General features: G+C 52.3%; 1 protein-coding gene across 5 annotated transcripts; it reads right to left on the bottom strand.

Annotated features, from left to right (window-relative positions):
* Positions 1–14,970: 14,970 nt before the first annotated feature.
* HS1BP3 (HCLS1 binding protein 3) lies at positions 14,971–70,355 on the bottom strand. 5 transcript variants are annotated; one of them, XM_033437389.2, is made up of 8 exons: positions 68,174–69,879; positions 67,694–67,839; positions 65,369–65,534; positions 56,631–56,838; positions 54,261–54,480; positions 42,451–42,614; positions 40,912–41,047; positions 36,193–36,902 (listed from the first exon to the last, which is right to left on the bottom strand). In XM_033437389.2, the coding sequence occupies exons 3-8, from the start codon at positions 65,465–65,467 to the stop codon at positions 36,638–36,640; spliced, it is 1,092 nt and encodes a 363-aa protein (XP_033293280.1). In that variant the 5' UTR covers positions 65,468–65,534; positions 67,694–67,839; positions 68,174–69,879; the 3' UTR covers positions 36,193–36,637. The 5 variants fall into 5 exon arrangements, with proteins under 5 accessions (XP_033293283.1, XP_033293280.1, XP_004274900.1 ...); XM_033437392.2 differs by lacking the exons at positions 36,193–36,902; positions 67,694–67,839; positions 68,174–69,879 and adding exons at positions 14,971–17,040; positions 70,229–70,355; XM_004274852.4 differs by lacking the exons at positions 67,694–67,839; positions 68,174–69,879 and adding an exon at positions 70,229–70,355.
* Positions 70,356–70,665: the final 310 nt, after the last annotated feature.

Below are 70,665 nucleotides of genomic sequence, written 5' to 3'. Positions count from 1 at the left end.
GCAGGGCTCCGAACCTCCAGAGGGAGGGCCGCAGGGATGGTGCTGGAGTGCTTGGCTGCCTGAGGTGTGGAGGAGGCTAGGAGAGAAGGATGGATGGGGAAAGAGGTGCTGGCGGGAGGACTGCCCTCTCAGGCAGCTTGAATAAGCGAGGAAATGGTAGAGCATCAGGCAAGGGTGTTGTCTGCCGATGCCCCGGGATGGTCACTGAACTTCTCTCATTTTCCAGCTGAGAGGGCCCCAGAGATGGGCCCCCCTCCCCCCCACACATCAGCCTCTTTTTCTGCTCCTGCCACCCCTGCCATCAGGGGACCCGCCCACCCCCACTCCACTCAGCTTTCACAGTCTCCCAAGAGGTCAGCTAAGGGGCGGCTGGGAGGGCGCTGTATGTCCCCACAGAGGGACAGTGGGAGGATTGTCACTGGGCAGACATGACCTCAGTCTGCTGGGCTCAGCTCACCCTGCTCCAGGGAGGAACACTGTCAGATAGAAACAAGCACCCACTGTGCTGGGTCTCCTCCTGCAGCTGGGTTCAGACCAGGCAGGGACCCTGTTGGCAGGGTCAGAACCTCCAGCGTCTGTGCCCTGGCCTGGGATCCTGCGCTTCAGGCCTCTGTGCCCTACTGAGAGGCAAGGCATGAGGAGCTGGTGGCCCGGGCAGGCGTGAGCCCTGCATCTGGGGTCCTGCCCTGCTGTCCCACCCACCTCCCTCCCAGTTCTTGAGAACTTCCGCGTGCCCTGCTTCTGTACCCCACCTTTGATCCCTCTGTGCCTGCCAAGCTGTGGGCTGGATGGGGTACCTGCCTAACTTGACCGGGCCAAGGAGGAGTCCCAGCCCCGTGCCATTCACCAGAGCCTGGACCCTGGGCCTGCCTCAGTGTCTGCCCACGTTCTGGCTTACCTGCCACACTTGGTCTAACCTGAGAGCTCCCAGGGCCAGCTCCTCCCCCCAGAACCAAGACCCTCAGTCACCCCCAGTCTCTGCTCATACCCCAAGCAAGCAAGACTTTGAGAGCAAGGTTAATGCAGTCACGGGAGGGCTCTGGCCTTGTGGCTACCCTCTGAGCTGTCCTGAGCCCTGCCCTCTCACACCCCGGGCCTTGGTATCTGCCCATCCGTTGCATTTCACCTTTATACGCAAACCACAGAAACCAACTTGGGCTAACTTACTGAGAAAAGGATTTTCATGGAAAGATATCAGACAGCTCACTGGATTAGCAGGAGGCTGGAGAACCAGGCTGGGAACAAGCAGGAGCCAGGGGTTGAGGACAGCTGGACAGTGTGCAGACAGTGTGCCGGGACCTGCCCCCCTGGATGGACACTGCCGGAGTTTCCAGTCCTTCCAGCCTCTCTCTGAAGCCTCACATCGCTCCCTCCAGAGTCAAAGCCCCACGGAGAAGGGTTTGACTTGTCAAGCGCGAGTCCCAAGCATCACTCTAGCCCAGGGGCGAGGTGAGGACGAGGACAGCAGTCCACCATCATCTTCCACGGTGGGAGGAGGCGCGCTCAGCTTCCTCGGGAGGCCCTCCACCAGAGGAAGGGCATGGGCACCGGCAGCCTCGGGTTAGCTGTCCATCCTGGCCATCATGACACGGGGGCCCAGCAGTGGCAGCGCACCAGACCAGGCCATAGGGGTCTCAGGGAGACTGGAAGGCAGGTCAGTCTTTGGAATTGGCAAGGCACTTTTCCATATATGGTGACGGTGAGTGACTGTGCCTTGTCTAGTCCCAGAACTGGGCCCTCCACCAAGCTGCCCAGGTCTCTACTTCAGGCCAAAGGTCTTGCGTCTCTGACCTGTGTTCCATTACTTGGAATTTCTGACTTTGTCCATATTTGGTACCTGGCTTACAGACTTAGGCTTAACCAGTGTTTTGCTCCTGTAGCAAATGGCCACCCTCAGAGCCATCAAATGAGGGATTTCTTCTGTGATTTTAAGAGATTCCTCATTAAATTGCTTGGTGGCAATGAATAAGGATACAGCGCTCTATCCCCAGAGAATCCCTGCCCTAGGCTGGACCAGGCTGGGGGTGAGTAACCCAGAACTCCACCCTCCGAGTTGCTGCCCTTGAAAGTAGCCAGCATCCCGGAAGGCTATGCTGGGAGGCCAAGGACTCCCGGCCCAGCGCAGTCAGCCGGAGACTATTCTCTCAGTCCCCGATCCAGAGGCATCTCCTCTCTTCCACTGCTCAGGGGATGCGCCTGGGAAAGGCTAGGGTGCCTGTCCCCATCTCCCACCACTGCTGACTCAGCCTGCTTGCTCTGTGGTCTGAGCGTTGAACCTGAGCATGGAATGGGATCCCTGAGCACTCCCTCCACCCCTGCACCACCGCCCCCAACGCCAGAAGGCTCTGGGGTCCGAAGCGGGGGAACAGAGCCAAGAAGCTGCAGCTGTAAGAGCTTGTTCCCTTAGAGCCTGTCCAGACCGTGCCGCGGCAGCTCAGACACTCAGAAGGAGCAGAGGCCCTCCAGGGCTTCTTGGCTTGGCCAGCTAGCTGCCCACCTTAGGATGAGGAATTTGCCCCCCAAGAGAGGGGATCAGATTGCACATTCCTGAGGCCTGAGTCACTCCAGGCTCCGGTTCAGGAATGTGTTTACACTGAGGGCCTAAGAAGGATTGCACAGGCCATGTGTACACTGAGGGCCTAAGAGGGATTGCACAGGCCATGTGTCTGTTCACTCCGTATCCGGCAGGCTAGGGGCGAAAGATGAGGGGTCCCTCAGGGATGAGGGGGGCAAAGCTGTGACCTCCAGAGCTACTGTGATGAGGCTCTGCATGGGCCCCAGAGGCCCAGAGGAGGGGAGGGCCAGACCCAGGCTGGAACCAAAGCCCTTGCCTTGTCCAGAGCTGGTTTCAACTTGATCCCATGGGACAGAGAGTGGAGAGGGGCCAGTGCAAGCAGAGCCTCCCCTGAGGTGATCTTGGGAAAGGAACTTGCTCCCCTACCATCCCCTTCTATAAAGGACAACCTCCCAGAGGGTGCAGAGGCCTTGGTGAAGCTCGGGCTGCTCCTGGCGAAACCCTCAGCGGAGTGGCTCTGAATCCTCGCCCCTCACCCCTTGCCTCCGTCCCATCCAGGGCTCTCTTTTTCTGTCTCTGACACGAGCCACCCAGCTGTGGAGACAGCCCACACACACTTCAGTATCACTGGCTGCTATCATATTCGGGTAGGCACTGTGCTAATTTCTTTAAGGTGTGGCCATATGCCCTGGTTTGCCTGGGACAGTCCTGGGATGCTGGACAATTATTAATAATGCCTCCTTTCGCTCTTAGAAGTGTCCTGGTCTGGAAGATAACTATATATTTGCCCTAATTTTATAGGTATTATTTTACTTAATCCCCACGATGCCCTACAAGTGGGGAACTGCTAAGAGCCCCACTTTACAATGCAGAAACGGAGGTTCAGAGAAGATAAATAATTTGCTCAAGGTCGTAGAGTTAAAAGTGGCAAATCCAGAAACTGTTAGTAGCTCAGTGCTGGACTTCAAAGCCATTTGCTTAGCCACAACACCGGACTTCCTCTCCTAAAATCCTTTGATGCGTTGAAGGACTGAGAATCTAGGATCTCCAAATGGTAGAGAGAGAACAACAAGTCCTGGAGTTAGCTTGGCTCTCTTCCCAGCCCCACACGTTGGCCACCTTGGCCATGATGCTTTGCTCCTTGGCAGCGACAGCTTCATTATCATCAGATGAACAAGCAGCATGACGCCACCTGTGTCCCAGACGATGCACAAGGTACGATCATCTAATCCTCACACCAGCCCTGCAAGCTGGGTGTTGGAGCCTTCCTTCCGCAGAAGGAAAACTCCCTAAGGTGGGGCAGCTTACCACCTCCGGGAGGACGCAGAGCTGGGGCTAGAACTTGGGATTCCGGCTTCGAGCTGAGGGAACTCTCCATGGTGCACAATTTTGGTGCACGCACTTCAGAAGCAGGCAACAAGGGAATGTGGCTCCAGGGGGCCCATGGCAGACAAATGGCTAAATCATGTGTTGGGACCCACAGACCCTCAAGGCCCCCAGGCATTCTGGCTGCCAAGGAGCCAGGACCATCTTGCCCAAAAGCACAGAAGTAAGCCCTTTGAGTTTGTCTGACCATACACAGATGGTCTTCACTTGCAGCTACCTTATATTGAAGAGGTTTTCGAAGAGCATTATCCTTTCTTTGGTGGGAAAGATCAGACGTCTTTTGGAACAGAGCACGGCCCCCTTGAAGGTGGAAAACAAGCCATTTCCAGAGCCCAAACCTCCCCGCTCCAGTTTCTCCACCCAGAGATCATCACACTATGTCATAGAGCCTCTTCCTGCCTCAGCATGCTGGCCTTTAGGGGGGAGCAAGAAATAAAAGCAAGCACATTCCAGATGCTCCAGGGAAAACGGGATTTGGGAAAAGGATGTTTGTTCAAAATCTACCAAAAATAGAGAGCCAAGAAGAGGAAGAGGCAACCTCTTGACCCATTTAAGAAGCTATTTCCCAGGAAGGACTTTCTAAGTAATGGACAATGTCACAAAAGGAAAAGCCAGTGGCTTTGACAGTGTAAAAATATAAAGCTTTGGTATGTTAAAAACCATCAAAAACAACCATAAAACTAACCAACACGCTCGTAAAATACATATGTCACAAATGTCACAATAGCCATGGATAAAGAGCTTATAAAACGATTTTTAAATAAATCCATCAAAACCTTGTTAGAAAAACAGGCAACAGAAGCAGATAACTGACCCCTCCAAAATTTAAAATTGCTTAATAATTATGCACGTTTCTGTTTTGTGGATAATCATGTGTTCTAATTTTGAAATACCATTATTTTCCTTTTAGATAGTGGGATTTGCTTTACTGATGTTACCATTAGCTGGTACAGACCCACGACACCAGCCCTCTCAGATCTGGGCTGCTGGTGGCATATAAATAAGCCAGGCGTACCCCTTCTAGAAACACTTTCACGGAACTTATCAAGGATATTTAACTAGAAAACTTAAATGTCTTGGAATTTCCTCCGAGGAGATAATTAGAAATTCAAACAAAAAATTATGGACAAAGGCGATCAATCAAGGAAATGTTGAATAGCAAAAATATGGAAGCCCAGATGCTCCAAAATAGGTGAGTAATTAAGTACATTACAATACAGCTCTGTGATGACGTAGCCCTTCGATACGGCATTTTTGAAGAATGTTTATGCAAAGGAAAAAGATCTATAAAATATTAAGTGAAAAAAGTAGGCTGCAAAGCAATTGTACGATCCCAATTTTAAAAAGCATATGTACATAGGAATGACACGGCCGTATAGAAACATGACAACCGTCAACCAGGTACATCTGTGGCGGGGGGAGTAAGTCGTGATGCTTTCCCCTCAGGCACAATCTCTAAAGCACGTAAGCTGGCGCTATCCCCTGTCCTCCCGAGGAAGGTAGGCATGTCATGAGACCATTTCATGTTTAAGAGGAGGGAGGTGGGGCTGGGAATGGGGGAGGAGCTTGAGGAAAGTTCCAGGGTGAGAAGAGAATGCCTGGGAAGCAAGATGTTTGGGTGCCGCCAGGGATGGTGATCCAGGTCCCAAGGTAGGTCAGAAAATGTCAGGACCAGTGGACCAAGAATAGGACCACTTTGAGGGACATGATCCAAGTGGCCAAGAGGTAAGGGGAGCCTGACCTTTGAGCTCAGGACCAGGCTTGGTCATAACAAAATGTCCCCGGCCCAGTGCCCCGGGAAGCAGGACACCTCAGAGTGGGAGTGGGAGGTATTCTCATACCAGTTCTCGGGGGCCAGATGTCTCTCCAACATGTTAAAAAAAAGAGACCAAAATATAGTTATAATAGGTGATAGGATGAAAAGTGATGTTCGTTTTCCATGTGCTTTTCTGTATTTTCCAACATTTATATAACAGGTGCTTCTTGGCCTGGCCAGCTAGCTGCCCACCTTACGATGAGGAATTTGGCCCCCAAGAGAGGGGATCAGATTGCACATTCCAGAGGCCACCAGGTCTCAGCCGTTCCCAGGCTGCGCCTACTTGAACCCCTCCCCCTTTCTGCGTGACACGATACTCACCCTGCGACAGAGCCCCTGAGTCCTGGCAAGCATGGCAGCTCCTAGCAGGGAAGAGCCTGAGGGAGGAGCACAGGGGCAGGATGGCCACCCTGGGGGCCTGAAGCCTGCCAGCCAGGCTCTGATAGTTTACAGCTGCTCTCACAATGCAGGAAGCAGAATCCAAGCCTGCCTCCATCACTGAAGAGGGATGTCTCCACGTGCCCCCGTGTCCCTGTGATGCCATCAGCCCCTCCGTCCATGGGAGCGGCCAAGGGAAGAGAAACCTTCGCCATCTTCCCAGGACAGGAAACAGCCCTCCTGTGGCACACCGTCTCCTGCTTTACGGAAAAAGGACCAAGTCTTGCTTGAAGCCACCTATCACCGCAAAGAGCTTCAGACATGAGCATGGCCACGGGCCCCCAGAGAGCCACAGCCACTCAGAATCTGGGAGCCCTGAGACTCAGAAGCTGTCCACGGATTTAATGCTGGAGGGTTTGCTGTCAGACTTCTGCCAGGCTGCACATGCGGCCTGCTGCCCTCGGGCACCTTGGAGCCACAGACTGTCAAAGGACAGCACAACCCTGGCACTGAGGCCACACTCCCACCGGAGGCTGTAGGAGAGAACGCTTCCCTGCTTCTTCCAGCATCTGTGGGTCCTGGTGTTCTTTGGCTTGTGGCGGCTGCAAACTCTGCCGCTGCGTTCACATGGCCTTCTCCTCTGTGTCTGTCCTCTGTGGGTCTCTTATAAGGATACTTACTGAATTTAGGGCCCACTTGGATAACCCAGGATGATCTTATCTCAAAATACTAATTCAATTACCTCTATAAAGACCGCATTTCCAAATAAGTTCATGTTCACAGTTCTGGGGGCTAGGATGTAGACTTATCTTTTAGCCAGGCTGGGGGCACAGTTCAACCCATGACAAGTCCTTACATTACACATCCCAAGTCTTTACACTGACCCATGAGGCTCTGCGGGATCTGGTCCCTATCCAACCTCTGCACCTCCCATCTCACCTCACAGCCCCCAGACCTCAGGCCAACAACTTCCACCCTGCGGCCCCCTGTCCTCATGCCCCAGGGCTCCAGCCCCTCCTCTAGCACACCAGGCTCGTGCCTGCCTGGACTTCACGGGTGCTGGTCCCTCCATCTGGAATGGTCTTTCCCCAGAGATCCACAGGGTTTTCTCCATCGCTTTCTGCAGGTTCAGTCAATGGTCTGTTGCTGACGGGACCTTCCCTGGCCACCTCGTCTAAACTGTGCCCCTCTCCAGAACACTTCCTCTCTCTCTCCTTCTTTATCTTTTCCAGCACTTATCACCATTAAACATACATGCATTTCACTCATTTATCTTATTTGTCAGCTGACCCCTCTACTAGAGGCCAGGGAGGTTTTTGTCAGTTTTGTTCACCGCTGTATCCAGCAGCTAGAACAATGCCAGGTACAAGTAGGTCTGGGTGGAATCAATGAATGAATGAATGAATGAATGAGTGAATGACCAAGCCTCTGCTCAGGCTGAGTCGTGAGTTCCCAGAAGCCATCGTGGAAACCCCCGGGCCATGCTGACCCCACCTTCTTTGAATTCCTGGAACGCCTAGACTCTCGTGAGGGCCCCCGCAAGCCAGCCTCTGTGTCCTTCTTTTCAATGCGTGAGTCTAGAAGTGGAGCATTGCTGGGTTAGCAAACGCTCCCTGAGCCCATCCCGAGAGTCAGCCCTGGGCCCTGGCCCCTTCCTGGTGCCTCCTCCCCCTGCCTGGCCCACTGTTGCTCTGGTCACATTCAGCCATGTGTGCACAGGGGCCAGTGCGGGAAGGGCAGGTGGGCCCTGCTGCCCCTGCCTGTCTCCAGAACTACCTTGGGGGTGGGGTGTTGGGCGGGGGAAGGTCGTCTTTCTGATGCACTGACGCCTGGGATGAGGGCCTCCCGAGGTTCAGGCCTGGCCCTGGGGCCCTGCAACACTAACTGTGGGGGGACCCCCACCTCCAAAATACAGCCCCGCACATTTTTACACATTTGGAAACCCTTGACTAATAGCACCAGGCTGCCATTTCAGAAGAGGTGGATGAGAGAGCCCTGGGCCTGGCGATAGAGGGGACACTCATTTTTCACCATGCCTCTGCTGGCAACTGGCTATGGGGCTCGCACAAGTTCCCTCCTGCTGCTGACCTCCTACTGCCTCATCTCTAATCCTGGGCACTGAACACATCAGAGATGGCTAAAATAGGTGCCTCGTAAATACTGACTCAAATAGCTCTGTTGTGGCTGCCTAGAGCACAGTGTTGAGAAGGATTCTGAGGTTCAGTCCAGGCATAAAAGGAGCTAAGCACTGTGGTCAATCAGTGATGTCTGCCACGGAGGCTGGGGAGAAGAGGGAGTGTGAAGGCATGCAAAAGCTCCATGAGATGATTTGGGAGGGTGCTACAGGTCTCTGTGAGTCTAGGGATGCCTGTGGTAGAGAGTGAATCCTGTAGAGGAGGTGAAGGGCTGGAAAAGAGTAGCTGGTGGCACCAACAATCCTTGCAGAGTGCAGATGGTGACTCGGAGGCAACGAGTGTGTGCTGCTGGCCAGGAAGTCCTCGGTGACCCGGTGGAGAGACCGCTCCTTCCCTAGGTTGGGCTGGAGCCCACTGGGCAATCAGCTGAGAGCCCTGCTCTGCATCTTGCTTCCCGTGTGGCTGTGGTACTCGGCGGCCGAGGCTGGTCTCTGGCTCAGGACTTGAATCAACAAGGCCTGGAGCCCTGGCTGGGCCTGGCCGGGGACCGTCTGCAGCTGCTGGAAGTGAGGCTTCCCCAGAACAGCTGTGGACCCCAGCACAACCCTTCCCACAGCATGATGATAGCCTCACTTTCCCACCTGTGAGGTAGAGGTCATACCCGCCGTCGATTTTTCAGCCAGGACACGTGTAGCTGTGCTTTGCAGAAAGGCAGTGACTGAGGGACTGAGTGGGGGCCACTCACCCTGGGGTAGGGCTGTGCGCACCCAGAGAAAGGGACGCCTATTCCCAGTTTGCACAAAGGTTCCCCGTGAGCCAGTGGCATCTCTGGAGTTTCACGTCACACAGAGCCACTGTCATCACCATTACAATTACTCATGCAGGTAGGCCCAGTAAGAGGGAGTCATTCCCACTCGGCCCCAGGAGAACTGCATGGAAGAGGCAGGATTTGAGCTGGGCCTCACAGGGCCATAACAACCAGTGATTCCATCCACAGCCTGTGTCTGGCGACTGACTTCTCCCAGAGGGGCTGTGGTCTGCTCTGCGCTGCTCTGGGCAGCATGACTGTTTTCCTTCCTAGCTCTATTTTTGGGTTCCTGCTGACTCTTCTGTGATATAAATGCAAATGAGACGAGACACACCAACTTCAAAGCCAAGGGAGCCAGCAGCTGAAGTCATCCCCACCGGACCCTGCTGGGCAGGGAAGGTGGGCGAGGCGATGGCCACATCTGTTCATCAGTGGCTGCCCTCCAGGGCTCGGCCAGGTAGGGAGGAGGGGCCCTGAGTCCAACAAGAGGCAGCGGCCACGAAGTAGAGCCCTGGACTAATCAGCAGGCGCTTCTAGCCTGGCTCACAGCAGATTTCTCAGGTTGCGTTTTTAACCGCTGGGAACTTAGTTCAGAGCTTTTCCTGTGTGGAGGCCCAGAATATAGAATGGAGGAAGAAGTGACCCAACTGTTCCCCCTGTCCACCGCTTCAGGGCCCTGAAGCACTCCCACCAAACCCAGGGCTCCAGTGGTTTGATGTGACCCAGATGTCTACAGCTCTTCATGACTTTCCCCTCCATCCCCCCCAACACGGCTCCAACCCCACCTCTGGCCACTCTAGCTTCTTCCTGGTCTTGTCCTGGCCCTCATATGTTTTGACACTCTCTGCTTTGTCATCCCAGAATGCCCAGTCCCTCTCCTCTTCTTCCCCCCTCCCTCCCATTCTCCTCATGGAAAACTCCTAGGCATCCTTCAAGACCCCAGTTCCTCTGAGCTTACCTGATCTCTCTCCTCCATGCTGCCCACATACACGGGCAAAGTGGTCCCTTCTTTCTCTTTGTATATTCCATCATCCCTACCATAGAAGGGTTCCTCCCACTGTGTTGAAGTACCCAGTTCTCTGTTTGTCCCCACATGTGTCTGGGCTCCTTCAGAGCCTGGTATCTTTTCATCACTGCATTCCCTGGCTAGACCCTCAAGGTGCCCCATTGGTGACTGCTTAACGCAGACCTGAGACGTCACCAGGGACCTCAGCAAACTGGACTCTGGGTGGGATGTGAACCACTTGAGTGTGTCTGGGGTCCAGCTCAGGGTCCCCCTCATAGTCACATAAAGGGGTTGAGCCTGTATCACGGCTCATCTCCACCTGAAGAGGGAGGCCCAGAGGAGGCAAGGCTGAGAGACCCACCACTCAGAGGTGCCTCATCCCCCATCCCAGGGCCCCTGGGCTCCCTCTATGTTCATGGCATGGCCTTAGAAACATGGGATCCACAGACCGTGAGCAGCACGAGGCCCTTGGCCTCAACCCCAGTCATTTTCCCCCAGCCCAGAAGTAAATGAGCTTTGGTTCCAGCACTCTGGCGCAAAGGGTCACTTCCTGGGCCAAGGTAGCCACGGCAGCATCATCTCTCCCTGCCCCGCATCCTTCCCCAGCAGCCTTGGACTAGCGAAGTGTCCTCCTAAGCCCAGATCTTGTCTAAATTTACCGTTTCAGGCTAAGGAAAGTCTCGTGCTGGGTTTTGAGCGCTGGCCAGCTTTCCAGGAGTCCGGGGCAATCTTGGATCTGCCGCTGACTTGCTAGGGGTTTCAGCAAGACCCCGAGCCTTCTGTCTCCATTTTCTCAGCTGCAAAAGAAGGAAGTTGATTTTGATGAGAGGTGATCAAAAAAGGATATAGGCAGCTTAGGGATTCCCCAGACATTAGAGTCCTTTTGCCAAACAAAATACTTTGCCTGGAGAAAACCTCTCTGATTGATTTTTTTATGTCAAAACTCTGGGCAAGAGTCTTTGCTTGAGAAAAAAAAATTAAGATTCTCATTGATTAAAAAAAAGTCCTAAAAACTACTGGATTTGATTCTATGCATTGAGATACCTGAACAGTTTGCACTGAAACTGTGGTAGGTTCTCAAAGGTTAGGACTGGGTGAATTCAAGGGAAGAGAGCTGCTGTCCATTTTCCAGCCCATAAACTGTTGTTGTTGTTCTCATGACACTTATTATCTTTCCCAGGCATGGCTAGAGGTCCTGCCAGTCTCCTTAGCAGGGGCTTCAATGCCTCAATGCCTGGAGCAAGGCTTGGCCCCAGGTGGTTAGGGAGACAAAAATGGAGACCCCCGAGGTCCCCCACTTGGTGTGAAGTAGGTGTACCAGGAAGGCCTCTTTCCACCCTATACTTGTCTTCAATGTCGGAATTTCTCTCATGTAAGACTAACTGCTTCGAATATATCATTGTGCAATTTAAACTCTTCTTTTAAACCTCCCTCTTCCTTCTCCAGGGGGTACTGAGATAGTCTGCTGAACTTCTCCCTGGCGCCCTGGATGCCTGGGAGGGAGGGAACTGATGCTGGGGAGGAAAGTTGCGGGGTGGGGAGTGGCGGGAATGGGTAGGGGGTGGAAATCCAAATGGGCCCAGGAACCCAAAGTTGGAGCACTGTCCCTTGGGGCCTGCGGTCTGCTGGAGAGATTGCTAAACCTGGTAGAAAAGTTTCTATTTTTCAGCTTAGACTCCTGGTATCCAATCCAGGCCAGTAGCAGAGGCTGTTTGGGTTCTGAAACAGGAAATGGGGAAAGAAGATGGGGGGAATGCCACAGCCCAGGGCTGCGTGAGGACACAGCAGTGCCGGCACGTCCCACACTCCCTGCCACCCTGGGGCCAGGGAAGTACATCCTGTGTGGGCAGTCCTGCCAGCCACTGCGAGTCACCTGGACTCATGCCCAGTTGGGGACATGGGTCTGCGTCACCCTAGCTGTTCTAGCCACCCAAGTCAAACAAATAAGATTTGGGTACTTTAAAGTCAGATTTGGATATCTACCAAACCAGGACTCTGTCTCAGGGAAGAGAGCTGGGATTGGAGACAGAGGCCAAAGGGGCTTTGTGCCTCCTCTGCAATGTTCTATTTTGTTTTTTTTATTTTTTCAAGGAAAATGTATTCATGGACTACTTGGGTAATAATAATAATGTGTATTATTTTTTTAAAGACCAAACCTAAAAAACATACTGTAAAAATATCAATTGTCCTACAAGAGATGTTCCTTTCAGAGCTGTGGGTGGGGATTGCTTGGCTCAGACAGTGCTCCTGACTTGCCAGATGGTCTGGAATCAGACCTGGCTCCTTGGGCCTCGGTTTCTCCATCTGTATGAGGGGGAGGTGGACCCGATAGTCTCCGACGTTGTTCAGCCCTGACATCAGGTAACAAGAAGCTTTGCTGGGTGGCTGGGTTGCGCAGGGCCTTCTCTGATCTGAGAGAGTTCACTTCAGAAGCAGAAGCTTGGGCCATCGTTTGGGAGTGGTCCCAGGTCTGTGGGGTGACAGCAGAGCAGCCCTGGGGCTCTGTGGACAGGTGAGCTGAGCTGCCTTCCTGGGGAGAGTTTTGCCAGGCCCCAGAAAGCCTTCAGAGTCCCCAGGCCTCAGGGCAGTCAGACCAAATGCTGGCATCACGGCAGGGTTAGTCATGTCTCTCTCTGAGTTTGGGATTGAACAGCCGTGACCTGAGTGTGTCATTAAGACAGAGATGGTCTGGTTAGGGACGTTGGCCCAGTGACCCTACCCCCGGCACCAATCACTATGACAACAGCTCAATAGGGTCCCAAGGGCCTAAGAATCCTGCTTCTACCGAGACCGAAGTTGGCTGAGGTCAGACAAAGAGGGATTAATAGAGCCGTGTTCTCATTAAGCCACAAAGCGCCATTATTACCAGTTGCAACAGCCCCACCGAGAAATGCATCATGCTTTCAAGTCACAGAGAGCCCAGTACACTAAAGAGAATGGTTCCAGCGCCAGCCTCAAAGTCACCCTGAGAGCAGAATCAGAGGAGGAAGAGAAAAACTAGAAAAAAGCCAAGTGTCCAACAGATGGTTACATAAAGCATGGGACAGCCGAACGATAGCACAGATTGCAGTCATTCAAATGACGATGTCCATTATATTTATTACATTAAAGTCCTCATGATTGACAGAAACAAGGTCACGAAACTGTCAATAAGATGCCATTTTTGTAAAAAAAAAATATATATATATATATGTATGTACCCAGTAAAAATATAGAAGAAAATATTTCAAAACATTAGCAGTGATTATCTTTGAAAAGTGGGATCATGTGTAATTTTCCTTCTTTTGTTTTATCTGCATTTTCTCTGAGGAACATACAGTTCTCTTGTACTTCTAAAAACTTTATTTTCTTAAAAATTGGTTCAGAGAATTAGAGGGTGTTCATTCCTTCCCTCTGTAATCAAACTTCAGTTAATAAAACTCATGAGGGGGCTTTGTTTTGGAGAATCAAGTTTTCTTGATAACTAATATTTTATTAATTCAAGAACAAATATTTTTTTAAAATGTTTACATCAACCAGTATATGAGAAAGTTATTCTAAACAACACCATATCCTCATGCCTTCTTACAACAGAGTACAATGAAAAGAATTTATCATTAACTTCATCATTGTAAAGGGTCCAAATTCTAACTTATTTTATAATAGGCTGATCTTCAGGGCTGTTGAGTGAGCGGAAGTATTTGTGCCTACATTAAATGGCCTCAGATTACTCAGTTTATTGTGTATTTAGATTTGCTTTTTATAATTTTTCAATGTCTTCCACTGCTGATGAATTGGCAGTCTCAGTAACCCACCTGTGGCAACTCTTTTACACTGTTTTTAATTTGGGGCTTCTAATCTACTGTCATCTTGATAAAAACACATATATTTGTTAGAAGTGTGAGTTAACTAAGAGAACATAGATCTGAGCGAGGGCTTCACGGGTGGAGGCATTGACAAGCTGAGATCCAGAGTGGGGAGGGGTTCAAAATTAATGGCTCTTGTAGGCTGGGGTTATATCACGTAATATCACGTAAGTCGTGTTAAAGACTTTGAACTTTATTCCGAGGGCCATTGGGAGCTATTGAAGGATTTCAAGAAGGGAAGGGAAGTGCTCATATTCGTGTTTTTAAAAGATTACTGCAACAGGGACAATTTCATGTATGGCGGAACTGTTGTCAGGAAGAGATGTGGATCTGGAAACAGAAAGGGAAGGAAATTGGGCTGTGAAGAGATAGTTTATTGGGGATTTTATACATGTGCTCTCTTCTAGTTGATAACCCAAACATATTCTCCCTTTAAAAGAAGCCATAGGAGAAATTTGTTTCCAGACTCTGTGCCAGGAGAAGTAATGCTTCCCCTAAGATACAGATATATTTTTATCTCATGGGCCTGTGAATCTTATAAATAATTGCATTTTCCTCTTTGCTTTGGTCACTAGGAGGCTCTACATATGTAATTCTACACACTGGCTTTACCCTTGGCTTCATTTCTGATACATAGTTTCCTTTTGCCTAGAATTTTTTATTTATGGTATCCTTTTGTATTATTTGAATTTTCATAGGTGGCATCAAATTACTTTTGGAATGAAGTGGAGTATAATAAAAGAATTATTTAAAAGTCTGAGCTTGAAAAAATATGAAAAGAATCAATATCTCTTGCTATTTTGGTATGGCCATATTTCTCTATGTTAAATATTGCTTTAAAAAGCTGGGAAGTCCATGACACCAAAAGTATAAACTGCCAAAGAAAAACTAGATAAGTTGGATTTCATAAAACCTTAAAACTGTTATGCTTCAAAGGACACAATGAAAGAAGAGAAAAGATAGCCCACCAAATGAAAGAAAATATTTGCAACTCATTAGCAAGGGACTTGTATCTAGAATATATAAAGAACTCTTAGGACTCAATAATAAAAAATATAAAACCCAATAAAAATGGGCAAAAGGTCTGAATAGACATTTATTGAAAGAAGATATAAAATGGCCAATAAGCACATGAAAAGATGCTTGGTATCATTAGTTATCAGGGAAATACAAGACAAAACTATAATGAGATATCACTTCATATTCATGAGGATGGCTATAGTCAAAAAGACAGATATTAACAAGTTTTGGGGAGGCTGTGGAGAAAGCAGAACCTTCATACACTGCTGGCAAGATTGTGAAATGGTGTATCTACTTTGGAAGACAGACTGGCAGTTTCTCAAGAAGTTAAACATAGAATTACCATATGATCCAGCAATTCTACTCCTAGGTATACACCCAAGAAAAATAAAAGCATGTCTGTACAAAAACTTGTACATGAATCTTCATAGAAACATTATTCAGAATAGCCAAAAGGTAGAAACAACCCAAAAGTCCATTAACTGACGAAGAGATGAACTGTGATATAACCATACAATGGAATATTATTTGGCCATTAAAAGGAATGAAGTAGCATGATACAAGCTACAACACAGATGAGTTCTGAAAACGTTATGCTAGTGGGAAGAAGCAAGCAATAAAAAGCCATATATTTGTATTCCACTGATATTAAATGCCCAGAATGGGCAAATATAGACAGAAAATAGCTTAATGATTGCTTAGGGCTGGAGGGGCTGTGGGGATTGGACTGTGATAGCTAAGGGCTATGGGCTTTCTTAGCTGCTGAAAATGTTATGAAATAGATTGTGGAGGTGGTTGAGCCACTCTGTGAATGTAATGAAAACCACTCAACTGTACACTTTAAATGGGTGAATTAGGCAGCGTGTGAATTATTTCTCAATAAAGCTGTTTAAAAAAATCTGCGGAGTCGCCGTGCTTGGTCCACTCAGTAGACTGAGTTAGTTAGTTAACGGGAACCCAGGTCTACGTGGCAGCACAGAGATGGGTTCAAACTCCAGCTCAGCCACTTCCCAGCCATGCAACCTCCTCAGACAAATAGCCTCGTCTCCCTAAAATGGAGACAGTGATATGTGATGCACGGTGGGCTTGTGTTGGGTGGAAGGGTGCTGGCAACTCAGTAGTAACTGAATATATTGCTCCCCAGAGGGCCCTCCAAGGCCCCCGGCCTCAGAAGGTGCTAAACGTCCTAAATGAGTGGGACTTGCCGTCTCTTCATGACAATTGACTGTCACTGGCTTTGCTGATGTTTAAATAATTCACCAGACTTTACAGGTCCGAGAAATTCAGGGAGCATGTTGGAGGGCAGGAGTGTAGCTGGGGCTGGCCCAGAGTGGGACTGGGTCTTGTTGCCTCGGGGATGGCCTGAGAGGAGCTGTCACTGGTACCCCCAGTGGTCATGTAACGGCTTGACTCTCAGCTGAGGAATCAATAGCTTTTCAGTCTATACCCTGCACCCTGCTTCTCTCAGCTTGTGTACAAGCCACGCTACTTTTAAACAATCCCCAGAGACAGCCCTGGATCTGCAGTTCTTAGTCATAAAATCACAGAAAGTCAGTTCCAGGCCCCCTCACGTTCAAGACACGGAGACTGAGGCACAGAGACGTGCAGGCCAGGCTGGAGGGCCTCTTCATCTCACTTCTCTGGAGGATTCAGAAGCATTTATTGAGCCCCTCCAGTGTGCTACACTCTGCGCCACGGTTCACGTGCATCCCCTCACTTAATCCCAGCAACACACTTATGAGGTAGATATTATTTCTCCCTTTTACAGATGAGAACACAGGGAGTAAGGTCAAGGTCACGCAGAGAGTAAGCAAACTGGATTCAAACCCAGTTTGTCTGATGCCAAAGCCCATGCTCGTTCTCCTGGAACGAGTCCCCCAATTTCTCCACTTCAGAAGCAGAGCAGGTCACAGAGAACAGGGGTCTCCTCCACCCCCATCCCCTAAGAGGGACTCTGCTCCCAGACTCCGGACTGTCAGGACATTCTTGGGCACCGCCTGGCTGTGCTGCCTGCTCTCCTGCCCGCCTCACTTTTGCTCATTTCCCCCTCCAAATGCTGGATTCTCTGCAGCTCAGCCGCCTCCGGTTTGACCCTCTCTAAACACGAGCTTGGGAGCTTCTACTTAAACTCCTGTGGGAGAAAAGGAGAAAGAATTAGGGATGCTCCCAGTCGTAAGCCTTGAGTCTATCTCTCAGGATGCATTTTGTTGCCAAAGAAAATGAAACAGATGTCTTGGCAATAGTTTCAAATGTTTCCTGCCAAACCAGGGGAGAGCTTGTCTTCAGTTTAGATGCAGCCATGAAAGAGAAGTCGCAGCCCTTATCATTCCCAGGAAACATGCAAACACACACGGGCTTCTTCAACCTGGGAGGCCTGCACTCCCAGCAGCCTCTCTCAACCCGAATCAGCATCAGCTGTGCAAGCATGCTGCCTTCCATCCTCCACTGCCCCCCAGGTTTCACATCACCCCCAGTTCCCCATCATCTGGTGACTCCTGGGCCTCTTGGCCTGGCAGGGCAAGGCCACCTTCCTTGCTGGGCTTGTTCCCCATTATGTCCTAGATACACTTGTGCGTGTGTGTGTGTGTGTGTGTGTGTGTGTGTGTGTGTGTGTTGTAAAATACACACGATGTAAAATTTACCATTTTAAAGTGTACAATTCTGTGGCATTTCATACATTCACAATGTTGTGTAATCATTACCAGCATCTACTTTCAGAAGGTTTCATCACCCTGAAAGGAAAGCCCATACTCATTAAGTAGTGATTCTCTATTCCCCCTGTCCCCAGCCCCTGGCAGCCTCAAATCTGCTTTCTGTCTCTTTGACTTTTCCTGTTCTGGGTATAGAACATAAATGGTACCATATAACATGTGGTCTTTTGTGTCTAGTTTCTTCCGCTCAGCTTAATGTTTTCAAGGGTCTTCCATCCTGGAGCATGTATCAGTATTTCATGTGCTGAGACTTTATGGCTGAATAATATTCCATTGTGTGGATATACACACAGTGTATATTTTGGTTTTCATTCAACAGTTGATGGACACTTGGGTTGTTTTCTATCTTTTAGCTATTGTGAGTGGTGCCTCTATGAACATGCTTGTACAAGTTTTGTTTGAAAATCTGTTTTCAATATGGGGGGCGTATACCTAGGAGTAGAATTGCTGGATCTTAGGCTAATTCTGCGTTTTAACTTCTTAGAACAACCAAACTTTTTTTTGACAGCAGGGCACCATTTTACATTCCCACCAACAGTTTATGATGGTTCAAATTTCTCCATATCTTCATCAACACTTGTTATATTCCAATTTTTTTAAAAATTATAGCCATACTAGTGAGTAGGAAATGGTATGTCATTGTGGTTCTGCTTTGCATTTTCCGGCTGGCTAACGACGTGGAGCATATTTTCATGCACTTGGCCATTGGTACATCTTTTTTGGAGAAATGCTTATAGAAGTCCTTTGTGAGTTTTAAAATGGAGTTATTTTATTTTTGAGTTGTAAAAGTTCTATATATAACCTGGATACTAGACCATTATCAGATAGATAGTTGGCAAATACTTTCTACCATTCTCTGAGTTGACTTTTTACTCTCTTTTTTTTTTTTTTTTTTTTTGCGGTACGCTGGCCTCTCACTGTTGTGGCCTCTCCCGTTGCGGAGCACAGGCTCCGGACGTGCAGGCTCAGCGGCCATGGCTCACGGGCCCAGCTGCTCCACAGCATGTGGGATCTTCCCGGACCGGGACACGAACCCGTGTCCCCTGCATCGGCAGGCGGACTCTCAACCACTGCGCCACCAGGGAAGCCTGACTTTTTACTCTCTTGATGGTATCCTTTGAAGCACAAATGTTTTAAATTTTGATGAAGTTCAATTTATTTTTTCTTTTGCTGCTTGTGCTTTTGGTGGCATATCTAAGAATCCATGACCAAATCCAAGGTCATGAAGATCAATCCCTACATTTTTTTCCAAGAGTTTTACAGATTTACCTCTTATATTTAGGATTTTGATCCATTTTGAGTTAATTTTTGTACATGGTGTGAGGTAGGGTCCAACATCATGCATTTGCATGTGGATAGCCTCTCTGGCACCATTTGTTGAAAGGACTGTTCTTTCTAAATTGAATGGTCTTGGCACCCTTATCAAAAATGAAATGACCATAGATATATGGGTTTATTTCTTGTCTCTCAGTCCATTCCATTGATCTATATGTCTATTTTTGTCCCAGTACCATACTATTTTGATTATTGTAGCTTTGCAGTAAGTTTTGAAATCAGGGAGTGTGAGTCCTCCAACGTTGTTCTTATTTTTCAAAATTGCATTAGCTATTCAGGGTCCCTTGGAATTCCATATGAATTTTAGGGTTAGTGTTTCCATTTTTATAAAAACAATCATTGAATCTGTAAATATATTCTATATATATATATATAGAATATATATATTCAATCTGAATATATATATATTCAATATATATATTGAATCTGTAAATATATATAAAAAACAATCATTGAATCTGTAAATACTTGGTGAGTATTACCATCTTAACAATATTGTCTTCTAATCCATGGACATGGGACGTTTTTCCATTTATTATTTCCATCTTCTTTTATTTTTTTCAGCAATGTCTTATAGTTTTTGTGTACAAGTCTTGCACTTCCTTGGTTAAATTTATTTCTAAGTATTTTGTTGTTTTCAATGTTATCATCTACGGAATTATTTTCTTAATTTCCTTTTCAGATTGTATATAGAAATACAACTGATTTTTGTATGTTAATCTTTTATCTTTCAACTTTGCTGAATTCATTTTTTAGCTATGATAGTTTTTTTGGTGGATTCTTTAGGCTATTTTATATATAAGATCATGTCATCTGCAAATATAGTTTTATTGCTTCTTTTCCAATTTGGATTTGCTTTATTTCTTTTTCTTGCCTAATTGTTCTGGCTAGAACTTCCAGGACAAGGCTGAAAAGAAGTAGTGCAAGTGAGCATCCTGTCTTGTTCCTGACTTAGCGGGAAGCTTTCAGTCTTTCACCAAGTGCTCTCTTGACTCTCATTGGCTCATCTGCCCACTCTGTTCAGGGTGTCTGACTCCTTGCCCTCACCCACTCTGCTGCCCCAAGGGAAACCACTCTTCAGCCTTTGTCACATCCTCCAGTTCCCACCTCTGCCCTCTGCAATACAGTGAATTTCCCCATCCTTCAAATCAAGAGTTTTTTGAGGAGTTCTCTGAATCTCACCCATGTGGCCCCAAATAGTCAATGTCTCTCCTCCTTGGCCTTCTCCCTCAGTCCTGACCACGAAGGAGACAGGAATAAACCTCATAAATGCTGGGGTCTTGAAAAGCACCTGTTTTCCAAGAGCCTGAGAGGTTGGGCTTGCTGAAAAGAGCTATGTCTGGGCCTGCCTTGCCACAGGAAAAACAGATCACCAATTCCTGCTGGCCCAATTGGCAGGAGCCCAGAGAGAACCAATTGCCATCCAAGAGGCACAGGTGTTCCAGGGTACCTGTTCCATAGCAGGTAGAGCCTGCCAACTTGGCATGGAAACCCTTGTTTGTGGGTTGGACCCTTTGCTCTCTTAGCTGAAGGGGAAACCTGTCAGTGCCCACCCTGATGCCCATGCCCATGAGGCCAAGCACCTCTGTAAAGACAATAGCTTGAGCCACAAAAAAGCATGCTTGGAACATAAATCCAGAGACAGAAGCCAGGCAAGCCCAGGATCATGAGCTCCTTTGGCTAAGGTGAGGTCATATCCTCATGGGAGCTCTCAGCCTCTCTGAGACCAGGCTAGAGGCGGCTGGGGACCCTCAACCACAACTGACATTAAACAATTCCCAGAACTGCACAAAACCATCGTGACAGTGGGAGTTTTACAATCCCCCCTCAGGGTCAAGTGCATCCAGAGTAAATAGGGATACAGAATTCTGAAAAACATAATTAATACTTTCAAAATTTTATATATATATATATATACATATATACATATATATATGTTCCACAAATAGAATAAATATTTTAAAATATCTGTTGAACATTTAAAATTTGGTTATATCCTAGATGCCAAGGAAGATTTTTAAATTACAGAAATAGCAGTCATTTAGATTCCCATTCTCAGATCATAATGCGATAAGACTAGAAATGAATTACAAAGAGATTGGAAACTTGGAAACAAGTTTCTAAAACTTGGAAACAAAAGCACAAACATACCAACACTACTAGTATGTAAAATAGTTTTTCAGTTTTAAACAGGAACTAAAACTACAAATTTAACTTCTTGAAAATTAACTAAAATGAGAACATTATGTGATAAAATCTGTGGGAGGGGGCCAATACTCTTCTAGAGGAAATTCTGTAGCTTAAGTGTTTTTAAAATTAACAACTAAAAGGAAAATAAATTAAAAATGTGATTTAAAAAAACTGAAAGGAGAAATGGATAAAGTTAAAATAGAAATGAATGAATTAGATGGAAAAAATAGTAAAATAGATCTTTAAAACCCAAAACTGGTTCTTTGAAAAGATGAAGAGGATAAATTTCTGATGAATATAACCAATTAAAAAGAGAGAAAAACCCTAGAAATGAAAATTAGACTATAACCACAAACATGTTGATAACTTTTAAAGTTATAAGAGAGTATGTTATATATTTGAAATCTGGATGGAGTGGACAATTTTCTAGAAAAATATAAAGGATCAAAACTAATTTGAGGGGGCAGAGTCAAGATGGCAGTGTGGGAAGACATGGAGTTAGCGTCTCCCCACAAGTAGGGCACCTTCTGGACACTGATGGGGAACCCCAATGCCCAAGTAGACGGGAAGAACCCCCAAGCAAACTGGTAAGACGTCGGGGGACTGAGTGGGGAGGAGAAGTGGAGGCTGGACAAGACCAGCGCCCTTGAGGGGTGGCTGAGAGGGGCAGGGGTTCCCACACCTGGAGGGACCCTCGTGGTCTTGGATCAGGGGTGAGCTTGCCCAGCGATTCCCCTGCCCATTCAGCCAAGGAAGTCTGCCCTGCTCTCCAGCCTAGGCCCTCAGAGGTCCCCTCTGGGCTGGGTTGGTCCTGGGGGCATAGGAGGGAGGCCAGGAGAGGCAGGCGGGAGGGGTCCTCCAGGATGGGAGGAGCAGGAGAGGAGTGGAGGGGGTTTGCCACATCCACTAAGGCCTAGGGAGCCTGCTGGGCACCCAGGTGGGGTCCCCCACCCTCTGAGACCAGAGGCTGGAGGAACGCCTGGGCCCCTGCTGTTCTGTTGAGCCTAAGCCCCACCCTGCAACACCCCCTCCCAGGGCCTTTTCCAGCCCTGTGGGTTCTAAGTACAGGCCCCCACTCAGCTCACCAAACCTTGCCCCTGCTTAGGCCCCGCCCTCCACAGCCAAGGCCTTTTCCACTTTTTTTTTCCTCCTCTTTTTTACTATTGTGGTTCTGTTTTACCTTCTGGTTGTTATTTCATCAATATTTTCATTTTTATATATTTTTAACATATCTGTTAGTTTCCTAGTCTAATTTCATTTTTTTACTTTGTTATTTTTCTCCTTTTTTTTTTTATTGGCCCCCCAACGTGGCTTGTGGGATCTTGGTTCATGAGCCAGTGGTGGGGCCAAAGCTCCTGCGGTGGGAGCTCCAAGTCGGAACCAGTGGACTAACAGAGATCCTCAGACCCCAGGGAATATTCATCAGAGTGAGGTCTCCTGGAGGTCTTCATCTCAGCACCAACCAAAAGATACAGACTGGCTGAATGGATACAAAAACAAGACCCATATATATGCTATCTACAAGAGACCCACTTAAGACCTAGGGACACATACAGACTGCAAGTGAAGGGATGGAAAAAGATATTCCATGGAAATGGAAATCAGAAGAAAGCTGGAGCAATACTCATATCAGATAAAATAGACTTTAAAATAAAGAATGTTACAAGAGACAAGGAAGGGCACTACATAATGATCAAGGGATCAATCCAAGAAGATGTAACAATTATAAATGTTTATACACCCAACATAGGAGCACCTCAATACATAAAATCATAAAGATCAGAGCAGAAATAAATGAAATAGAAACAAAGAAAACAATAGCAAAGACCAATAAAGCTAAAAGCTGGTTCTTTGAGAAGATAAACAAAATTGACAAACCCTTAGCCAGACTCATCAAGAAAAAAAGGGAGAGGACGCAAATCAATAAAATTAGAAATGAAAAAAGAGAAATCACAACTGACGCAGCAGAAATACAAAGGATCATCAGAGACTACTACAAACAACTATATGCCGATAAAATGGACAACCACAAAGAAATGCACAAATTCTTGGAAAGGTACAATTTTCCAAGACTGAGCCAGGAAGAATTAGAAAATATAAACAGACCTATCACAAGTAATGAAATTGAAACTGTAATTAAAAATTTACCAATAAACAAAAGTCCAGGACCAGATGGCGAATTCTATGAAACATTTAGAGAAGAGCTAACGCCGATCCTTCGCAAACTCTTCCAAAAAATTGCAGAGGGAGGAACACTCCCAAATTCATTCTACAAAGCCACTATCACCCTGATACCAAAGCCAGAAAAAGATATCACAAAAAAAGAAAATTATAGACCAGTATCACTGATAAACATAGATGCAAAAATCCTGAACAAAATACTAGCAAACAGAATTCAACAACATATTAAAAGGATTATACACCATGATCAAGTGGGATTTACCCCAGGGATGCTAGGATTCTTGAATGCACAAATCAATCAATGTGATACACCATATTAACAAATTAACGAATAAAAACCATATGATCATCTCAATAGATGCAGAAAAAGCTTTTGGCAAAATTCAACACCCATTTATAATAAAAACTCTCCAAAAAATGGGCATAGAGGGAACCTATTTCAACATAATAAAGGTCTTATATGACAAACCCACAGCAAACATCATACTCAATCGTGAAAAACTGAAAGCATTTCCACTAAGATCAGGAATATGACAAGGATGTCCACTCTTGCCACTCTTATTCAACATAGTTTTGGAAGTCCACAGCAATCAGAGAAGAAAAAGAAATAAAAGGAATTCAAATTGGAAAAGAAGAAGTGAAACTGTCACTGTTTGCAGATGACATGATACTATACATAGAAAATCCTAAGGAAGCCACCAGAAAACTACTAGAACTAATCAGTGAATTTGGTAAGGTTGCAGGATACAAAATTAATGCACAGAGATCTCTGGTATTCCTATACACTAGCAATGAAAAATCAGAAAGAGAAATTAGGGAAACAATCCCATTTACCATCGCAACATAAAGAATAAAATACCTAGGAATAAACCTACCTAAGGAGGCAAAAGACTTGTACTCAGAAAACTATAAAACACTGATGAAAGAAATCAAAGATGACATAAACAGATGGAGAAACATACCATGTTCTTGGATTGGAAGAATCAATATTGTGAAAATGAATATACTACCCAAAGCAATCTACAGATTCAGTGCAATCCCTATCAAACTACCAGTGACATTCTTCACAGAATTAAAACAAAAAATTTTGCAATTCATATGGGAACACAAAAGACCCTGAATAGCCAAAGCAATCTTGAGAAAGAAAAATGGAGCTGGAGCAATCAGGCTCCCTGACTTCAAATTATACTACAAAGCTACAGCAATCAAGACAGTATGGTACTGGCACAAAAACAGAAATATAGATCAATGGTACAGGATAGAAAGCCCAGAGATAATCCACGCACATATGATCATCTAATTTACAACAAAGGAGGCAAGAACATACAGTGGAGAAAAGACAGCCTCTTCAGTAAGTGGTGCTGGGAAAACTGGACAGCTACATGTAAAAGAATGAAGTTAGAACAATCCCTAACACCATACACAAAAATAAAGTCAAAATGGATTAGAGACCTAAATGTAAGACTAGACACTATAAAACTCTTAGAGGAAAACATAGGAAAAACACTCTTTGACATAAAGCCACAGCAAGATCTTTTTTGCCCCACCTCCTAGAGTAATGGAAATAAAAACAAAAATAAACAAATGGGACTTAATGAAACTTCAAAATTTTTGCACAGCAAAGGAAATCATAAACAAGACGAAAAGACAACCCTCAGAATGGGTGAAAATATTTGCAAATGAAACAATGGACTAAGGATTAATCTCCAAAATATACAAACAGCTCATGGAGCTCAATATCAAAAAGACAAACAATCCAATTAAAAAATGGGCAGAAGACCTAAATAGACAATTCACCAAAGAAGACATATAGATGGCCAAGAGGCACAGGAAAAGATGCTCAACATCACTAATTATTAGAGAAATGCAAATCAAAATTACAATGAGGCCTTTCTTACCTCACACCGGTCAGAATGGCCATTATCAAAAAAATCTAGAAACATTAAATGCTGGAAAGGGTATGGTGAAAAGGGAATCCTCCTGCACTGTTGGTGGGAATGTGAATTGGTACAGCCACTATGGAGAACAGTATGGAGGTTCCTTAAAAAACTAAAAATAGAACTACCATATGATCCAGCAATCCCACTACTGGGCATATACCCTGAGAAAATCATAATTCAAAAACAGTCATGTACCACAATGTTCTTTGCAGCACTATTTACAATAGCCAGGACATGGAAGCAACCTAAGCGTCCATTGACAGATGCATGAATAAAGAAGATGTGGCACGTATACACAGTGGAATATTACTCAGCCATAAAAAGAAAGGAAGTTGAGTTATTTGTAGTGAGGTGGATGGACCTAGAGTCTGTCATACAGAGTGAAGTAAGTCAGAAAGAGAAAAACAAATACCGTATGCTAACACCTATATATGGAATCTAAAAACAAAAAAAAGGTACTGATGAACCTAGTGGCAGGGCAGGAATAAAGACACAGACATAGAGAATGGACTTGAGGACATGGGGAGGGGGAAGGGTAAGCTGGGACGAAGTGAGAGAGTGGCATGGACATGTATACACTACCAAATGTAAAACCGATAGCTTCACAGGGAGATCAGCTCGGGGCTTTGCGATGACCTAGAGGGGTGGGATAGGGAGGGTGGGAGGGAGGCTCAAGAGGGAGGGGATATGGGGATATATGTATGCATATGGCTGATTCACTTTGTTCTACAACAGAAACTAACACAGTATTGTGAAGCAATTATACTCCAATAAAGATCTATTCAAACATAATTAACTTAAAAAAATTACAAAAACCTGTGCAGATGAATATTCATAGAAGAAACAGAAATACTTATCAATGAGCTAAATCCCTCCAAAGACCAGGCCCAGGAAGGATTACCTTTGAGTGGCAGGTGAAGATGAAGCCCCCGAGGGGGAGGAGGGGGAGGGGCAGGCTGGGGGAGCTGGCTGGAGAGCTTGTCTCCCAGCTCTGTCTTTATTATGGTTGGTCTGCTGTCCTGTTCTCCACATGAGCCTGGAGCCCCAGTTCTTGGATTCAGGCTCTGGGATCCCTCCTCTTCCCTCCCTAAACTTGGAACCCTTGAACCTCAGGTTGAAGGGGGTCCTCCTCAAGCCCAGCCCAAAGGCACCAATGTCAAGAAAAAAGTTACTTCAAGAATAGGGAGGTGAATCAGCAGGACTGCTTCTCATTTATTAGCACTAATAACGCTTTAGGCTTAGATTAAGAAGAAATGAGGTGCCGTGTGTAAAGCTCCTAGCAGGTAACCATGCAGGGTGTCTATTCTCATGTCACCATGGGACAACACAGAACAACTCCCCCATCTCTGATCAAAGCCTGCAGCCGGATGAGCCCCTGCCCCACACCAGGACCCCGATCTGCTGCTCTAACAGGGCTGCGTGAGCAGTCTTCCGCTCTCTAGCCCCTGAGAACCCTGCAACAGCACTTCCTTACTCCCAGTAAGCAAGGATCTGTGCACTTTCCAACCCAAAGGGAGAGCTGGTGGACAGCTTTGGCAGCACTGAGACTTCAAAGCTGCTCCAGGGGTCCAGGTGGACCATTGGGTCTCCTCCCAGGAAGGCTCGTTCTCTTCAGAGCCCTTGTATCCCAAGCCCCTGGAGCTTGATGAGGCCTTTGGGAGCACCCTGGGTGTGTTTTCCTGAGCCTGAGGCCCTCAGCCTTGTTCCACGAGGGAAGGGAAGAGGGAATCCATGGATCTGTGGAGGCCATCTCACCTACCCCCAAAAGGTACCACCTTGCAATAAGTCCTCTGCATCTGCCTGCCCAGGACAACACAGGGCAACTACAGGAAAGAAAAAGGAAAGTTGGAAATCATGCAGTGGAGGAGAGAGAAGTTTTCAATGAACCAAGGCCAGTCAATGCCTGGGGTTTCCAGGACTTGAGGATTTGGACCTTTCATTTCCCCAGAGGACTCGGGGGCAGGTCCTCCATTTCATCAGGTGCCCCCTGCTCCTTCCCTCCGTTTTGCCCATCTGCTGGACCAGAAACTCCTTCCACCACCAGATGTTTGCTGAGCCCCAGCTGGAGCCCAGGGCACCTGAAGGCTATGCGGGGAGCTCACTGAAAATAGGGCATGGTCTGGTGAAGCAGGGCTGGCCTCCTGGTGTGCTGAGTATCTTCTGGGCTAAGGAACTTCCTCACTGTGGCTCCTTTTTAAAAAACAGATTTTATGTTTATATGTTATAAAAGCAGCAAAGAGTAAAATTGAACAGAAAATGCAGAGTCCCATGTACCTGCTGTCCGCGAACACTGCCAGCTTCCCCCACGATCAACATCCTCCACCAGAAAGCGCCTTTGTTATAACTGATGAACCTACACTGATACATCATTGTTATCCAAAGTCCATAGTTTACATCAGGGTTCACTCTTGGTGTTGCACGTTCTATGGGTTTGGACACATGTATGATGACATGTATCCACATTATAGAATCATACACAGTATTTTTACTTCCCTAAAAATCTTCTCTGCTCCACTTACTCATCCCCTACCTCCCAGCCCCTGGCAACCAGTGATCCTTTTACTGTCTCTGTAGTTTTACGTTTTCCAGAATTTCATAAAGTTAGTATCATTGAGTAAGCCATCTTTTCAGGCTGGCTTCCTTTACTTAGCAATATGCATTTAAGGGCATGTTATGTTTTTTTTTCGTGGCTTGATAGCTCATATATTTTTAGTGCTGAATAATATTCCATTGTCTGGATGTACCATTGTTTATTCATCCATTCATATACTGAGGGGCATCTTGGTTGCTTCCCAGTTTTGGAAACTATGAATAAAGCTGCTATAAACACCTCTGTGCAGGTTTTTGCGTGGACGTAAGTTTTCAACTTATTTTGGTAAATATTAAGGAGCATGATTGCTGAATTGAATGGTAGAAGTATATTTACTTTTGTATTGTGGTTCCTTTTTCAACAGCTTTATTTAGGTAGAATTTACAATAAAATCTCCCCATTTTAAGGGTACAGTTCAATGAGTTTTTTTTATAGTCATACTCAAATTTTAGACTATTTCTGTCACCTCAGAAAGTCTCCTCATGTCTCCTTGGCGTCATTCTTCCCTCTCCCCTACCCAGCCCCAGCCCCTGGCAACCGTTGATCTGCTACAGTTTTGCCTTTGCTAGAATTTCATATGAATGGACTCATACAGTATGTAGTAACCATGTTTTGAGATCCGTCTGTGTCATTATATCTACTCGTAGTCTCCTCCCCATTTGCTGAGCACTGTTGCACCGTATGGATGTAACTGCTGGTCTATCCGTTGCCTAGTTGATGGATATTTGGGTTGTTTCCTTTGGCTGGGGGTGAGGGCTGTTTTGAATAACGCTGCTATGAACATTTGTGTATAAGCCTTTGTGGGCGTGGCTTCTTTTCAAAGCGGGTGCTGGACACCCTCTGCCCCACTGCGGCCTGGAGTGAACAGGGGATGATGAGAAGTTGGAGTAGGCCCAAGGCGAAAAGAGGAAGGGGCACGAGTGCTGAGACTCCTCAGTCAGTCCAGTCAGGCCACAGGGCTGCCAGAAAACTCTCCTTGACCTTCCCTTCCCAGCTCCGCCCCGCCAGTTGCTCTGAACAAAAGGTCAGGGGCCCGGAGAGGGAAGCTAGTGGTGTTTATTTCCTTGTCTCCATGGTGCTGGGAGAGCTGCACCAGGTCTGGAGTGTGGGGGGCTGCTGGGATGAGCTCCCTGGGGCCACAGCCCCACTGGTGTTATTAGGAATATTCATCAGAATGACATCTTTTTCAGCAGCTCGTTTCCGGCCATTTCCATCTTCCTTAACCTTCCATGGCCCATCCAGATCTAGGACCCTGGTCACCTCCCTGGGGCCCCAGACACCAGGCCTCTCAGCGCCAGGGGCCTTTAGTGGGTCTCCGATGGTTTTGCATGTGTCATCTCTCGTGATCCCCACCCCGTGAGGCAGCAGGAGCAGGCTGTGTTCGCTCTCTCTGCACACCTCCGCTCAGAGAGGCCGAGAGGTTGACATAGAGTGACCCACCCTCACACATGAGCCCCCCGGCGGCTTCCCTTTCTACCCAAAGGTCTGGTTCTCAGTCTTAGATCAAGAGAGGAATCCTAGAATTCCTTACAGCACAATAAACAACTAACAACTCAATGGAATTTTGATTATTCACATATAATGTGTACCAGGTACTGATCAAAGAACTTTACAAATATTAATTAATTTTCTCCCTATAACTACCCTAATGAAGCAGGTACAATTATTACCCTCATTTTATAGGTGAGGAAACTGAGGCACAGAGAGAGTAAGTAACTGGCCTGGAGCCACACAGCGCGGAGGCTGGAGAGCCAGGGGTTGGCCCACCCTTCCAGCCGCTGCCCTCTGCTGCCCAAGGATTTTTTGTTTGTTTGTTTCATTTTCCAGTCATTAATTTTCTTAGCAGTTTTACTGGGGTAGAATTTAATGGTATAATTTAAAATTCACCCACGTAACGTGTACAATTAAGTGATTTCAGTAAATTTACAGAATTGTGCAACTATTACAACAAACCAGTTTTAGAACATTTCCCCATCCCCTCCCCAGCCCCAAAAAAGATCCTTTGTGTCCATTGGCCACTGTTTCAACCTCCAACCGAAGGCAACTGCTAATCTACTTCCTGTCTCTGTAGAATTTGCCGTCTGGAAATCTCATATGCATAGAATTATGCAGGACGTGGTCTTCTGAGTCTGGCTTCTTTCACTCAGGGTAATGTTTTTGTGGTTGGCCCGTGTTGTAGCATGTGTCAGCATGTCGTCCCTTTTCGTTGCTGTATAATATTCCATCGTGTGCCTATTCCGCATCTTATTTATCCACTCACTAGCTGATGGACTTTGTGGGTGTTTCCACTTTTTGGCCATGGCGAATAAAGCTGCTGTATTTGTGTACACGTTTTTGTGTGGACATGTTTCCCTTTCTCTTTGGGTACATTCCTAGGCAGGGAGATGCTGGGTTGTATTGCAAATCTATGTTCAGCTTTTTTAAAAACTGCCAAACCTTTTACGCAAGGTGCTGCAGCATTTTCCATTCCCATACCTGTGGCTTATATTATACAGAGAGTGAGGCCAGGGTTCCAATGCTAGGGCCACCCATACAACCAGACCGAGCCTAACTAGAGCCCTCAACTGTCTGGTCAGTAGAAGGAAGCCCTCAGACCAGCACTGGGTTGCGCTGCGCCTCTGCTGCTCGGGATGGTCCGAGAGACAGGTAGACAAGAAGTTAGCTGTTCTGCTTTCTACTCTAAAAATTGCCCTCTGGGACCGAGGGCGCTTCTTAGCGGGAAATGAGCCAGTGGCTATTAAACCAAAAGAAAAAACAGAAACACACGAACGGAGAAGCCAAGAGCAATCTTGCCAAGGGAAGAAAACCCACGTGAGGAGGCCGAGGCCTTGGGGCAGCCCCTCGGGTGCCTGGGAGTTGGCCCGCAGGTCTCACTCTCTGGAAGCCTTTTCCATCTTCCTCAGGGGCCCAGAGAGAGGATGGTGGGTGTCGGGGGGAGGGCAGACACCTGGGAAAGCCATCAGGCCACTCCTGAGCCAGGGCTCCGAGCAGGAGGCAATGTGGGTCCCCAGAAAGACCTCTAGAGCCCTGCAACCCTCCAGGGAGGGAGTCACGGCCCCCCATCAGTCAGGACGGCTCTGAGCCCTGCTCAATCTCCATCTTGTGCTACATGTTGCTCTAAAGAGTCATTCTTACTAAGATTTGAAGTGAAGCGGTTTGGGCATTTCTGGGGGCAGCTGCAAATGAGAGGAATCTAACCCTGGCACCGGGTAAGTGTCCAACCAAGGTACCTCCCTCCCAGCTCCCTCCCCGACCTGTCCCCTCCTCAGACAGGGTGTGGGGATGACAGGGTATTGCTGAAATACAAGCCCAAGGGGACACCACAGAGGCCATGGCGTGGACAGGACAGAATGGGACGCTGCCTGCCTCAGCTTACTCGTGAATCGCATCCACTCAGAACACGGGTAATCAGACCTATTTGGAGCCTACCATTGCCCTGGGGAAGGGTGTATAATGGCCCAGAGGTGTCAGGCCCTGGGGCTCCATCAGTGGTGTGTCCTGCTCCCGCCACTGGACACAAGCAATGTACAAAGTCCCGGGACTGTTGTTAGCGGTGGGGTGATTTTCCCCAATTTTGTATGATAACAAGGCCCCAAGACCACATGGGACCACATGGCACCCAAAAAGCCCGGAAGCTGATACAGGAGATATGAAGTCATCACTTCTGCACTCAAGTAGCTCAGCCTCAGACCCTGAGGCACTGAACTGGGTGGAACAGTGTCCCCCCAAAATTCTTGTCCACATGGAACCTGTGAATGGGACCTTATTTGGAAATAGGGTCTTTGCAGATGTAATTAAGGGAAAATGAGGTAATACTGGATTCGGGTGGTCCTCATCTAATGACTGGTTTACTTCCAAGAACAGGGAAATTTGGACACAGGCACAGAAAAGACACAGAGGAGATGACTGTGTGAAGACAGAGGCAGAGGCTGCAGTGAAGCAGCTACAAGCCAAGGAACTCGCAGGATTGCCAGCAAGCACCAGAAGTTGGAAGAAGCAAGCGAGGATTCTCCCCAGAGCCTTCAGAGCGAACGCGGCCCCGCCAACATCTTGATTTTAGACTTCTGGCCTCCGGAAATGGGAATAAATTCCTGCTGTTCAAAGCCACCCAGTTTGTGGTACTTGCTACAGCTGCCTTAGGAAATTAAGACAGTGACTAAGAGCTGGGGTCACCTTGCATGTAACACTGCATTGCTGGGGGGGGCAGAGGGGGAGGGGCAGAGAGGGCTGCGTGGGAGGAGGTGCTTTTCCTAGTTGTGTCTGCTGCTTGGGCAGGAGGCCCAAAGAACAGAACAGAACCTACAGTTCAGCGTGGCTCACGGCAGACCCGGCTTTGATGACTCATGTGTTATCATCTTTGTGTCCTCCATCGTGCCTAGAACAGGTGCTGCACCCAGAGGTGCTCAGGAAACATTCATCGGCCAGGCTGGCCGGGTCTCTCTTGCTCTGTGTCTCTTGAGCACCAGAGCTGTGCCGCCTACACAGTCCTTGCCACCCGCTGCTCTGCCCTGTATTGTTCATGCACTTTTCTTGTTCCTTGTATGCACTTATTCATCAAACTGATTGATGCCCAAGCACGATGGGGAGCTTCTAGACCAGAAGGGCTGACGTGCATCTTTCACTATGCCTCACCCACCTGACTCCCCGTGTTCCACATGTCACGGCGCCTGCACACGGTAGGTGCCATTAAATGCTTAGTGTTTGCGGATGCGTTCGGCATGTGAGGAAACAGACGGGATTGGCTGGCTGGGCTGGAGAAAGCTACCCCAGCTTAACTCAAAAAGGAATTTAGAGGCTGCCGCTATTTGCCAAATTAGCAGAGAAGCATCGGCACCTCTGAAAGTTGTCAACAGGGATTCCTGCTTACTGAGGCCATGCGCCGAGCCCATGATCCCCGCTCCAGGAGTGCGGCTTCATCCTGAGTGTGACCTGAGAAATGAAATCCCTCAGCTCTCACCGGCGGCTAGCGCCGTGTTAAACCAGAACCAGAGGTTCAGCCACGAGAGGGATGCGCATCTGTGCTCCAGGCTGTACGCACCACGCTGCACACCTGGGTCCCCTTCACCATGTCGTTCGTAGCACAATACCTGGAAGTCAACGTCAGTGCCCGGGGCTGTGGGCGAGGCTGGGCGGAAGCCGGCAGTGCCTTTGACCAGCCATCCTCAGCCTGCCCCATCTCACTAGCGTGCAGCTTGTCCTGGGCAGGGGTCCCTCTGGGATGAACTGTAGTGACCAGCCCAAGGAAAGTCCTTCAGGCACGAATAGGACGTTACAGCCTACCTGGCCCTTCACATGAACCCAGGGAAGTCTCTTCACTCGGCACTGCAGGGTGAGGGGACGTCGGATAGCCCAGCTGGACCGGAACCTAGATCCCTCCAGGCCCACGGAGCCTGGTCCTTTGGTCGTGAGGCCTCAAGGGAACTGTTTAAGTGATGAGGGTTTGCACTGAATGGTACCATCCACAACTTGACACTGAAAGGTCATCCACTCAAAGGGGCTCTGAGTGTCGACCACGCCTGCGCTGGGTGGCCTTCAACCCAAAGGCCCGGCAACACTGGGGGGTGCCTGCTGCCCAGCCAGGCCCACCATCCAAGCGCCGTGTTGGTAGCTCTTCTCCCTTCTCCCGTCCGCAGGCTATGCTCACCTGGGCAGCTGGTGAGCTGGAGAGCCGAACGTGACCTTCCACACCGGGTCTCCCCAGAGACAAAGGAAAGCCTACCACCACGCGGACTGTATCGACGACACCAAGCTGGCAGCTGGGCATGAGGCCCACAGGGCCCCCCAATCACCTGGACTTCTGCTGCCTCATCTGCGTCTGCTGTGAGGGCTTGAGCCTCGGGGCAGCCCCAGAGCACACAGAGGCAGGCTGGGTTCCGGACTTGTGGCACTGATATGGTCACGGGACACCAGAGTGTGGAAGGGTGGGTTCCCCCCGCGGAGCTCGCCTCCCGGCCCGGCCGGGACAGACACTAGGATGGGGACTTTCCAGGAGAAGTGGCTGGAGTTCCCGGCTTCCTGAGAGGAAAAATGAGGGATGGGAGCAGGGCCCCCAGAGCAGCCGGCACATCCTGTCCACGGGGCTCACACGCTGCAAAACAAACAAACGCTGCCCTCAGTGAACCTCACTTTCCTTCCACGGTGAACTCTCCGCTGCAGGCTTGTGGGCTGCGTGGTCCTTCTCAGAACGACCCAACTGCTTGTCCTTGGGAGCCAAGACCCCCATCTGAGCTTAGCTGCGAGCTCCAAAGCCGAGTGGTGAGGGAGGCCAGCGTGGGCTCGCAGACTGCCCTGCACGGGGCTCCCGGGGACCCATTTCTAGTGCTCTGGGGGATGTCGGCTTGCAGAGCCGTCTGCTAAGAACCTCTGGGTCCCGGGCAGGAAGCAGCATCTCAGAATCTGACCCTGGCAGGAGAGTGGAGGCTAGGACAGGTTTGGAAGCGGATGGACAGGTTTATTCGGCGGGGCTGTCTTGTGTCAAAGCTGAAAGGACCTCGAGGCCAGTTCAAGCCTAGACCAGTCCCTACCCTGAGGAGACAGAGGTGAGGTCTGGAGAAGGAAAAAGTCCTCTTTCCAAACAGGTCCTGGCTGAGCAGTTACTGACGGATGACCCCACCAGGCCGGGGCCTCTGGCCCCTCTGCCTCAGTTCACACAGTGGAATCCTCCCTCTGCCCTCGCCCTGCCCCATCCAGAAGCAGCCTGGGAGGCCTGGCATACCCCAGGTCCTTCGAGGGAAGCGCCCCTTGTTGAGCCCCATCAGCCCGGGGCTGTAAAGACAGTGCCCCACACTGTCCCCCATCAGCCCGGGGTCAGAAAAGGTCGCCACTAACAAATGCGGGAATGAGCCACCGACACAGACTTTATTGGACGACTGGAGGTCACAGATCGGCTGGTGGGTCACAGACCTGCGGCGCCGCGGAGCATCAGTATCTCTGCTGAGGTGTCCGAGTGCCAGGCCGCCAGGGAGGAGGCCGGGCTAGCAGTGGGCGAAGCCACACCGGAGTGGCAGCTTCCGCCTGTGGCCCCCCACGGGCACCTGCCAGCTGCACCCTCTCCCCTATGTCGCATGCTGGGGGCGGGAGGGCGCGGCCCAGAGGAGAGAACAGGGAGGAGAGAGAGGCCACGGCAGCCCATTGCCTCACCACCTGCTCCTTCCTTCGGAGGCCTTCCTGCAGTCAGCAAGAGCGCGGACCCCAGCGTGGCGTGCGGGTGTGAAGGCCTGGCGGCGAAAGAGAAGAGGGGCGGCTTGTGCTGGGGGCTGAGGCTGTCCGGGAGCCAGCTCCGGGCCCCAGGGAGGTTGCCCTCGCGGCCCAGATAAGGCAGAGGGGGAGGAGGAACTAGGCTCTCAGTCCCCGGAGCCGCCTATTTCCTCTACGCTGGCACCAGTGGAGGGGAAGGGGGACGTGAGACGCGGGACAAACCGGACTGAGCGCTCCCACCCGCCCTGCAGGTCCTGGCACTGGGCAGCGGGTGCTAGAGACTCTGAGGGCAGCAAACACCGGCCTGGCTCTGGCAGAATCTCTGAGGGATCAGGGTTGGCTCCTGGCCCCGATGGGGAACGGCCTGGGGTCCTCATCCCAAATCCTCCTTCCAATCCTCTCTGTCGAGCAGCACAACCCAAGGGACAACAGCGGCTGCCTTTTCTTAAAAACCTGTGTTTCCTTAAAAACTAATTCTGAACATGAAGACTGTATCAAAAACAACAACAACAAAAGAGGCATTCTTTGCTGCATTAAACATGCACCATGCTCAGACCCGTATGCCGGGGCAAGGGGGTCGGGGAGAAGTCTAAGGCACTGGCCCTGCCCGGCACAGGGCTCCTTCTCCCGGGAAGGAGGCTCCCACTGGGGGAAGGCCAGTGAGCAAATCCAGACCCTGAGGACAGGGAAGGCCTGGCAGCACCCACCGCTGGACAGACGGGGCCCTTCAAGTAGCGGCCGAAGAGCATCCAGCCCAGGCCGTGAGAAGGAGGGGCACCTCAGCCACAGCGTCCCTGAAGGAAAAGCTGTAACGGTGGACATCGGCCCTATGGCCAGAGGCCCAAGGAGGCCGTGGTCTGGCCAGGCCTTCCCTAGGAAAGGAAGAGGGAGGAAGACATGGGGATTGTCAGGCCATCTACACACCAGAGGCAGGGCTGGGCCTGACGTCTCCCTTGAGCTCCGACACCTGGGAAGGCACCGTGCTTAGCACCTGGTAACCGGAGGTGGCTGGGCCACCCCACCTAGCCAGGCTCTCCTGGGCACCCACTCAGCATCCCTCTACTGGGGACCCTGCCAGGGCCTGCAAGCCTCCAGGAGTCATGGTGACTAGAGATTCCCACCCAAACCCCAGGTTGGCCAAGCCCTCCCTCCCGTGCTGGGGCTGGCAGAGCCGGTGGGCACGTGCTGGGGCTGGCAGAGACGGTGGGCACAAGTGGGCACAAAGTTTCCCGCCCCGAGTGGAGCCTCCCTGGCCCCCCGCGCTCCCAGTCTCATGACACCCTGGGGACTGGGCTCCTGGTTAGCAAGGCATCCCCACAGGCTCTCCCCTCCACATCCCCATGGCTGAGACAACTTAGGCTCCACTTCCTATAGTGACCTTGCTCTCTGCATCTTGCAGGATTCCATGAACCCACAGGGCTGAGGAAAAGGAAAAAGGCAGTACAGGGGTCCTATGACCCGGCTTCCACCCTCCCTCCCTTGGGAATAGAGGTTCTGGCCCTACAGGTCCAAGTCTGCACCTCACTACGTGCCCCTCCACAGGAGAGTCTGCTGGCTCAGGAAGAGCACAGGGCTTGGGGGCGGTCAGAAGAGGCTGGGGGCAGCCTGGCCAGGCGCGTCGTGGTCCCGGATGTACTGTAAGATGTCCGTCTCGTCCATGGCTTGGATCTGCTGCTGCTGTTTCTGCTGCCTGGCCACAGCCTCAGATGAACCCGCCCTGGGGGGAACAGCTGGCTTTCTGAGTAGCGCTGGCTTAGCTGCCACTGGAGGTTTGGGCTTGGGCTGGGGTTGAAGCTGGGGTTTGGACTCAGCCCCCAGGTTCAGAATCTGGTCCAAGTCCTCTTCGACTCTAGAGAACCAGAGGGAGAAGCCCTGAGCACAATCTCCTGCAAAAGGGACAAGGTGCCCCCTGCCAAGGAGGCACCCCTGCAGGGCACTGGGCTCGGTCCCCCCGCCTCCCAGCCTCGCCCTTCCACCCATCCGCCCCCGGGGAGGAACTGAGGGGCAGGGCTCTCCTTCCCTGCAACCCTGCAGCCCAGCGCGAGCAGAGCCGGCCCCTTGGCAGTCTCTGCAGGACTGCTTTTCGGGTGACCCCACTCCAGACAAGCTGGCTCCTTTAGGTGACTCCTCCTTCAACCCTTCAAGAAATAACAGTAACAGCTGCCACATACGGAGCTCCTGCTCTGGGCCACGCACTTTAGACCCATTACCTTTTGCTATCCTCAACAACCCTTGGGGAGGTACAGCGCAATCTTCACCCTGCAGACGCGGACGCTCAAGTCCTAGGAGGCCGAGCCACCTGCCTGAGGTGAAAGCATGTGGCCGGCCTGAGTTGGAACCAGTAAGTCTGACTTGAGATGCTGGGCTCTCATCCAGGCCAAGTTCAGCCAGAGAAAGAATGAATGAGGGGCTCTAAGCCATCGTGGGGTGGGGTCTGCCGGCCCACAATGTCCCCTGGTGGGCCACCCGGGCATTCGTTAGACACGGCCCACCGAGGGCTGAAGCCGGCCTCGGCCATCACCCACCAAGACTCCACCACGCCCCGGACCTGACGGCCTGTTGGTGGAACTGAAGGCCGAAGCAGTGTGACGGTCACTCAGGACCAGCCCAAGTCCTGGACAGCAGGAAAGAAAGGCAGCCCCGCTCTGCCCTCTGCCCGAGGGAGCTCCTGCTGCCAGCTCCTTGTGCAAGGACTCAACTCCTGCAGACCAGATGCACAGCGAAAAGACCCATTCAACCCACCCCCCGACCCGCCCACCCAATCAACGTTGGGCTGGGTACCTACCACGGCCGGCCTTCTCCGCATCCGTTAATTCATTGAGTAATCACAAGACACTGTCTGGTAGCAGATGTTAGCTCCATTTTACAGATGTGAAAACTGGGGCACAGAAAGATGAAGGGCCTGGCCTGGGGCCCACAGCTAGCTGGGGACAGGGGAAGGAGGGCAGAGGCGCTGCAGGCAGAAGACCGGGGGGCCTCGCGCAGGCCACTTGGCCTCTCCAAGCTTTGGTTTCCCATCTGCCAAATGGCAACAGCGGCATCACCCCATAGGGTTACAACACCGTGTACAGAGACACGCAGCGCGGCAGGCGGAGTGCGGTTCCCTCCCTCATCCTGCTACTCCTTCAGTGGCCTCAGCCCACCCCACCTGCCTGGTCCTCCGTCTCCCTAACTGTGAACGGGCTCCAGCTCAGACAGCAGCACGGCTGAGTAAAGGCAGGAGCAGAGGGGAGGCACCTCTGGCCAGAACAACTCCCGGCACCACAGGGCCTGGCAGAGGTCTACATGAGGGTGGAGGTGCCCTTCCCGGGAAGGGCTGCCTGCCAGGTAGCAGCTACTGAAGGGGCAGTGGGTCACCCTGCCTGCTTCCTCGGTCAGCCTCCTGTGATGTGGCATAGGCCCCAAGGGGAGAAGTCAGAGCCTCCCACGGATGGCAGAGAAGTGAGCAAAAGGTGTCCCTCCAGACGCAGAGGGACTGGCCCAAGCCAGGCCTTGAAAGAGTGAGTTCCAGGCAATCCCAGGAGGCATCACCCCGGGACAGGCTCCTCCTGGCAAGTTCAGCTCAGCTGTGTCCCCGCTCCCTCCAAGTGCTGCCCTTCCTTGAGTCCCCCTGGGGCAGGTGCTGGCTTGTCCTGTATCCTCCACTGGAGGCTGGGTACCCAGGAAAAGCTCTGGGGGACTGAATTATCCTCAAACAGGGGCCCTTAGGGAAATAAAGCAGCAGCTAAAAGCTTGTGTCGGAGTTCAGGATTTATACTGCTTGGCAAAGCAATGACTCTTTGGAGCGAATCAGGAGCTGGATTTGCTCTGAGGCAGAAGGTGGGGCAGTCACACCCGGGATACAGGTGGCCACACAGCATCTCTTGCCAAGCACCCTATTTCCAACTGGGCTCCCCGAGTCACGGGTAAAAACAGGTCGCACTGACACAAGGTCCAGCTCCCCTCCCTTCCAGGCCCTGCAGGTGTGAGGTCAACCACCGAGGCCACTCCTCTTCCCCAGGTCTCTGCAGAACTTGACTAAAGACCAAAACTGGGGCCCCAGAGCAAGAGGGAACGGGGGTTTCTCAGCCTCCAAACCTGGCTCAAGCGCCCCTCCATGCTGCCTCAGGATGGGATGGCAGATGCCAGTGGTGGAATGAAGGGGTGATGAAAGCACTGATGGATGGATGAATATTAGAAAGTTTATCATAAGGAAGCCCAGTTACCACCTGCATAGTCCCAGGACACACACAAAGAAAAAAAAATACGGTTCCTGCTCTCAAGAGGGTAATTCCTTCTTTACCAGATGTCTGGCAGAGCAAAGGCAGGGTCACAGGACTCACATTCTCTAAGGCAGTGACTGCCAGAGAGCCCTGTGGGATGTAGGAGGCCTTACAAAGGAAAGGGTCCCAGGGACCAACCGGAACGTGAAATGCTGCGTTGGCATCGCCCTTGAGCCACGCGTGCCCACACATTAAAGGCTTGGAAAGTCCTGCTTAACCCGGACATCTGGCCACAGAAAGCGTTTGAAGGTAACACCTTTCAGACCCCCCAAACCGGCGTTCCGCAGAACATGGGCTGGAAAGTTCCAGTGTAATGGATTTAGTATAAACGACGCCCAAAGGTCCCACTGGGTCTGCCCCGCTAGGACATGCTGAGTCCTGGCAACGGCAGAGGCTCCCCGGGGCTGACCTGCTTCCCTGGGCCTCAGCGTCACCCCGAAGCCCATGACAACAGTTCCAGCTTCTCCCAGGGAGTACTGCTGCCTGGGTGTCAGCGGTGAGGACACAGGATGAGCGTGAACAGCTGCCAGGGGCCGTGGGGAGATGTAATGGCAAGGAGCCGTCGCTGTGACTCAGGCTCGCCGGGCACTCGGAAGGCTAACAGCCCGCGGTTGCTAACGAGGGCGGGTGGTGACAGCCTCCCGGGATCGCATGTCCAGCGCCACGTAACTCTTCCTGGAAAGAGAGAGCTCAGAGTCCCGTAGACGGCCAGGCTCGGCCTGCCTCCTGGGGACATAGATGATGCGACGCAGAGACGCACAGTGCCCAGCGTGCTGAGGAACCAGCGGCACGAGCAGAAGCCCAGGGAGAGCCTGCCGGCCCCGGGGTGGGAGGCGGAGCTGCCAGCCTCTCCTCCTCCAAGCGCTCAGAGTCCTGGAAGGGTGGGACGACGGGACACAGGCAGGCTGACCTGGGTCCCAATCCCCGCCTGTCACCTGGGAGCTGGGGGCCTTGGGCCAGTCACCTCTCCCACCCTCCATTTTCCGTAAAAAGGAGAAAATAGCACCTACGTGGAGGGTGAGGGTGGGAGACGGTGCTGCTGTGAGGATTAAATAAGATAACATGTAAAGAGCCCAGCATACTGCTTGACACACGGCACACCCCTCGTGGCGGTCAGGTGTGCACATGTTCTGTCAATCGGCCTCCACGTAACAGGCTAAGCCTCGCTCTCCCCTCCACAAGGCCTGCCGATGGGTACCGGCCACTGCCCAGAACGTCTGCACTTTGCCCCCCCCCCCCACAACGTGCGCTGCGTGCTACCAAGTCAGTTTTATGTATCTGTTCCCAAACCTGTTGATGCCAGTTACACTTGCTCGTGCAATTACATAATTTATTCTTCATATACACTATTTGTATACATGCAGTCCTGTCTTTCTAGAATCTGACGAGCTGCTGACAGCCCCCCACCCAACCCTTTCATTGCACCCCATTTGCTGCCTCCTGGTCAGCTCCCACCCACAGGCTCCTGCCTCTGATGGGTCGGGATTCCCTCCCTCGGAGCCCAAGGATGGTGAAGTGCTCCCAGACTGGACGGGTCCCTGGCTCTGTCCAGGCCACTCTCAGACCTGGTAAAGCAGCACTGGGGACAGATGGTACCTGAACAGCTCCTCGGAGGCCTCCCTGCAGCCTGGGCGGGACGTGGGTCCTCCACCCCCGTGGGCAGCTGGCAGCAGTAAGGGGTCACCCAGGGGGACGGCTCCGCCGAGGTCAGGATCGTCAAAGAGCTTCAGGGCTGCGGAGGAGGCAGCAGCAGAGGGGTCAGAAGAAGTCCTAGCCTGTCCTCGGCTGCCTGCGGGGTGCAGGGTGGAGAGAGTCTGGCCCAACCTCCTGGCACAGCCAGGAGAGAGGAAGCAATATTGTCACTTCGGTCTGCAAGGCAGATTGCGGAAGTACCAGAGGAACGGGGCCACGTGGGGCAAGAGACATGTGCTCACGGGGGCCTGCGGCCCTGGCCCCCGCCTCCCTCCACGCTGGGCCAGAGCCACCTGATGGCACTCCTCCCGGTTTCAAGTCCTTGCGGCCTCCCCACTGCTTTTAGGAGGAAACAGCCTCTTCAGCTCACACCCCGGGCTCCCCATGGCCCCGGCCAGCCCCCAGGGCTGCACCCCAGTCTTCCTACAAGCGCTCACTGAGCGCCAACCACCGGCCCGGGGCTGCCAGCTCTGGGATGCAGTGGTGAGCAGACACGGCTCTGACCACAGCCTCTGCCTTCGAGGAGCCGGGGTCTACTCCCCACCCTCTCGCCGTCTCCACTGCTCAACGCTGCCCTTCGTGAAAGGTAACTGCAGCTTCTCCGCCTGGAATGCTTTGTCAGCAGCCCTGGCAAACTCCGCTGACCTTTCAGGATCCAGCTCAGGTACAGTTCCTCCACCTGACCCTCACCCAGGAAGCCTTCCCTGGGGTCCCCACAGGCACGGACGTCCTGCTAAGACCTGTTACAGGCCCAGGCTAGCCTCTAATGGTCAGGAGATGTCCTGTCTCCCTCAGGGAGGCCCTGAGGCCAGAACTGTGATTCACTCATCCAGGTGTTCTCGGCCCCAGCACAGTGCCTGGCCGTCAGTGGGCGCCTGGTGCCGGCTGAATTAATGGGTGACATCAGTTCCCTACCCTGGATGCAAACGCGGGCGGGGATAGGAAGGGTCAGAACAGGCACGAGTGTGGAAGTCCCAAGGCTGCTCAGCTTCCCTGTTCCAGCTCTGCACTGGACCCTCCCTCGGGGTCTCTGCAGGGGACACAGAGCCTCTTGTTAGACTCCAGGTCATGCAGAGCCCCAGCAGGCCGGAGGCAGGCCAGCGTTCACTCTCCACCAGGTGCCCACATCTGGCTGCAGAGGTAACAAAGGCACTTCTACACCAGTCACGACACACACTTTTCAAAGCAGCAAAGAAAACCACTCTTTGCTTCTGAGGGATGATTAGAATAAACATACAGCCCTGGAACGTTCCAGGCTATGGGGACACAAGGTGTGAGACTAGATTTCTCCAGCAGAAAATCTCTCCACTGACTGCATCTGCATCGTGTTAAGACATGGGCCGTCCTGCTCATGTGTGGTGGGTCCAAAGCCACTCGCAGAGCTTGGCTGGGTCACCCGGGAGACACCGAGAGTGAAAGGAACACCCCCGGGGCTCTACTTACAGTCCCTGGGGGGCGCGTCCTCTGCGGGGCTCCGGGGAGAGGGCTTCCTGCCCGGGCCAAAGAGCCCCTCGTCGGGGTCCACCTCCTCATCAAAGATGGAGAGACAGGGCGAGGGTTTGGGCTTCACGGCCACTTCCTCCGGGCGTTTCTTGGGCTTCTTGGAGCTGGGGAATCACAGACGGAATTCGAGGTTAGCACCTCTCACAAGAGCCCTGCCGGCCAGCCACACAGGCACCGGGCAGGCTTGAGCCTGTGTCGCGTAGCAGCTTTCCAAGGAGCGACAGTGAGCTGGGGATGCGCCGCTACGGAAGCGGCCCAGCCCTGCGCCCAGGGAACGGCCGCTGTGGGGTGTGTGGCAGGCAGGAGGCTGTCCGGACTACACAACTGACTGCAGACGACTCCAGCCCTGAAGGGCCAGCAGGACAGGCCGCAGGCCACAGGCCGTGCCCTCCTTCCGGAGCTGCGAGGCCACACCACCTCAGCACCCCGGGGGCCAGGCTCATCACAGAGCCACCGACAGCCGCTCGGACACAGGGATGGAAGCACCTGAGGCTGCACACCTCAGGGCCTGGACCCAGGGGAGAACAGAAGGCAGCCTTGGTCAATGCTCCCTTGTTTCCACCCACACATCCCCCCTTCCCTTGAGTGGTCTAACCTCTGTCGTTCCAGAAAACACTTCAGTCCCACTGAGCCAGCATCACCTCCTTCGGGAAACCCCTCTGGCTACTCAGAGCCCCAGTCACCTCTGCACCCCTCGGGTACCTTTGCGTCTCATTCATCGACTGGCCAAGGTCCTGCTTTGGGCCAGACACTGCTGCGGGAAACCAGGAGGGGACTCGGGGAAGCTTCGGGCCCCGGGAGGGCTTTATTTCCCGACCCGGGTGGTGGTTACACAGCGGACATGTCAGCCTTCAGGGAGCTGAAGACTGCAGATCTACACACGTCACTGGAAGGTATAGCGCCAGGAAATAAACAAACTTGGTTTTATTTTAACAAGGTGATCCAACCCCTGCTGGTGGTGCCTAAATTAGCCATTTTAAGGTTCCTGCAAACAACAGAAATAAGCTTCTAACCGGAAGTGGGGCTTCCGTGCGCCTGTCTGCCTGGAGGGCCGTTCCACTGGACCGAGGCCACCAGCTGAGCTCATGCGGGCGATACTGTGCAGTCAAACTGCGCTGATACCACCGTAAACAACGCACAGATTAACCAGCAGCAGAGAAACATAGCAGCAGGGCGGCCCTGGGTGTAGGAGGCCAGGGCGCTCAGAGGTGGCTGTTCCCACGGTCTGGATTTAGATGTCTGCTAGAATTTCAGTCTCCCGGTGGAAGTGGGGAGAAGCTAGGAAAGGTGAGGCAGCACCTGCTGGAAGGCCGCGGGACCAACACTCCTCGGCGCTCAGGGCCAAGGCCCCAGCGGGAAGATCTCTCTCAGCAGACGAGGAAATGGTGGTTCAAGAAGCTGGGTGTCTGCTCAAGGCCACACGGCAGGCAGGGCCAGGGACTCAATGGCCGCACCCCAGTCCCTGCACTTTTCTCCATCTCGGGCACAAGCCAGATGGGCTCAGGCCACAGGCCACCAGGGCCACACCTCCGCTGTGGTGTCATCCCCAGGCCCTGCCTGTGGTGCTGGGCAAGGTGAAGGGAGCCTGGGCTCCTCCAGAAACTTCATCTGCGCTTCCTCACACGTCTTAAGGAGTCAGGGTGTCCTGCTTTTCCTGGGATGTCTTCCCCTTCTGCCTCACAGACCAGGCAGAGCCAGCGCCGCTCTAATGACCCCTAGTAAGCGGGTACCGACGAGGCCCTGGCCTTCGGGGCAGGCCAGCTGGAGATGGCCACAGCCAGCCAAGACCCGCTGAATGAGAACCCCAGCGGCAGGCGCCGGGAGCCGCTTGTGTCCCTGTGGGCTCTGATGACCGGCCGTGTTTGGGAGCCACTGGACCAGCCAGGGGCCTGCGGGCTCCGTCCCACGGCTGCCCCTCAATTACCCGTCGCAGACGCCCTTTGCCTGGCTGTGCTTCTGCACCCGGCAGGGGCTGCCGCAGTGAAGGGCGGGGAGCCCCCAGCAGGGAGCTCGCAGCCAACGTCCGCAGGTCCACCCTGCTTGGAACCGGAACCGGCAGCTCTGAAACCACCCGTGGGGAAGGCACACACACATCCTCCCCAGCAGACTGGCCCCCTGGGGCAGGGGCTGGGGGCTTCCCACCGCAGAAATCACAGGCAGCACAGAGAGAAGGGAGGGTCTGAAGAACAAAGGAAGTGAACGGACAGACGTGATTAATTATCTCTGGAGGAGCCAGGCAGAGATTTCAACGATGTCCCTTCTTGCACCTACTTCTGGCCCGGAGAGCACAAATTAGGCCTGGCTTTCCTGCTATGTGAGTTTTCCTCTCAAATCCGATGAATGTTCCTGTTTTTCTCCCTGGAGACATTTTTTATCTTCTGTGTCTCGAACTGAAATAAAGCGACTCTACAGCCCATGGGGCTGCTCAGTCAGGCACCATCTGAACCCCACCCCGTTCCTCCTGGGCCATCCTCCGTCTCCCCGACTACCCCCGACCCGTCTCCAGGGGAGACAAAGAAGAAGAAGAAACACGGAGCTTTGATGGCCGAAAGCCCCAGGGTCCTGTCCTGGTTAGCCCCAAATTCTGGGGACTCAGTAGTGTGCCTGGTCCAGAGCAGACACTCAATAAATATTAGACGAAAGAACAGATGGATGGAGGGGTGGCGCAAGGATGGACAGACCGACAGACAGATGAGGGGAAAGGGAGTGAAGAGAGAGGGGCGGCCAGCATCATCTCAGACAGAGGCCTTCCATCCCACGGCTCCTCCTCCAGGGATCTCGCAGGCACCCCAGCTGGTCTCTCCAGCAGCCCCTCGGCCCTCCCGTAAGAAAAGCTCATCCTTTCACTCGGAGTGACTTCTATGTGCCAGCGCTTGGGAAGTACCTCCCACGGGCAAGAACCTGTGCTGGGTGATGAGGGCACAGAGGTGAGGAAGACCTGGCACTGTCCCCAGAAGCTCACAGCCGAGCAGGGTCACAGACATACACCCGTCATCACCACACAGGGCACTCATTCCGTGATAGCCGGAGCCCCGAGGAAGGAGCCAACCCAGCCCGAGGGCTTCCTAGGGGAGGTGGCGTAGAGGAGGCCAGGGACCTGTGGGGCTGAGGGCAGAAGACTGACACAGGCAGAGAGACCCTCAATCTGTGAGGGGCTGCGGGACTGGGCACCACCGGGAACCCAGTGCCCCGTGGAAGCTTTGCTCCTGGTCCCTGGAGGAACGACCAGGGCCCGGACTGGGGAAAATGAGAGCAGGGAGGCCGTCAGAAGGCAAAGTGCTGATAAATGTGGACTGCTGAAGTGACCCGTGGGCAGAAGGGACAAGTGTAGGATGGTGCCAGATTCTGACTCAGGGACAGGACAGGCATTTCAATGTCAGGTGAGTCACTCAGACTCCAAGCCCGTTCCCTCCCCTCCCTCACACATCGTGTGAACGTGGACTCAGACTGCACACACGGCTACGGTCCTGGCGCCCCCTCTGTCCCCCCTCAGCTCCTTTCCACCCGCATCCACCCGGGTGCCCGCAGGACACACCACCCAGTTCTGCTGTGCCCACCACCAGCACACCCTCTGCACGGAGCCATAAAGGATGCCCCCCTCTTCTCCCTCCTCCAAAGGAAGGCTGGTACGATCAGACTCCTGTTACCAGGGATGGGGCAACTGAGCATCAAACAGTGGGGTCTGCAATGGACGGAACCGCAGCTGCCGACCTTGTGCGGGTTCCCGCACAGCACGGGTTGCAGGAGTTCGGGGGTGGGGGGAGGTGGGGGGAGGTCCCTGGACGGGTGCAGGCACATGGAACCGTGCTCCTGCAGTGCACACGCGTGTGCATGCACAGACGTCAGCTTTCCTGCTGTGTGTGCCTGATAGAAGACAGATGTCCAGGCCAGGCCACATCCTGCAGGCGGGCGGGGAGCGCGCATGAGTGACAGGCGGCAGGTGCCACAGCTGACAGCTCTGATAGGCCAAGAAGCGGCCCTGCTCCATGGGGCTCAGGCGGCTCTGGTGACAGGGACTGACACGAGAACGTCCTCCCCTCCGGCCACCCAGGGGGCTTGTGTCAGTGTTCCCGGATGCACCTGCCCCTGTGACAGATCCCCGATGGGGACCAAGGGCCCAGGTCCTGAGTGCACTTGAGTTGCAGAGGCATCTCCTAGACTAACCAGAAGACGGTGGATCCTTCTGAAGCCAAGACTCACAGACAACATGACTGTTACCTTCAGAGCCAGGGTGATACTAAATCAGACACGGAAATCAACTCTTTTCCAAGCGTGTAACGTTCCTGCTTCAAAACACAGCACTTTTCACTTTTTAATCTTAAATTCACTTTCTTTTTTTTTCCCCATTAGTGAAAATTCTCGGAGTGCCAGTAAATGAACTTGTGATGTTCATTCCAGGACAATGTGATTTGCAGCAGCGCTAGGCAACGGGCTGCTGCCGTGACCCGATCACAGGAGTCGCGCCAATCACGGAGGACAGTCGTTCACCCTGTGGGCCCACACCAGCCTCGCTGGGCCAGGGGATTCAGGAAAGCACCGGAGGAAGGGTGAGCAGGGTTGGGAAAGCTGTGCTCCAGGCAGAGAGAAGACCCCTGTGAAAACGCTGAGGTGGGAATGTTCAAGTGCCCAACAACTGGACGGCAGGTGCATGGAGGGAGGAGGGGGAGGGTCTGAGGGGAAGTCGGGCCACATCCCGCAGGGCCGGGGATGGGGGCATTATGACCGGTCTGAGGGAGGACCCCCTGGAGGGGGATGCAGGAGAACCTGTGTACGACCCCAGGCCAGTCATTTCACTCTCTGAGTGTCTCCTTATCTGTTCAGTGGCAACAAGGAATGATCTGGAAGGTGCAAAGTGCAGCCTGTGCGCTGCTGGGCAAAGCAGAGGCCCGTGATCACAGGCGCTGCTTGAGGATGTCTAGCTCACATTGTGTTTCGTCCCAACTGCCTCCATTCTGGGCTCTACAAAGTAAACCGGCCAGTCCAGGTAGCTGCCCTGGCTGCCCATCATTTGCTCCTTTCCCACAAGTCACACTCTCAGCAGCCCCAGCCTGACTCTCCAGGCCGCTGGGCACCCTCCCCGCCCCACGAGGGACCAGGACCTCAGGGACCTCTCTCTCTTCTCAGCTTGTGGGGGATGACATTTCTCCTTCTCTGCACAGGGGCGGCCAAATGCTGCCCCTCACCCACCACGGCAGCAGCACCAAGAAACCAGGGCGGCCCGGCTGAAGGGGCTCTGCCACCCCCGGCTTGAAAGCAAAACTCCCAACCCTGATCACACCCACGGCGGCCCCGACAGACCGTATGAACAAACAGGCAACCGCCAGGCCAGATATAAACAGAACCCACAACCTGCAGCCACCGGCCCAGGAAGCCACACCGCAGTCTCTGCAGCTATGGCCCCGGTGGCCAGGCCTTGATCGGTAACCGCCAGCTTCCCTCGTCTTTACCCTGCTTCCCGCTTATTAGGCCCAGCGACAGAGGCAAATATGCTCCTCCAAGCAAACACGCAGACTGCAGGCCGCCCCACTTCTGGTTAGGCCTCTGGCTTTCGTACGCCAATAGTCTGCAGTCAGGCAGACCCGAGCCTTCCCCTTCTGCCACCAGAAATCTTTCCCGCTCCCCGCCTGCCTGTGAGTCTCTGCCCAAACGCAGGTGATGGTGGCTGAGCCCCCTGCTATGGCCTGCTCTGAATAAGTGGCCTTTGCGTGTTCTCATCTGGGCGGTCTTCGTTTATTCCAATACCCCCAACGATACTCCAAACGCTGACGTGACCAGTGGACGCTGGTGGTCCTTGCGGCGAAGAACACCCATCCCCTACATCACCCGCCATGGAGAGCAAATGGACCGGGGCTGTGAAGTGGGCACCCGGCACAGGTGGGCGTCTCGGTCTGGGGGTGATGGGGTAAGTCCTGGGCCAGCAGTCAAGAGGACACAGCTCCTGCTTGGACCACGCCCCAGACCGTGTGATCTTGGAGACGCTCCTCAGTTTTAACCACAAAGACGCTGGAGGTGAGGCAAAGGCCCTTGTGTGCACAACACACGAGGCTGATACCTGCATGACAACAGGAAATGGAAAAGCTGCCTTTTCCATTTCAATTGTGTACTTTAAACACCCAAGGGCTTTTTCAGAGCAAAGTAAACCTGAAATAGTGTTAACATCATACAAAGGAAATTTCCTGTACTTCATCCCGTTTTACCCTTACAATCACTGGGCCTGGACTTTAATTTACAAAGAGAGAAACTGTGGCTTTTGAGAAGTTCAGCAACCCACCCAGGGCCCACCGGCTGCTAAGTGGCAGAGCCGGGACTTGAACCTGGGACAGTCAGCCGCTAGCCCTGCTCTGGGGTGACCACACATCTTAGGCTTTCCTGCTTTTCCATCCAGTGGCCTTCAAACCACGGTCAGGGGCCCTGGCCTTCTGCAAAGCTGCCCAGGGCCGCCACCGAGGTGGGCTGAGGCTGAGGGGCAGAGATCCAGTCCCCACTCCTGTCCCAACCCGGCCAACTTTATTTCTGTCTGTTTCCTATATCAGGGTCCTGTATGAGATTTCTCTAGAACCAAAGCGTCTTGCTACTCAGTTAGAAAAGTGGAAGGCACTGTTCCATGTGTTTGTCCCTGACACTTCTATTCACTCAGGACAGACTCTGCACTGCCGTGGATGGGGAAACCCATGCCTGTAGGGGTGCTGTGGTCACCCCTAACGGTAGCTGATGCTGCAATCACCGTGACAGCTCTAGGGTGAGACGAGGGGGCCCACCGTGCCCCCTGCATGCTCCTTGTTTGGACCCAGGACGGGCCGAGGCTAAGTGCTGTGCGTGGAGGTACAGCGCGAGCCCGCCAGCCCTGGCTCACAGCCCCGAGAGCGATAGGAAGAACGGCCCTCCAGCAGGAGACCAGAGAGGGAGACCCGAGAGACAGTGGTGGGCCGGGGGCTGAGAGTAACAGGAAAGGCCTCCCTGAGCCCGCCTACTGGAACACCTGTGAGCGGCAGAGCCTGGCGACTGGTGGACCTGCTCTCTGCATCACTGTCCTCCTGCTTCTCCAAGACTTCTGCTGAGCTCAGTTTGGGGGGGCTCCTCAAACATGAATTTGCCTGTGGAGCGTGCCAAGAGCTCGTTAAAACACAGGTTCTTGGGCCCCGTCCAGGTTCGAGGGAGCCTGAGGCAGAACCTGCATTTCTAACCAGCTCCAGGTGGTGCAGAATTCCCGGCCGGGCTCTGCTCTCCTAGGCGGGGGCTGGAACCCTAAAGGGGCCGTAAGCCCAAAAGGGACAGCCGGGGTACTTAGCAAGAGGCGTCCGAGGAGGAGCAGCTCCTGGGGCCCCTCGTGAGGCAGGGTGAGGCCAAGCTGTCCCTGCAGAGCTCCTGTCCTTGGGGGTCGCCTCACTTCTCTATCTTGGAAACGGTGGTGAGGCGATGGCTGACCTTATTGTGGTAATCATTTCACACTACATAGGTGTGTCGCGTCATCACATGGTGCACCTTAACCTTACACACATCACATGTCAATTTTATCTCAATAAAGCTGGGGGGAAAATAAGTAAATCTTGGGCTAGTAGATCTGGGGGCACCTGGCAGCGTGCCGGAAGTCTTCAGAACCACAGAATGATCCCAGAGTAGCAGTTCCATCCGAATAAAGGAAGCAAGGTATTTTTATACTAAAACACGTACGGTTATTTTAGGAAAGATACAGCAAAATCTGTATAAATATTTATGACAAAACACATGATTCACGTTCCAGAGAAACGTCCAGCTTCACCACTTGAGGCCACGGCACAGGGCCCCGGGTGCTGGCTCCCCCTCCTTTGAGCAGACAGCAGGAAGCCCAGTCTTACAGGAAAGCGTGATCCTGCAGGAGCCAGCCTGCCCCTTGGGAAGCTGAAGGTCCTCAGGGACCTGGGGCCTGGAGGTTGGGGAGCTCCCTGGACACTGGGGGAAGAGGAGGGGGCAGCGGGCCTTGTGGATGGGCAGGGTTTGGAAAAGCAGGGAGGACTTCCCAACACAGGGGAATTAAGTCCTTAAAGACCCCTTCACTGGAGAGGCACAACCAAGACCCCCAGCAGAAGCTTTTAGGACCTTGCTCTGGGTCAGGTGACTGGGGGGAAAGCTCAACAGAATAAACACTCCATACATGAACAAGTTCTTTCATTGCCTGTAATAGCAAAAACCTATGGAAAACACCACAGTGTCCCCCAGCGGGGGCCTGGGAATGCCATTTACAGCACATCAGCCTGATGGGCTAGCACCAAGTTAAGAATGTACAAGTCTATTTACTGATCCGGAAAGACCCAGTATGTAAGCTGAAAAAAAGCAAATTATGGAATGGCGCACATAACGCAGTTCCATTTCGGTAGTAAAACGTGAATATCCAAAAGTGTATACCTTTCATGATGAAAGGGCTTTTAACGGTGTTTTCAATATTTCTACACTAATCATACATCATTTGAGTTACAATTTAAAATGTTCCTCGCAGAGTATTTCCAGCAGAAGGCAAAACTATTACGGGAGAACTTCACCTTTCTCAGGACTGTGAAGTCTCTAAAATAGAAAGTTAAACATGAAAACTGTGTTCCACATGGAAACCGATCGTGAGGACATAAAGTGCAAGAGCGGAGTGTAAAAAGGCATGTGTACTATGTCTGCAGTTACATGGACTGGCCGGGACAGGGACACACAAAAATTCCGAAAAGAGGAGCGTGGCAGCGTGGGATTTGGAGGCGGTGAGGGCTTTGTCTATCCTGAGGCACTTTCTAAGTGTGCAGCAGTGCGTCCTTCCCTAATCAAAACCAGGTTTTACAGACAAAGGAAAGCCAGGCTTTGTGCCGTGGCCCCCACCCGTCCAGCAACCCCACAGTGGAGAAACAGCGCCCCGGCGCGGCCACGGCAGGAAGGGCCAGCGCCTGCCGCCTGGAAACGTGGTCGCTTGGGGAAGGCCGGCATCCAGCCCAGATGGGCGCTCAGGGAGGTGGGGGGCTGGGAGAGCAAGGATGCCGCAGCCGCAGCCGCAGCCGCAGAGGAACTGAGGGCACAGGATGGAGAAATATGCAGGCCAAGCATACGTCTCCTGCAAAGAACAGAATGTTCCTCACCAGAGGGTCGGGTAGGCAGCCTCGTACAAAGAAGTCAACAGGCCCACCTGGGTGTCCCAGGAGAGGCCAAGGGGACACCCTCACTTCAAGGCAGGGCCCTGCCACACACAAGGCACTGGCCAAGTCCCCACGCAACTCTGTCCTCAACTTTCCCATCTCTGAAGGGGGTATAATCCTAGGGCCCTGCCTGCCTCCAATCTGCTGGGAGACTGGAATCCGGGGACAGGGCAGGGAGGTGACACCAAGTCCTGACTCTGCCATCTGGGGCTGGATGAATTTGGATGAGCTACTCGACTCCAAATGTCAGCTTCCTCACACACAGAACGAGCCCGACGCCAGAACCCGCTTCCTAGGGCACCATTTCCCAAACCAGACCCACGGTGGATCTGGAGAGCAATTTGGTTGAGTCATGACCCTTAAAAAAAAAAGAAATAGAATAGAAAATATCTATTCATGTAAATGCTAATCAGTTCCTGGCATTTAATAAACTCTCAGAAAATGTTAGTTGTTATTATTCCCAGTGGAGACGACAGCACTGACTATTGTCACGTCGGTATCAAAAGAAAGACTGGCAGAAGGTCAAAAGCCTCCGGGATCCCTTTTAGGTGCTCAGCTCTCCTCGGATTCAGAAAGGAGGCCCCCGAGTGCAGAGCTGGGGATGGTGCTGGGGTGCAGGGGGTCCCCAGACAGCCAGCACCTCACCCAACCATCTGCTACTGGAGTAAGCAGGGAATTAAAGGCGGCCCTTGCCAACCCCAAAGAGCGTTTTCCTACCCAAAAAAGGAGCTGCTTTGCTAAGCACGTCCTTAGAGGCTGGCACAAACCACGCAAGCCCATAGCAGTCTGGCAGCAAGTAACATGTGGTTACTCAGAATAACAGAGAGGCTGAGTTCAAACAAATACAGCCCAACAAGGCCCTCGGGTCGCACAAGGCTGATAAGGAGCGGCTATTACGAACTTCTCCCGACATAACCTCGCAGTCACTCCCACAGGCCGCTGACCCCCTCCTAGGACAAGGCCAGTGGGGGTGGGAGGTGCTGGAAGGGCCTGACACCTGGCACCAAGGAGCTGCAGGACCTCCGGCTCCGGCCCCTGTCTCCCCGAGCGCCTGGGATTTTTCCCAAGTCTGACTCCTCATCCCCTCCAGGCTGGTCTCACGTTGACCCTGCAGCCGCATGTCCTCATGTGCCCACCCTCACACACCCCACTAGGAGAGGAAGGCCTGCGGGTGGTGGGCAGTGCTCTCTGGACTGTATTTTTCACGCTGTTTAAGTTGAACTTGTCCCTGCCTGATTTCTCTTTGGCTCTAATTTCTTTCTGGAACAGGACCTGAGAGACAGGCAGAGAGAATGTCACTCTGGGTCTGTGGTCTGTCCACCTCTGCAGAGGTGGTGGGGCAGAACGATGGGGCCGTGACGTCTAACTCACTTAATTTTCATGAGAGCCGCAAAAGATGGGTGCTATCATTATCCTGCTTTCCTTGCAGAAAACTGAAGGAAAGGGGTATATTGCCGGGATTCTGGTCCAGGGAGTCTGGCTCCGCAGTCCAGGACAGGACCCTGAGCTCGGTTTGAACCCCAGTACCATTAGCCACCAAGCCGCCTGACCTCGGGCAAGGCACCTGGCCTCTGCAGACGTCAGTTTCTTTAATCTGTCCAATGGCATGGTAACAGCTGTTTGCGGGGCAGGCTGTCAATGAGACACAGTAGACAAAGTGCAAAGTACAATGCCAGGCGTGTATTAGGTGCTCAAAATCAGCAGTTCCCACCTTGTTTCTTGCTCATTTGGGCCAAGAAGTGAGGGTCCTGGGAGGCGGGCTGAGTCTGTTGGGCTCCCCCTCATCTCCTTCTGGTCGGGAGGTCCTGCCCAACGCCTCAGCCTGTGCCCATCGGAGGGGCCTGGGGAGCCTGGGGTCTGGCTCTCCGGTCTCATCTAGCCTGCAGCCCCTCCCCCAGCTCAGGGTGCTCCCCCAATGGGGGCTCAGGAGCAGCTCACTGATTGGCTAAAGGCAGGCAGAAGGACAGGAAAGGAGAAGGAACAGGAAGGTGACAGAATCAGGACACCAAGGGGCCATCAAGACCACAGCTAGTTGCCTCTTCTTCTCCAGTGTACGTGTGTGTGTACGTGTCTGTGCAAGTGTGCGCGTGTAAAGGAGACACAGTCTACCCTGGGGCTCACTCTACCTCCTTCCATCACAGTCAGCAGCTTAGGGGTCACCAGTCCCCCCAAGCCTTACAACCACCTTGGGGAGGCAGGGCCAAGGTACACAGCCCTGTCCCCAGGGCAGCGGGACACGGCCCAGGGAGCTCCAGTCACGCATCACGAGTCACAGGCTGTCAGCGACGAGCTGGACCGAGAACCCAGGCCTCCTGGGCTGCTGAACTGCCAGGGGTGGGGGCAGCCCTGCCTGGTCTCAGTGCAGAACTGGGGGGCGGGGGGGGCCACCCTGTGAGCAGGGAGGGGCAGGAGATACCTGGGCTGAGCCCCAAAGACCCAGGTGATGTTGGGACGAGCAGAGAGCCAGTTCCCTGAGTACCAGGCCCCTAGGGGCAATAACCCAGGGATACTGGTTTTCTCAGACTCCCAGGAGGGAGGGAGGAGCCTGGAGAAAGCCAGACCAGACCGGGGGGGGGGGGGGGGCACCCAGAAGAGGAGACGTACCGCATGATGCCCAGAGGGTCCAGGGCCTCCTCTGCCTCGTCCTCTGAGGACTTCCCTGCATCCTGGCCCTTCTGGTCCAGCGTGGGGAGACCCTCACCCTCCACTTGGTCCTGCTGCTGGAAGAAGTCGAAAGCATCCCCGTCGTCCCCCCCTTGGCTGTCTGTGTCCAGGACAGAGAAATCTCTGCTGCTGAGATCCGCAGCCCCGGGGGATCTGGTACCTGTGGAGGGAGACAGAGAGGGCGCCTGACACCCACCGTCGGGGGGACGCGAGGAGGCACTTCCCGGCGCGCAACTCCAGTGCCAGCACCCGAGGCTGGGGGCTTCCTGCAGCGTCCTGAGACCAGGATGGTGGGTCTGGATGGGGGTGGCAAAGCCTGGGGTGGAGAAGACAGAGGGACAGAGGGAGCAGTTCCTGAACCTCTGCAGCCCAGGGCCTGTTGGGACGACAGGCTACGGTCCACGGGCTGATGGCAGAAGCCAGCCAGTGTACGTGGGTTCCCACAGAACAGTTCCAGATGTTTTGCAGTTGCGGAGCCCATCGGGGAGCTCTGCCAACCACGGTTGGAGACTTGCTCCGAGGGTCTGGGTGATTAGACTAGGAACTCAGTGACTGCTCCGCGAGCACATGGAAGATTCGAGAACGCACTGTGATGGCTTCACTACGAACTGGCTTACATAAGCGCTTCTCAAAGTGTGGTCCATAGGCGGGTGTCCACAACAAGGTAACTACAGAAAGGCGGAGCAAGCATCCAGAAACTTCCACAGTACCTTGGAATGCTGTTTGTGACATACTGGGAATAAAAAAGTTAGTCCTTCCCCACAATGGTTTGAGAAGCGTGGGTTTAGACTACTTGTTTATCTCTATCTAAGTAGTTTACTGAATAGTGTATTTTTGAAAGCAGTTACTTACAAAGTATATGACCCTGTGGGTAAAGAAGCCACCTATATGCCCCAGAGTGCCTGGCACATAGGATGTGATATGTATGCTGACACAGTATGTAGAACTGAGTGACAATGACTATGTTGCATTATATTATGCTCTGTTATTTTATTAGGACAAATGTAAAAATCCCATTCAAAATCTCATGAACCGTCAATTTCATGGAATAAGCATCATGTAATAAAAAGTTTTACAGGTACAGATTCATTTAAATATGGCAAAAATCCCACGTGAGAGATCCTATCTGTTCCTCCATCTTACAGATAAGGAAACTGAGGCACGGAGAGGCTAGGAAAGTCAGACCATCCTATCCTGCTTCCCCGTAACACAGAGGGCCAGGAGATGGGGAGTTTCTTCCAGCTACGGATAGGCTGGGGCCCCCTTCCTACAGTCAATGCAGACCCAGAGAGAGGCAAAGGGCGGAGGGCTGTGACCTCAGTAAACAGGAGGGCCGGAGAGACCCCAGCCCGAAGACCCTTGTGGGGGGCGTGGGAAAGGAGAGAAGAAAACCGGTGCTGCAGTCTCGGCTTTCCGTGCACTCACCCGTTCCACTTTTATTTCCCCACCTTGTTTTTATTCAAAATTGGTTTAATTCCTGTTAATTTTCTTCTGAAAAATTCCCATCTGTCTTGGGAAACTAGGAGATTCATGGTATTCGGGAAAAGAGTTAAATGCGGTGAGTGCCCTGCACTCCCGGATGGGAGCCCTCCCCACGCTCCCCCTGCCCCGGGGTGCTGGCGCAGGACGGGGACGTGCCCGCAGCGTTCTGAGTCCAGTAGGTGTGAGTGGGGGTGAGACGTTAGCCATCGCTTCTGCAGCGCCTCCTGTGTGGCGAGCTCTGCACGTGTGACTCTCACCAGCACCTGTTAGCCAGGCGACTCCCATCCGACAGACAGGACTAGCGGGAAGACAGGAGGCCGCGGGACCTGGACTGCAAGTGCTCGAGGTTCCCATCACTGGGTGGGAGGGGCTGCCTGGAGCCACGCTCCAAACCTCTCGGTGAGGGGTACCAGCTGAGCGAGGTGTCCCCAGGGAACAGGGCACCAGCCTGGCTGTGGGAGCACAGCCTTCTCCGGACTTTGCAGGCCCTCAGGCCTGGCTGGTGGGAGGCGGAGGTGTGTGTACGGGTGGGGGGAGCTCTGGAGGGGGCTGGCTAGGCGGGGAGTGGCTGGGCTCAGACTACGGAGAAGGGCCCTGGGTGGGCCCCATCCAGCACCCAGATGGTCAGTCCTCCAGGGCTGGGTCCCAGGCCTCTTCCACCCACCACCCTGGCCCAAGCACGGCAGTAAGGCCCATGGGCCTCAACAGCCTGGCTGAAGCTTCTGGGCTGCAGGGGGTATGTGGACCCCCCTCCCGCCAAGCCAGGGCAGGGAGGCCTAGTTCTGGGCCAGCAGAGACCTCAGGAATTTGAGACAGAGCCTCCCGTACCTAAGAATTCTAGCAGCTCAGGGCTGCCTGCCAACTCAGCATCCTTCGAGACGCAGCGCAGGATCTCATCGAACATGGCTCTCCTCTCCTGGATGTCACACTCCCCAACGAAGAGCACCTTCCTGGGGAGCGGCGGAAGGCTGGCCGCTGGGTAACGACTGCTGAGTTTCTGGTAAAACTCCTCGATGTCACTGTACTTTCTGGAGACCTGGAATGAGAGGAGCGTGTGGTTCCCTGAGTGAAGAGGGGAAGGAGAGAAGGCCGCTCCTCCGGCCCCAACAGAGGTCCCGAGGGCGCTGGGCTCTTGGGAGAGTCCTCCCCTAGGACTGGCCCCAGGGAGCTGTGCCTCCCTCCGGACCCTCCGCCCAGCTCCCTGCCTCAGGCTCCACTTCCTAGGACTCCTGGTCAACGCTGGGTGCTAATCCTGAAAGTCCTAGCGGCCCAAAGGAAAGATGCAATCGTGGCGGGTTCCAGGCACCATCACAGGTCTGGGTAGAGACACTTGATACAGAGACCTGGCCTGCAGGTGGCCGTGACTTATACCTCCATTCCGGGCCTTCAGTGCATTAGCAGGGTGACCTCACGGTCTGGCCCCTGTTAGGTCTTCTTCCTGCAACAACAGGTCAGCGTCTTGCAGGGTCATTATCCCGTGAACTAGCAGCTGCCTCTGACAAGGCCACACCTTACAGTGCGCAGGTGGTGGAGAACCAGACACTGCAAAGCTGGTTTCTGGCCCTGGTGCCAGCCAGGAGCCCACTGCACATCAGGACCCTGGGGAAGCTGGCCAGGGGGTCCGCTGGAAGGTGGTCCTCGGCCGTCAGAGTCATCCTGGGGTACCTGGCTTCCTGCAGAGCTGAGGGCTGCCTGCTACGGCCTCTCCATCTTTCCCCAGAACTCCCGCCGCAGCTTAGGGCTCGTCCACTCACTGTCAAGCTCTTGCTGTGCGTTTACTCTGTATGAGCACACAGTGTGGTCTCTGCCCCCGAGGCTCCAGGCCTCCAGTTAAGGGAGCAGCGGTAGCACAGCGGGTCGATGCCATCACTGTGGTCTGTATAAGCCAACACAGGCGCTCAGAGAAGAGTCACTCACTCCACGCCACGCCCCACCTACAGCCCAGCGTCCTCCCTTGTCTTAGACACCTCTGTGCTCTCCCCGCACGTTTGGCCAGTCTCCCTAACTCCTCCGTGGGAGCATCGATTATGAAGACAGATATTCCCACTTCTCCCAAGCCAGGGCCATGCACACAGCACACCAATGAAGCACTGGTGCAGCTGATGGGCTGTGAGGCGTCTGCATGCGTTCAGACACGGGACGCCTGGCAGTCCCATCGCACAGCTCTGCTGGAGCACGCAGCATCATCCTCAGAGCCCCCAGCCCGTGAGGGTTCCAGATGCTGGCAGGTGGCTGGGGCACTGGGGGACTTCAGGAACCCCCCCCCCCCCGGGGAGTTATCTGGGACAGGGGACTGTGGCCTGCAGTTGTCAACACAGAGCCTTGCTCGGGAGCTTTCCTGAGAACAGCTCTCAAGGAAAGGTAAGAGCGTCCTTTCACAAAAGTGACGCAGGCTCCCAACTCCTAGTGGTCCCGAGAACCCGAGACTCCACCAGGTGGGGGCGGAGCGCCCTCTGCTGGCCTCACTACTCCATGCAGGCCTGGCCACCAGACCCACCAGGGCCCGGCTTCTGGGAGCTGTGGGTCTCCAGGGCACTGGCAGCATACGCAGCCGGGGAGCTTTAAGTCTTGGGTGCCACCCCACGCAGGGCCCACATTCACCAGTGTTCCAAAGCATGGGCTTCTACTCCTTTTGAGGAGTAGAAAGCAAAATGTTCATTAGTTTTTTAAAGCTAAATCGTGAAACTTCAAAGAAAGTTCAGGTGTGGGGTTACACCCCTAGACCTCACAGGGAGTCAACGCGTTCTTTGCCCTCGCAGGTGGTTCAAAATGTTTGGGAAGAACCTCCACGCACAGGCACCTGTGCACACAGCTACCCGCAGGGCAAGGCAAGGGGGTCACTGGTCAGGAGAAAGCGGCACTGGTGTGACACATGCAGGTGTCAAAGGAGTCCCCACACACCCTCGCTCATAAGGCCAGCCAGCACCTTATCAAGGGCCCCCGAGTGCTGCCTCTCTGTCTCGCCCACAGACTTGGGTCTCAGATATTTTCCTCTTTGCTCCTGTCCCTGAAAAACATGGGTGCGTTGAGCTCCATCTGGGTCAAGTCAGATTACCAGGAGCTGCAAATCACCCAGTAGAACAAAGCAGACCCAGAACCATCACCTGCCATTACATTACACCTTGGTTCTCAACAAGAGTCTGTCCAAGAAGCAAACGAAAAACATCACACTCTGTTAGACACTTTCCAGGATGTGCTGAATGTCTCTTAACGAAAGAACTGTGCCATAAACTTTGATCACTTAGAAGCTGGTGTCTCCAAACTGGAAAAGGATATTTGTCATGCAATAAATATAAAGAATATATAAAGAATTCCTATACATAGTAAGAAAAAGACAGCCAATGGTTCAGAAGCAATTCCACAGAAGAAACAATGTTTCACAAACATTTGAGAAGATATTCAATCGCATTAGTAATCAAGGAAATGCGGGCTAACACCTACCAATACAAGATTCACAAAAACAAAATGTCAGACACCACCAAGTATAAATGAGCACAGGAAACAGGGGCATTACACTGTCTGCGAGCTGGTAGTGACCTCTGGGAAACAGATGGCCTTGTTTGATGAAGTTAAAAGGGTGCATGGCCATATGGATCTTTTGCCTAAAACATTATGTTTTTTCTTAATCTTACTAAAAACATCTTTTTTCTCTTTCTGAATTCTCTCTTCCTTTAACTACAACATTGACTTGTTCATTTCAATCTTAAATCCATCCTTCTCATTCTCTTCTGATGATGGGGTTTGACTTTCTCTTTTTTAATGGGGATTTATTACCTCATCCAGGTGATCCTCAACATTTTAGTATCAAGATCCCATTAAAAATTTATTGAGGGCTTCCCTGGTGGCGCAGTGGTTGAGAGTTCGCCTGCCAATGCAGGGGACACGGGTTTGTGCCCCGGTCCGGGAGGATCCCACATGCCGCAGAGCGGCTGGGCCCGTGAGCCATGGCCGCTGAGCCTGCGCGTCCGGAGCCTGTGCTCCGCAATGGGAGAGGCCATAACAGTGAGAGGCCCGCGTACCACAAAAAAAAAAAAAAAAAAATTTATTGAGGACCCCAAAGAACTTTTGTTTATGCAAGCTGTAGTTATTGCTACTTCCCATATTAGAAATTATAACAGAAATTTAAACACAAAGAAAAAAAAGAATCTTGTATCGCTTCTGATAGGTCCCCAGGCCTGGGTAACTCGCTCCTTGCCTTTCTGTCTTGGCTGCCAGGAGACGCAGAACAAACCAGCCAGTTGCTCTGCTCTGACCCGCAGGACCCTTGCTCATTTTAACTTTCTCTCACAATCCCGTGGCCCGTCTCTCCTGGGCACGTCTCCAGACCTTTTCACAAGAAGCCAAAGGTAAATACTAAATGGGTGAGTTTGTGGTCTTGCCCCCTCCTGAAATTCTCAAGCCCCTGAGCCCCCTCTCTTCCCTCGGCCTCGGCTTCTTCTCCCTGACTGTCCCGAGGTGCTAGCGTCCCCAGGCCTTCCTCCTCAGCCAGAACCTCCACGCCCACATCCACTCTCTGGGCAACGTCATCAGCTCCCAGCCTTTCAGCATCACTGCAAGCTGATGCCTCCCAAAGCAGCCCCTTGGGCCCGACCCTGCCCCGAGGCCCCGAGTTCCAACCTCATGTATCCATCAGGCAAACACTTCACACTGGAAACGTCCTCCTTCCACCTGCCTCTCCCTCCGCTGGAGCCCTTTATCTCAGTGGGTAGAAACAATCAGCCAGTTAATTATGTGCATGTCACCTTGGAAATCCTTTCAACTCTCTCCCTCCCTCCTGTACACCCACCGCTGGCCTGCCCCCAGCCCCAGGCGTTACTCTACCAGCCTCCTCACTGAGCTCCCTGTCCTCTGCCCTGTTCCTTCCAATCCAACTCCACTCTCCACCAGACAGGCAGTGAGAGACAACAGGACCATGTCATTCCACTGCTTAAAGCTCCTGCTTGACTGCCAGACAGGTCGGGCCCCCTGCACGCCCTCTATGACGTGGACGCTGCCCGCTATCACCCTCCTCTTCTCCCACTTCATCCAGGACGATACTCAGCCGCTCACAGCTCCCCACATGATACCCTGTTTCTAGCCTCTGTGCCTTTGCTCAGGCTGTGCCTTCTGCCTGGGGCACCCTTCTCCCCTTCTGCTGTTCTTAGCTCCGTCTGCTCATTAAATTGTTTTTTTTTCCTATTGCGGAACATTATACAAGTTGCATGTGTACAACATTACATTTCTACTTCTGTATATGCTATGGTGTGCTTACCTCCAAAGGTTTAGTTTCTATCCATCACCATACAGTTCATCCCCTCTACCCATTTCACCCTCCCCTCTGCCCCTTCCCCTCTGGCAACCGCTCCTCTGTTCTCTGTATCTACATGGTTTTGTTTGGTTTGTTCACGTTCTGTTTTTTTATTTTTTATATTCCACACATGAGTGAAATCACACGGTATTTGTCTTTCTCTGTCTGACTTGATAGGATACCCTCAAGGTCCATCTGTGTTGCTGCAAATGGCAAGATTTCATCTTTTTAAGGCTGAGTAGTATTCCATTGTATATAAGGACCACAACTTCTTTATCCGTTCATCCACTGATGGGCACTTAGGTTGTTTCCATGTCTTGGCTATTGTAAACAGTGCTGCCGTGAACATAGGAGTGCATGTATCTTTTCAAATTAGTGCTTTTGTATCTTTGGATAAATACCCAGAAGTGAAATTGCTGGATGATCTGGCGGCTCTATTTTTATTTATTTATTATTTTTTAGCCACGCCATGTGGCTTGTGGGACCTTAGTTCCCCAACCAGGGATTGAACCCGGGCCCTTGGCAGTGAAAGCGTGCAGTCCTAACCACTGGGCCGCCAGGGAATTCCCTATTTTTAATTTTTTAAGGACTCTCCATACTATTTTCCATAGTGGCTGCACCAATTTACATTCCCACTAACAGTGTAGGAGGGGGTTCCCTTTTCTCCACACCCTCATCAACATTTGTCATTTCTTACCTTTTTGATAATTGCCATTCTAACAGGAGTGAAGCGATAGCTAACTCTGGCATTTCCCTAATAATTAGTGATGTTGAGCATCTTTTCATGTGCCTATTGGCCATCTGTATGTCTTCTTTGTAAAAATGTCTATTCAGCTCCTCTGCCCATTTTTAACTTGGATTGTTTGGGTTTTTGTTGTTGAATTCTATGAGTCCTTTACATATTTTGGATACTATTAAAATGCGTAATATCGGATATATGAGTTTCATCGTCTCCCATTCGGAAGCTTGTTATTTTGCTTTGCTGATGGCTCTCTTTGCTGTGAAGAAGCTTTTTAGTTTGCCGTAGTCCCATTTGATTAGTTTTGCTTTTTGTTTTCCGTGCCTGAGGAGACATATACAGAAAGATATTGCTAAGACTGGTGTCAAAGCTAATCCTGCCTATGTTTTCTTCTGAGAGTTTATGGTTTGGGTCTTACATTCAAGTCTTTAATTCATTTTGAGTTGATTTTTATGTATGGTGTGAGATAGCGGTCTACTTTCATTTTTTGCATGTGGCTGTTCAGTTTACCCAAAACCATCTATTGAAGAGACTATCCTTTCTTCATTGTATGTTCTCTGCTCCTTTTGTCTTAAATTAATTGTCCATTTGTATGGATTTATTTCTGGGCTCTCAATTCTGTTCCACTGATCTATGTATTTGTTTTTCTGTCAACACCATGATGTTTTGATTACTACAGCTTTGTAATACAGTTTTAAATCAGGGAGTGTGATACCTCCAGCTTTGTTCTTTTTTCCCAAGGAAAAAGATTTCTTGGACTATTCAGGGTCTTTTGTGGTTCCATATAAATTTTAGATTTTTTGGTTCTATTTCTGTGAAAACTATCCTTGGGATTTTGGTAGAGATTGCATTGAATCTGTTGATTGCTTTAGGTAATATGGACATTTTAACAATGTTAATTTTCCCAATCCATGAGCACGGAATATCTTTCCATTTGTTTGTGTCTTCTTCAATTTCTTTCAACAATGTCTTATAGTTTTCAGCGTACTTGGTTAAATTTATTCCTGGGCATTTGTTGTTGCTGTGGTGGCTGTAAATGGGAATTGTTTTCTTAACTCTCTTTCTGCTCACTCATTGTCAGCACACAGAAACACAACTGACTTTTTTTAAAAATAAACTTATTTATCTATTTATTTTTGGCTGCATTGGGTCTTCGTTGCTGCACGTGGGCTTTCTCTAGTTGCGGTGAGCGGGGGCTACTCTTCGTTGCAGTGCATGGGCTTCTCACTGTGGTGGCTTCTCTTGTTGCAGGGCATGGGCTCTAGGCACGTGGGCTTCAGTAGTTGTGGCACACGGGCTCAGTAGTTGTGGCTCACGGGCTCAGTAGTTGTGGCTCGTGGGCTCTAGAGTACAGGCTCAGTAGTTGTGGCTCACGGGCTTAGTTGCTCTGCGGCATGTGGGATCTTCCCAGACCAGGGCTTGAACCCGTGTCCCCTGCATTGGCAGGCAGATTCTTAACCACTGCGCCACCAGGGAAGTCCACAACAGATTCTTGTGTGTTGATTTTGTGCCCTGCAACTTTACTGTATTCATTTATTATTTCTAATAGTTTTTGGTGGCATCTTTAGGGTTTTCTATATATAAAATCATGTCATTCACAAACAGTGAAAGCTTTACTTTTTCTTTTCCAATTTGCATGCCTTTTATTTCTTTTTCTTCCCTAACTGCTGTGGCTAGGACTTCCAATACTATGTTGAATAAGACTGGAAAGTGAGTGGAGCCTGGTGGGCTGGAGGGAGGAAGGGAAAAGAAGGGGCAGGAAAAAAAAAAAAAAGAGTGGTGAGAGTGAGAATTCTTGTCTTATTCTTGACCCTACAGGGATAGCTGTAGGTTTGTCATATATGGCCTTTATTAATGCTGAGGTACATTCCTTCTATACTCATTTTACTGAAAGTTTTATAAATGGGTGTTGAATCTATCTCTATCTCTCTCTCCTGCTTCTGGGACACCCATTAGCCTAATGTTGCCCTTCCTAAAAGACTTCGATAATTCTCGTAGAATTTTCTCTTTTTTTTTTGGATCTTAATTTTCTCTCCTCTTCTAACTGTATCATTTCTAGATTTCTATCTTTGAACTGGCTAATTCTCTCTTCCATACGGTCTGCTCTATTTCCAGTCCTTTCTGATGCACTCTTCATCTTGCTTACTAGGTTCTTCAGATCTAGAATTTCTGTTTGGTTCTTTTTCAGAGTTCCAGTCACTTTCGTAAAGTATTTCTTCTGTTCATTAATTTCAACCCTGACATTCACTGAACCGCCTTTCTGAGTTTTCTTATAGCCCGTTGAGCTTCCTCTTGACAGTTGTTTCGAATTCTCTATCAGATTGCACTGTTCTGTGACTTTAAATCTGGTTTCTGGAGAATCACCATTTTATTTTTGTGTTACTGTGGTTCTTTATGGTGCCTGATGAGTTGTTCCTCTGCTGGTACACATGAAGCAGCAAACACCTTTCTTCTTTAGGTAAAGCTTTTTTTTTTTTTTTAAACTTCATTCCAACTATTCAACAGGTTAGAGGCTTTTGTTTTCTTTTCTTTTCCCTTAGGTGGCGCTACAGCACAAGTTTTTGGTTTCTCTTACCTGAGCTGCCTCTGGTTATATTAAAGGATTGGCACTTTCCAGCCTCCACTGCCCTTGTCAGAGGTGTTGCCTGGTGCCCCGCACTGTCACCGCTTGTGCCTCCATGGTTGCTGCTGTCACTGTTGTTGCTGCCCGGGTCAGCGGGGTGGTGGGCACTTCTGCTGTGTCCAGAATCTTGAGTCACAGGCTCTGCTTCCACTGCACGGGGTGGAGCTGGGGTCTCGGCACCTCTGCCGTGTCTGGGGTTGTCAGGTTTAGGGATGCCGCCACTGTGGGTCGGGGAGAGGGGGCCAGACTTGTGGGCAGCTCTACAACTGGAGGGACGGTGTTGCAGGCCCTGCTGCCCAGTCCCCCGTGGCTGCAGGCACGGCTGAGGCCCGGAGGCTGGCGTTGTGCGTGCCGCCTCCCTGATGCGGCTGGGTTCTCTGGGGCCGCGGGCTCGGTCTCCAGGGCTGGGGATCTGGGACTGCACACACCACCTCAGTTCCGCCTCTGTTGTATGTTCCAGTCCGCCCACCTCTAGATGGACAGATGTGCGAGACTGTCTGGGATGTTTCACTGGCTGTAGACTGAAGGGGAGTGAGAGAGGGAGGGTCTCATCCGCAGTAATGCTGATGTCTCCACCTGCTCTTCAAAACCGAGCTCAGCCCTGACCTCTTCCGAGACATCTTCCAGAACCCTTTCCCTAGGATGGGTTAGGTGCCCCTTCTCTACACCACCACAGTCCTCCCCTCCGCTTGGACTCCTGTCTCTTTCCAGGTCTGTCTCCCCACAGACTGTAAGCATCTGGTTCACCGGTGTCCTTACCGCCAACACGCTCTGGCACCGTCAGGCCGAGTGAGCGCTGGCCAGAGCACTGCTCGCACCCCGATGCTACTCGCACCCTGGTGGCAGGTGTGTCTGCCCAGCTGGAACCCCAGACCCTGGGCACCCTCGGGAGCATCCTGGCGGAGCCCCCAGCTCACCAAGAACTGGACGACATCCTCAGGCCTGTGCTTGGCCGACTTGAATGCAGCCAGCCGGGTTACCACCAGGATCTGGTACTCCACGTGCCCTGACATCATCTTGCCCCGTACCTCCTGGTGCTGGGGCACGGTTAGGTCCAGGCCTGTGTGGACATTCTGAACTCGCCTGCCAAAGGGAAAGAAGGCAAAAGAAGCTCAGGTTCAAGTCAGCAGGCTTCTTGAGTGAAATGCAGGCCAGACCTCAGGTGGCCCAGCAGGCCTGGGTGCAAGGCTGCTCCACTGGCCATTCTCTGTGGTCCCGGCTACCCACCCCACCACAGCCCAGTCCCTCATAAAGCCTGGCTTCCCAGGCCCCAAGCCTGGGCCCTGCCTTTGGGTCACTCAGGAACAATGGGCTCTCACCAGCAGGAAAACAGGTGACAGCAGAGAAGGTGGGACTCATGGAAAATCACAAACAGCTATAGGTGTCTGACACAAACCCAGCACAAGAGCTCCTGCGGGATTTGTGGGGATGGCATTCCAGGGGTTCTATCCAAACCAAGGGAAGTGCCTGGCTTTGGGCACACAGGGCAGGAATGAAACCCCACCAGGAATCCGGAGAGAGAAACGCATCTCCTCAGCTAACCAGAGAGCAGCAGAGCCGCTACAGAACCTGCCCAGCTAGGGGAAGATGGAAAGGGCACTGGATACCAGGCCATATCATTTGCCCTGGGGCCTCTGCAAGGCACTGATAAGGCCTGCTCTATGAGGCTTTGAGAGGATACTCGGCAAAACATTACAGCTCTTGGAGGATTTTTAAATGCTATACAAATGTACTGAATCACACGATGAGCAAAGAAGTTATGAAATGTTTCCTCCGAGGTGAGAAAAAAGGTTAAATGTATTCCTCATTCTATGTAAGGGTATAATGGAGACCCATGCACACAAACATACATCACACAAGCACCTATGACAGGATATGCCCAGCACACAGTTAGCAGGGTCGAGACCTACTATGTGCCAGGTGGGACTTTCAGAAGATAGGAAAGGGGAGGGCCCGAGGGGTGGGGCTCCTGGCGCTAAGACCGTGTCTGGGGCAAGGCCCTTTCCCTCTCTGCAACTCCATCCCAATCCATCAGATGACACCCTGCCCCCAGCACTCCTTCCACACAGACTCCTCCCCTTTCCACACCAAGCATGTGCACTGTCACCATGATGCCATTTGTCACCAACTGGGAGGACAGCCCACCACGTAGCCACATACTACTAAGCATTCAAACCCTTACACACACAAACATATCCACAGGGTGTAAGGTATGCGAAAATGAGCATGAATCACTTAGAAAGGCCCGGGCGAACCTGCCTTCAGGCAGGTGTTGAATGAACCCAACATATGGGCGAGACGGAAAAACACCAATCAGCCCTCTTTTCCTTTTGCCAGTAACCAAATGAGCGTCCCTGGCCCTGCACCAGGTACAGACCCGCTGGCGCTGCGCGCCGTGTTACTGTTAGGAGCGCAGGAGAGCGGAGGGGACTGAAGTTGAAGCGGCTGCGCTACCGCGGGCTCTGTTCTAAGCACCTGCCTGCCTGAGACACTCCCGCCTCCCTCAGCCTTACCGAGGGTCACTACCGCTCAGACCCACTTAAAGTCAGAGAAACAGACACAAAAGGGGAGTCACCTGTGCTTGGGCTTAGCGGGTCAGAGGTGGAGCCAGGGTTCACTCCAGGCTGCCGCCCCCGTCCCCGCTGACTGGCGCCTCCCATCAGTCCAGCTTGCTCCTCCAGGACCTGCCTCCGTGACCCCTCCCCCTTTCCACTGTCCCCTCCCCCACCGTCCTGTCGCGCCGCCCCACTGCTGGGATCACACCCTTGGCCTCAGCTCCCCTGCCCTCGCCCCTAAACCCTCCAGTTCTCCGCGTCCCTCGCACCTGTGTCCGGCAGCTGCACGTCACTGGGATAAACGCACAGACGTGCTGACTGGTCCCACCTGAAATTCACGGCCACAACCTGCAAGCTCCAGCGTGGGGCCTGGCAACCCCACCTTGGTCTCGCCCTGGGGTTCTCCAGGTGTGGCCCCTGCAGCATCACCTGGGAGCTTGTGAGAGTGGCAGATCCAGGGTGCTGAATCAACTTCATGTTAACAGTCACCTGACCCTAACCCACGCTCGCTCCCACTCCCCGAGGCCCCCAAGGGAACTTTTCCTGTAAAGGGCCAGAGAGTAAATACTTTAGGCTTTGCAGGCCATAGGGTCTCCATTACAACTACTCAACTCAGCCCCTGTAGAGCGAAAGCAGCTGAAGACAGTACATAAACTTTATCACAAAAGTAAGTGGTGCAGGATTTACAAAAGTAAGTGGTGGGCGCATGGGTGTAGCTTGTCCACCTATGCCCCAGACCAAACTTCTCAAACTGTAAAGTGCATCCAAGTTGCCTGGAGATCCTGTCAATGTGCACATTCTGATCCAGCAGGTTGGGGGCAGGGCCTGGGAATCTGCATTTCCAACGGCTGTCATGTGATGCTGATACTGGTCTACGTGGTTAAACCCTAAGGTTAATTCTCCCTCTCCTCTTACTCCAGCGGCACCTGACAGTCCCTCTCTGCTCCTTGAAGCTCTGTCTTCATTGCTCCCGGGACCCCCACCCTCTCTCCGTTCTCCGCCCTCCCTGGCCACTCCTGCTCCGCTTCCCTGGATGGTCCTCTGTTCCTCTTTCTGCTCCGGACTCTCCCCTCAAGGCCACACTCCTCCCAGCTGCCTGCCTGACATCTCCGCTTGGCTGTCAACAAGCTTCTTCATGAACGTGTCCAGACAAATGGTGAATCTCACCTTCCTAAACCTGCTCCATCCATAGTCTCCCGACTCGGTCCATTGCAACCTCCCTCTTTCAGGAACTCAGGGCAAGTCTTGCAGTCAATCTTGACTCCTCTTTCCTGTTCTCGCGACCCACATCTAATCATCAGCAAACCCTGAAAGCTGTACCGTCAAAATACAGCCAGAACCCAAACATTTCACACCCCCTCTGCCACCATCAGCTCTCACGTGGATCACTGCCAGAACGGTCCCCTTGCTGCACCCTGCTCACCTACCTTCTGCTCAACACAGCGGCCAAATGACCTTTGTGAAACCCAAGCCAGGTCCCACCTCGCCCAGAGCCTCGCCTCAGCCTGGGAGGCCTGTCCTGACTGTCCCCTGCCTCCAAGCCCCCAGCTCCGCACCACATCACCTAATGCTCTCCGCGGCTCATGGCACTCCAGCCACCCTGGCCTCCTCGCTGGTGCCCAAGCACCTCTCTGCCCCAGGACATTGGCTCCTGCTGTCCCCTCTGCCTGGTACACTCTTTCTCAAGATTTCTCTTGCGTTTGTCAGGAGTCTGCCCAACTGCCACTCTCTGTCAGAAAGACACTCCTGGGCCACAGCATATAAAACAGCATTCACTCCTCCTAGCACCCTATTTCCCTACCACTTTATTTTCCTTCGTACCATTTATCATCCCTGACACACCATATATTTACCTATTGTCCGTCGGCCGCAGGAAAGCTCACGAGAGGGACTTTGTGTTGTTCACTACTGTATCCTAGAACCACTCTCCTGGCCTTCACCACCAGCACCTGCATCTGTTAAGGAGCCCTGCCCAGGTGTGGCAGTGAGGGAAGCCACCCACGCCCTTCCCAGGCTCCCAGCACCAAGGTCACACCCCCACTGGTCTGCTGCTGGCGGCCCTGCTCACACCTGCCAACCTCAAAGCTCCTTTTTGCAGGAAATGACACTGAGGCTCAGGGAGAGGAGGTGATTCATGCGGCCCTGGGGAAACCTCTTCTGCCAGCGAGGACACGACCAGCAACCACGCAGAGGCCGAGCAGGTTCTGGTATCAGGGTTCACTTAAAGAATCACACATACTTTTCTAGACCTGAAGCCACAGGGATGTTCAGATTACTGCTGGAAAAATAACATCCATTTATGTAAGAGATTGATGTCTTAGCCCAAGATTCTGGGTAGGGGGAACAAGGGCGGAGTGTATGAAAATACTTGAAGTGAGTCACTTGCCAGATGTTAGAAAGGGGAAAGAATAAAACCATGACCATCCCAGCCTTTCCAGGATCCGTCTTGCACTGGGTCCCCCAGGCCTGGGTCAGGGTGGGGTGGGTCACCCTTCATCCTCTGCCTCCAGGGACCCTCCGCAGGCCTTGGCGAACTGCACTTTTCCTGAGCTACCTGTTTGAGCAGCTGCCCCCTCTTCTCTCCTTTCACCTCATTAACCTCCACTCCTCCTGCAGGAGGGGGGCCTCATGCACCCCCTCAGAAGCCGGGGTTACCTCCTGCCCTGTGTTCCCATGGCAACCTGAACCCACTACCCCCCATTCAGCATCTGTCTCCCGAGGGTCTGCGTTCATCCCCGTTTCCCCTGCAGGGCCGAGCCTTGCCGGATTCACCCCGTCCCCAGTGCCGTGCCCGGGGCCTGGCGCACGGTGAGCGCGGACAGGATGCATAACTAGATCTTCGAAGAGAAAGGAAGACAGGTGGACAGGAAAGCGGGGAGGAGAGCCCTCCCTTTGCCTGCTGGCCGGGACCAGCCAGTCCAGGCCTTCCACTGGGTTTTGGGTGAGTTCGTTACCCTCTAGGGACCTCAGTTTCCCCATCTGTAAAACCGGGGGCGGGGGAGCGGGGGGAGGGACTCGCCGCCGCCCGCCTCTCCCGCTGGGCGGTGGAGGGGCCGAGCCCAGGTCAACGGCCGGCGCGCTGGGGACGCCGGGGGGCGGGCGGGATCGTCGGCACCGGCCGCCTCCGCCGGCTCCTCCGCCCCGGGCGCATCGGGCCGCGGCTCCCGGGCACCCGACTCCACGTTGCCCGAGACGCAGCGCCGGGCGCGGGGTCTGGCTCACCTGGAGGTGACGAGCACCGCCGGGGACTGCATGACGGCGAAGCTCCGGGCGGGGCGCGCGGTCACGAGACCCGCGGGCGCCGGCGTCGCCGCGTTCCGGGCCCTGGCCCGCCGCCTAGTGGCCACCGCGCTCGGCCGCAAGCGGCCGCGCGTTTCCAGGCCTTTCTGGAACTCTGGGCGGAGACTCGGGGCTGAGAGTCCTGCGCGGGCTCGTCGCTGCTGGAGGCCCCGTCGGAGCTGAGCGCGTCCCCCGCGCCCGAGTGTCCTGGGCCATCCAGAGGTTTGGGTCTGATGTCCCAGCGTTATCAGTGACAGCGCCCGTTTCACTCTTAGGAGTGCCCAGAGCGTCCCGGTTCAGACACTCCTGAAATTATTTGGTTCTCCTTCCTTGGGGAGAATGACGGGGAAACAACGCAGCGGTGCTCACGGCCCCAGGGA

This window comes from Orcinus orca, chromosome 13 (genome assembly GCF_937001465.1).
Source record: "Orcinus orca chromosome 13, mOrcOrc1.1, whole genome shotgun sequence".
NCBI lineage: Eukaryota > Metazoa > Chordata > Mammalia > Artiodactyla > Delphinidae > Orcinus > Orcinus orca.
The sequence above is the reverse complement of the archived record's forward strand: the minus strand, read 5'-3'. Positions and strand labels throughout refer to the sequence as shown.

Excerpts from the sequence above, each read along its gene's own strand:
- HS1BP3 (XM_004274852.4), bottom strand. The coding sequence starts at position 70,260 with ATGCAGTCCCCGGCGGTGCTCGTCACCTCCAG. Across the intron at positions 65,535-70,228 it reads GCGGTGCTCGTCACCTCCAG|GCGAGTTCAGAATGTCCACA; the intron begins GTGAGCCAGACC and ends TCCCTTTGGCAG. Across the intron at positions 56,839-65,368 it reads AGGATGTCGTCCAGTTCTTG|GTCTCCAGAAAGTACAGTGA; the intron begins GTGAGCTGGGGG and ends CTCTCATTCCAG.